The 72,089-nt window shown below is 33.9% G+C and overlaps 5 protein-coding genes and 1 pseudogene across 6 annotated transcripts; 3 read left to right on the top strand and 3 right to left on the bottom strand.

The window, feature by feature from the left end:
- Positions 1-13,968: 13,968 nt before the first annotated feature.
- On the bottom strand, positions 13,969-18,904 carry LOC108457125 (uncharacterized). 2 transcript variants are annotated; one of them, XM_017755985.2, is made up of 7 exons: positions 16,730-18,904; positions 16,120-16,175; positions 15,701-15,973; positions 15,361-15,597; positions 14,990-15,109; positions 14,752-14,880; positions 13,969-14,370 (listed from the first exon to the last, which is right to left on the bottom strand). In XM_017755985.2, the coding sequence occupies exons 1-7, from the start codon at positions 18,279-18,281 to the stop codon at positions 14,350-14,352; spliced, it is 2,388 nt and encodes a 795-aa protein (XP_017611474.1). In that variant the 5' UTR covers positions 18,282-18,904; the 3' UTR covers positions 13,969-14,349. The 2 variants fall into 2 exon arrangements, with proteins under 2 accessions (XP_017611474.1, XP_052881819.1); XM_053025859.1 differs by lacking the exon at positions 13,969-14,370 and having other exon boundaries at positions 14,752-14,890; positions 16,730-18,389.
- LOC128290401 (uncharacterized) lies at positions 18,540-31,249 on the top strand (annotated as a pseudogene).
- Positions 19,198-20,508, top strand: LOC108457127 (uncharacterized). The gene is made up of 2 exons (XM_017755987.2): positions 19,198-19,897; positions 19,976-20,508. The coding sequence occupies exons 1-2, from the start codon at positions 19,399-19,401 to the stop codon at positions 20,272-20,274; spliced, it is 798 nt and encodes a 265-aa protein (XP_017611476.1). The 5' UTR covers positions 19,198-19,398; the 3' UTR covers positions 20,275-20,508.
- A 7,374-nt stretch (positions 31,250-38,623) lies between the features above and the next one.
- Positions 38,624-40,888, bottom strand: LOC108456235 (probable receptor-like protein kinase At1g11050). The gene has a single exon (XM_017754834.2). It carries the CDS (start codon positions 40,724-40,726, stop codon positions 38,879-38,881), a length of 1,848 nt encoding a protein of 615 aa, XP_017610323.1. The 5' UTR covers positions 40,727-40,888; the 3' UTR covers positions 38,624-38,878.
- Positions 40,889-56,546: 15,658 nt separating this feature from the next.
- Positions 56,547-59,288, top strand: LOC108456863 (uncharacterized). The gene has a single exon (XM_017755582.2). It carries the CDS (start codon positions 56,843-56,845, stop codon positions 58,982-58,984), a length of 2,142 nt encoding a protein of 713 aa, XP_017611071.1. The 5' UTR covers positions 56,547-56,842; the 3' UTR covers positions 58,985-59,288.
- A 120-nt stretch (positions 59,289-59,408) lies between these two features.
- LOC108457191 (SWI/SNF complex subunit SWI3C) lies at positions 59,409-65,518 on the bottom strand. The gene is made up of 7 exons (XM_017756101.2): positions 65,139-65,518; positions 64,508-65,002; positions 63,236-63,771; positions 61,771-62,134; positions 61,602-61,675; positions 60,745-61,008; positions 59,409-60,115 (listed from the first exon to the last, which is right to left on the bottom strand). The coding sequence occupies exons 1-7, from the start codon at positions 65,155-65,157 to the stop codon at positions 59,648-59,650; spliced, it is 2,220 nt and encodes a 739-aa protein (XP_017611590.1). The 5' UTR covers positions 65,158-65,518; the 3' UTR covers positions 59,409-59,647.
- Positions 65,519-72,089: the final 6,571 nt, after the last annotated feature.

Below are 72,089 nucleotides of genomic sequence, written 5' to 3'. Positions count from 1 at the left end.
TAATATCCTGATTTTGGGCCTAGTCGGAATAGTGGTTTCGTGACCATAAAATCCGAGATATAAATAATTATTTTATGATTATTTTGAGGTTTATGATATGATTGCATGATTGTGTGAAAATTTCGTGAAGAACTTTTATGCATAAAGTGCTTAAATTGAAATTAGGAACTAAATCGAATAATTTGCAAAACTTGCATTCTAGAAGCTTCTAGTATGAAATTGTTTTGAAATATTAATTAGGAGGTCTTAAATAGAAATTTTACCAATTTCTAAGTCTATGGACAAAAATTGGACATGGATGGAATTTTTGGAAAGTTTAGTAGTAAGGGCATTTTGGTCATTTAGGGGTAAAATGAATTAAAATACAAAATTAAAAGCCAATTTTGCTCATCTTCAACCCCATGGCCGAATATAGCAAGGAGAAACCATGGCTAGGGTTTTTCAAGCTTCCAAGCTCGATTGTAAGTCCGTTCTAGCCTCGTTTTTAATGATTTTTACGTTTTTGGAGTCCCGGTAGCTCGATTAGGCTTATGCTAGCAATAATTCAACCTAGGGTTCATATTTGGAAAAAATACCCATAGGTTAAATTTGTGTATTTTGGTGTTTTATGATAGAATATGAGGTTTTAAATTATGTTAGACAACTTGTGCTACTCGGTTTTAAGCGAAAACTAGCAAAAGTGCTTAATCGGTAAAAATACCTAATAGTCATAAGTACATGTTAGAGTGAGAATTTGATGTTTCCATAGAAGGGAAAAATTATCAGCATGTCATAAAACATAAGAAAATAGGCTGAAGTTTAATTTACGAGCTTTGGGGCAAAAGTGTAAATATGCCAAAGTTTAGGGGCAAAATTGTAATTTTTCCAAAATATGATTTTGGGTCAATTTGAATAATGTGAGTCCTAATTAGACTATATTTTAAATGATAGAGCAAGGAAAACTAAAATTCGGGCTAAAATGGGGAAAATACCAAGTTATGGACGAAATGGTAAAAGTAGCCATTTTCGCATATGAGGTAAGTTTATGTGTAAATAATGTAGTATAATTGTTATTTTTAAGTTATTGATGTTAATTATATGATATGCTGATTTTATCATGAAATATATGCTTTGTGGTTATTTTGAATAAAATGCAAATTATGTGAATTATTTGTTAAATATAAAGTGCTACTAGAGTATTGGTTTGGTATTTTACGAAAGATGGCATGGAGATGTGTTCGAGGAAAATCCCGTTTGAACCTTAGGAATAGATTAGGATACAAGTGACATGTCACTAGGATGGTTGAGCATCCGAACTCGTTGAGTTGAGTCCGAGTTCATGAGATGTAACTAGGCATCCGAACTCGTTGAGTTGAGTCCGAGTTCACTCATGGATGCGAACGCCCGAGCTCGTTGAGTTGAGTCCGAGTTCGCTTATGGGCAGGTTACATAGTAGCTTGGCTACATATGTGGCACTTATGTGCAAACTTTCCATGTATCCAAATTATATTCCGATGTGTTCAACGAGTAAAATTTTACTCAAGCGGAGGAATACTCGAGATGAAAGGGACGTATTGGTAAGTGTTGTGAAATGAATACTTTGAACAGGTATGTACTTAACCCTCGGGTTGAAAACTCGATATAACAACAATATGGTAAGATGATAAATGAAAATGTGATATGAATGTCTCGGTGATGATTATGCAAATAATGTTTTATGTTTGCTTATATAGTTATGTTACTTGCTATTTGCATGTGAACTTACTAAGCATTTATGCTTACTCCTCCTTTTCATTCCTTGTAGTGTTGACAAGCCATTTCGGAAATCGGAAATGGTGGTGCACGCTCACACTATCCGTATACCATCTTGGCATAATGGCTTGTATATTTTGAGTATGGCATGTATAGCATTATAATCATTTTGTGTATATGGCCTTATGATATGGTTATTGAGTGATATGGAAATTCTTGGTAATGATTAGCCATTGGAATGGCTAATCATGATCATATTTGGTGTTATGTATGCTAAATTGCTAGCTAATCCATGGAAACCATGAAATAGGTAAAATTTACCATAAAATAGATTCAGAGAGCAGCAGTGACGTGAGTTTGAAAAATCACTAAAAATAGTAGAGATACAATTAGATGATGAATAATATATGGAATTGAAGAATTAAGTCTATTAACACCTCATGTTCGACTCCGGCGACGGTCTCGGGTACGGGGCGTTACATTTGGTGGTATCAGAGCAGGTCTAGTTGGTTCTCGGACTAACCTAGCATGTGTAAAAGTATAGCTATACATGCCACTGATCTGTGATAGTGTGATGTCTTCCGACGCGTATGAGTACCGTCTTATTTAGGCAGTGCGATCCAACCGAAATGTCTTGACCATGTTCAATGTTATGTGAAGGTATTTGAGTAAAATTATGATTATGATAAGTCTCGGTTCAGAAAAGTATGAATAAAAGTTTATGATACATATGTGATAAATATCCATATTTGCTTCATGCTCATATGATGTAGTGTATATGGCTTACTTAATAAGATGAACGGAATAAATAGAAAGTAGTAGAGGTATTAATAAAAGTCATAATATTATGATACGAATGAAAATGTCCTTGTCTTGATTTGGATACCGAGTGTTGATGAATGCTAATGATATATAATTTTTATGAGATAAAGGATTATAATGAAATGAACTTATCTATGTTAAATTGTTGGACTGAATTATATGATTGTAATGATATGTACATGATGATGCACGAAATGAAAGTTGTGATTGTGATGCAAATATCTATGTTTGTTTGGTCTTATATGATGTAACGCCCCAAAATTTGGGTCTAGAAGAGTTGGGTTTTGAGTTTGGGATCTGGATAGAAGAAATCCTGAATATTGAGAAGTTTTAAATATTACTAGTGTTTAAAATATATATATATATTGATAAAATATTTATGTTATTACTAATATTTAAATTTTTATGAAAATTATTATCATTATAATTATTAGATACAAATATATTTATAAAATTATTATTGTTAATTTAGTGTTTAAATTAAATTATTATTAGAAAATTTTCTTGTATCTATTTTTATTGATTTATGGAAATTATAATTATTATTATTAGGAAAAATATATATATTATTGTAGTTGAAATTTTCATTGTTATGGTTATTATTATTATTTAAAAATATAGAGGATATTATTATTAATGTGGTGTTTAAATTTAGTTTTTAAATAAATTTAGAAGTATTTAAAGTGTAGGAAAAATCTTGGTTCGATCCAAGACTTTAGCAAAGAAATTAGTTTTTTTTCTTCTTAGGGGAACTGGGCAATAAGGCTTTAATAATAAAGTAGGCTAAATTAGGCAAAAAGGGAAGCTTGGTCCAGCAGCAGTGGTGCTAGGAGGTTGTAGGAGTGCCTGGGTTCAAGGCACGGTGTGCGTATAAGTTGCTTTTTATTTTAGAAGCCAGGTTGAGCTAAGGCAAAACTTAAGTATAGTTGCGACCGAGTTGTGCCATTAAAAGGCTTGTGGCACAGCGACAGCAGTGGGTTAGGAGTCCCAAGGTGGCTCGGGTTCGAGTCCAGGCGCATGTATGTTCTGTTTTATTTTTAAAAGAACTCAGGATGTCAGCAGGTAAGGTTTAAAGGTAACGCGACGCTATTATATCAAAGAAGGAGGCACGTCCCGGTGGTCGTGATGTGTTGGGCACCCTAGAGGTCCCGTGTTCGAGCAGCGTTGCGTGCAGGAGGGTGCTCCTTTTTGATGTGCGCGCACGAAAAGGGTCGTACGGGATTGAAACTCCCCCAGCAGCAAGGTGCGAGGTGAGTCAGCCAAGCCGAGGACTCTTGCTGTTGTTTGCGCAAGGAGAGTTTGAATTAAATTCAAACTATGTTGTTGGCTATAAAGAAGGAGATAGGCACGAAATTTAAATTGGGATTATTCTTAGCCAATTAGTCGAATCTGTTTCTTTTTATTTTCAATTGATTTTTATGTTGCTCATTCACTTTTCACAAAATCTTCTCCCTTATTCTTAATTTATTTATTCCTTTGATTTTCTTTCCCAATTAGTCGAATCTTAATCTCTTCTCTTTTGATAACCTCTTCTATTTTTGTAACCCTTTCTTCTTCGATTTTCTTTTTGAAAACCAAAATAAGCATACCTCAGAATGAGTTTTAGAAGCCGAAACTAGATCCTTTGTTGTTAATTTTCTCTTGGTTCAAACTCCTTCTTCCTTCCATTATTTTTAAGACTATAGCCGATTGCTTCAAATCCTGAAATCCCAAAAACTTGATTCCTCTTGTACCGATTTCCTTAGCCAATTCTCTTATTTTTCTCATCATCTTTGGCCGATTCTCTCATCCTCTAAACCCCAAGTTTCTGTCGAAAGTACCATAGTAAAACCCTCATATTTTATCTTTCTCTACACTATTGCAAAAAAAAGTCGAAAATCCCACACTATCTTAGGGACATAGCCGAATACTGAGATCACTGGAGGCTCGACTTTTGTTATTGTTTGAGGGCTTAGAGCTGCATCAGAATCAAGTAGGAACTAAGGGGGAATGTTGACTGAAAGAATCGGTGGTAAGTCTTTCCAACTTAGTCTATCTTTCGTATTTTAGAAAAAAGTCGAAACCCCTAAAGGTTAGGGAGGCTGTTGATTTGGGTTTATAGCCCTAAGGGTTGTGATAATTAATTTATTTTGATAATAGTGTGATCTAGAGGCTGTTGATCAAGGGCTTGGACAAGTGGAACAACTGGATCTAAACCTAGTCGCTAACTTCGGCAAAGGTGGGATCGCTAGTGCCTAAGGTGTTATTGGCCGAATATGGTAAGGAGTTAATATGTAGTTCATTTTTGATAGTTAGATTAACGTGGTAGTAATACAATTGTAGGCAGTTCGTGCATGGATCTCCTCAATGAATCGTCATAAAACAGGTGTGTAAACGACACCCACTCATAGACTAGATCGGCAAAAGCCGAAAAGCTAAAAAGCCGGCATTTGTGAACTTTGACGCGTGCGGCGCTTGTGAGGTGGTTTGGTTGTTAATTTTGGTAATCGCAAGCAGTATGATTGCAGAGTGCGCAATTTCATGCACTTCGGTATATTTGGGCTTAATGGGCCGAAAACGGGTTAGTGGGCCAATGGGCCCAATTCGGTAAAAACGCTCGGTAAGTGCTTCTGTTAATGTGTTAATGGTTAGAATATGTATGTAAACCCTAAAATATTTAAATTACTAGAATACCCCTAAGTATGAAAATTACCATTTTACCCCTAGGTGCAAAATGACCGTTATACCCCTAGGGTTAATTTTGACTGAAATGCATGATATTCTGATTATGTTTGTTGTATGCCATGACATGTATATCTGTTGCATGGGTTTGGGTTTTGTTATGGAGGAAGAACCTGTTCGGTGGTCGTGCCACGTGATTACGATATAAGCGACTTTCTTTGCGGATTATAGTTAGTCTGCAACCGGTGCTAACACTTTGTAAATCTTGAGGATGGCGTGGGTGATTTATTCCCCACAGGAAGTGTAGGGATGGACGGAGGCAAGTGCAGGGTTGGATGGGGTTATCATGCATTAATCATATGAGACTGTATTGAAATGGGCCCAACTGTGCTGATATAGGCAAGGCCCAATATATCTCGACTTGTATAGGGCTACGGCCCAAATTAATACTGATATGGGCTAGGCCCAGTATACTCTGTTACTGTAAGGGGCTGTGGCCCAGATTAATATTGATATGGGCTAAGGCCCAGTTAACACTAAATTCTGAATAGGGCTTAGGCCCAGTAAAGCTTGAACTGATTTGGGCTCTGGTTGGGATACTTTACACACTGAGTTTCCCAAACTCACCCCCATTTTTCCCATCTTTGCAGGTGAGCCTTAGATCGATGGACTTGGAGCTGGGCGGGATTCAGAGTGGCCACGAAGATTAAGTTTCTATTTTCTTTAAAATAAGTTTCGCATTTATTATTTTGATAATTTTTATTCTGGTTTAAGTTGTAATAAGGCCGCTCTTTTTATTATTTTTAATATTTTGGGTTATTAAATTGGTTAGCTCTAAAGCGCATTTTATAAAATTACTTATTTTGAAAATATCACGATTTCCGAGCAAAGCTTCCGCAACATAAATGGTTTCAAAGGAAATAAATATTTTAAATAGACTTAAACTTAATTTATTATTCGTGGACAAGTAATAGGCTTAAAGTGTGGCAATGGATATGTGCATGTCTAGGATTGGATCATGGAAGAGCTAGGTACTTAAGCAGTCTAATTGACTCACCTCCTCCTTTCTTGAATCCTACCTGGTGCGTAGTATCCATTCATTTTAAGCCATGACAAAGAAGGTTTGATACTTAACTGTTTTTTTAAAATAACATGATTCTGCCACTACAAAGGTTTACAAGTTTTCAAAGTTTCCCATAAGATTTTACAAGGTTGTTAACAATGTTTTGATTATTACAATAAATCACGTTTTGGAAAAAAATAAGGCTAAGGTTTTATTCAAGTTTAAACGATGAAAGTTTCTAAACATCAAGAAGGGTTTTCAATGAAAACATGGTTTTCGAAAAACACTTCAATGTGACACGCCGGATTCGGTCGTAATGTCTGGGCCGGGTTTGGGGTGTTACATATGATGTCATGAGCATGACTTAGTTTAATTAAATGAATGGATAAGTAAAGCTATCTAGAAAACATAGAATGTATGCATAAGTATATTGTCTAAATGGACAATAGTAAAATTTGTGTAAGCCAACATGAATGTTGCATTGCCTGAATGAATGACATGATTTTGATGATGGGAGTTATGTCATTTGTGTATATATAAGAAAGTCGAGTCAGAGGTCCTGCAACCCCTCCCCCTTACGAAGTGGTACTTATAATGGAATTTCATGAGATTTGTATTGAATAAGTTTCCGGTTGAGAACCCAAAGAGTTTAGTGATAGAATAATTATAAGTATGATCAGAGATTGAAAATGAGTGATAAGTAAAGTCGAGCCGATAAAGTATCGGATTGACATAAAGATTATTGGAGTTATGCACTATCCCAATTAGAGAAGGAATTCTCTTTGGTAAATCGAATTACTCGGTGCAAGGTCGAGAAAAGTGTAAATCGAAATTTATTGAGCGGCCTTCTTTAGTGAATGGTTTAATATGAAATTTGTGACGGCAGAACTAGTTGGGGAAATGATAATTGAAATGTGAACTACGAGTGTGACGATTATGGTGGACAGATTTAGCGATCTTTTTGAGATGTTCTATGTGTTTACCCATTCTCGAAATATTTCTATGGCTATTGATCTTCTGAAGAAATTCTTGTTATATGGGAATGTCTTCTAATTCTGGTGTTGGATGAAAGCATTGGTAGTCTGACTGGTTTATAATCTATATTGCTCTATTTCATCGGGTATTCTATTTCATTTTGTCTGATAAGAATTAATGAGAGAATACATATGATATTATGATTCTGTTTCTTCTACTTGATGCTTCATCTGATATATATGTATAGGAAGATATATTGTTCTTGTTATATTTGATTTCAGTGGGATTAAATGATGTTTTCTTCTGGACTTTCTTTCTTTGAAGAATTATCGGGGTATTCTGTATTTTCTCTATGAGTTTGGTTTTCGATTCTCCGGCATAGTATCGTATCTTGGGTTTCTTTATCCTGGATCTCTTTATTCTGGATTTCTTTATTCGGTTTTCTTGTTATCTTTGTTCCATAATTTGTCAATTATGACTCATGTTCAAAATCGTTCTTCACTCGTGATAATCATGTCAAATACGACTATACTTCTAATTTGATCTTGGTAATGTGGTGATTTTAGTATTGGGGTTTTTTTTCTAATTTCTATGTAAGGATTTGACATCAGTAAAGGCATAACTGATAAAAGTACGAGTTTCAGTCGGTATGGTAAATTATTTATTTGAAAGATTTCATGTGACAATTATGTCAGGATTATTTTTCCCAAGTCTGATAATAGAATTTCATTTTGTATGGATAAAAGAGTAAATAGTTTGAACGAGAAGTGTATATTTATTAGCAAGAGTTGGATATTAATTTAAGTCACTACGAATGATAAGGTTTCCATCTTGTGAAAGCTGAAAAGTTTATTACATGTTGTGAGTTCGGATAGATGAGAATATTGGTAACAAGGCGTCGAACTAGACTAGTCTACATTGAGTAAAGACTTCGACTTTCAATAATGTCTTGTTGTATGAATTGTGATGTGTTTCAAGACAGTAAGGTAATGTGATAGTTTAGAGCATTCGATGTTACATAAAATCGGAGTTGTTAAAGGGGTTAAAGCCGAACATTGGGATCTATCAAAATTATCCTTGTCAGTGTTGATATTGGGATGGAAATGAGAAGGATTATTCTTGAGGCCATGTCAGAAATATTTCCATAGCGGAAAGAGGAAAATGTGATGTATCCTATTGTTAAATGTTTGGCGAGATCTATAAATCATATATGTATTGAATGAATTCCTACTCATCAAATTCATGGAATTTCAGGTCTCTTTGATTGTTGGATTTCTTGGAATTCCGGTCTCCATTAAATCAAGTTGAGATCTGGGTTTTATGTCATGATATCATGAGAAACTGAGAAGGGTTGAAAATTTAAGAACAGTTGAGAGTTGAGAGTTGAGACTGTAAGCTTTTAGATCATATGAGAAATTAAAGAGATGTATTGGAGGTACAGCCTAAGTGAAAGTTCTTCGGCACCGAATATGAGATTAAAAGTGAAGACCACTTTTCTGGTAAGATTTTCGAGGACGAAAATCCCTAAAGGGTGGAGAGTTATAATATCCTGATTTTGGGCCTAGTCGGAATAGTGGTTTCGTGACCACAAAATTCGAGATAGAAATAATTATTTTATGATTATTTTGAGGTTTATGATATGATTGCATGATTGTGTGAAAATTTCGTGAAGAACTTTTATGCATAAAGTGCTTAAATTGAAATTAGGAACTAAATCGAATAATTTGCAAAACTTGCATTCTAGAAGCTTCTAGTATGAAATTGTTTTGAAATATTAATTAGGAGGTCTTAAATAGAAATTTTACCAATTTCTAAGTCTATGGACAAAAATTGGACATGGATGGAATTTTGGAAAGTTTAGTAGTAAGGGCATTTTGGTCATTTAGGGTAAAATGAATTAAAATACAAAATTAAAAGCCAATTTTGCTCATCTTCAACCCCATGGCCGAATATAGCAAGGAGAAACCATGGCTAGGGTTTTCAAGCTTCCAAGCTCGATTGTAAGTCCGTTCTAGCCTCGTTTTTAATGATTTTTACGTTTTGGAGTCCCTTAGCTCGATTAGGCTTATGCTAGCAATAATTCAACCTAGGGTTCATATTTGGAAAAAATACCCATAGGTTAAATTTGTGTATTTTGGTGTTTTATGATAGAATATGAGGTTTTAAATTATGTTAGACAACTTGTGCTACTCGGTTTTAAGCGAAAACTAGCAAAAGTGCTTAATCGGTAAAAATACCTAATAGTCATAAGTACATGTTAGAGTGAGAATTTGATGTTGCCATAGAAGGGAAAAATGATCAGCATGTCATAAAACATAAGAAAATAGGCTGAAGTTTAATTTACGAGCTTTGAGGCAAAAGTGTAAATATGCAAAAGTTTAGGGGCAAAATTGTAATTTTTCCAAAATATGATTTTGGGTCAATTTGAATAATTTGAGTCCTAATTATACTATATTTTAAATGATAGAGCAAGGAAAACTAAAATTCAGGCTAAAATGGGGAAAATACCAAGTTATGGACGAAATGGTAAAAGTAGCCATTTTCGCATACGAGGTAAGTTCATGTGTAAATAATGTAGTATAATTGTTATTTTTAAGTTATTGATGTTAATTATATGATATGCTGATTTTTATCATGAAATTTATGCTTTGTGGTTATTTTCGAATAAAATACAAATTATGTGAATTATTTGTTAAATATAAAGTGCTACCGAGTATTGGTTTCGGTATTTTACGGAAGATAGCATGGAGATGTGTTCGAGGAAAATCCCGTTTGAACCTTAGGAATAGATTAGGATACAAGTGACATGTCACTAGGATGGTTGAGCATCCGAACTCGTTGAGTTGAGTCCGAGTTCACTTATGGATGCAAATGTCCGAACTCGTTGAGTTGAGTCCGAGTTCGTGAGATGTAACTAGGCATCTGAACTCGTTGAGTTGAGTCCGAGTTCACTCATGGATGCGAACGCCCGAGCTTGTTGAGTTGAGTCCGAGTTCGCTTATGGGCGGGTTACATAGTAGCTTGGCTACATATGTGGCACTTATGTGCAAACTTTCCATGTATCCGAATTATATTCCGATGTGTTCAACGGGTAAAATTTTACTCAAGCGGAGGAATACTCGAGATGAAAGGGACGTATTTGTAAGTGTTGTGAAATGAATACTTTGAACAGGTATGTACTTAACCCTCGGGTTGAAAACTCGATATAACAACAATATGGTAAGATGATAAATAAAAATGTGATATGAATGTCTCGGTGATGATTATGCAAATGATGTTTTATGTTTGCTTATATAGTTATGTTACTTGCTATTTGCATGTGAACTTACTAAGCATTTATGCTTACTCCCTCATTTTCATTCCTTGTGTTGACAAGCCAGCTCAGAAATCGGAAATGGTCGGCGGCACGCTCACACTATCCGTATACCATCTTGGCATAATGGCTTGTATATTTTGAGTATGGCATGTATAGCATTATAATCATTTTGTGTATATGGCATTATGATATGGTTATTGAGTGGTATAGAAATGCTTGGTAATGATTAGCCATTGGAATGGCTAATCATGATCATATTTGGTGTTATGTATGCTAAATTGCTAGCTAATCCATGGAAACCATGAAATAGGTAAAATTTACCATAAAATAGATTTAGACAGCAGCAGTGACGTGAGTTTGAAAAATCACTAAAAATAGTAGAGATACAATTAGATGATGAATAATATATGGAATTGAAGAATTAAGTCTATTAACACCTCGTGTTCGACTCCGGCGACAGTCTCGGGTACGGGGCGTTACACTTTCAGTCTCGACTATGGGCTTAATGTCGCAACACTCTCGATAGTCTACTTAAGGTTGATTTCTTGTTAAAGTCTTGCACCATCGAGGTCGAACAGGCTCAATTTCATGATACCTAGTCTCAATGTTGTGGCACCTACATCAAATGTAGTTTTCCTTAAGGTTTGGCCATCTTTGTCGCCCTACACCAATTCAAACACACCATTAGATTCCTAATGGCACCATTTTGCCAATTTGGGTTTACAAAAAGGTAAAACCAAATAAAAATGATTACTAATAATGAAAGCTAAAAACCACATAAAGTATAGAAAAGACTTTTAAATTGCTTGAGAACAAACTAATTAAGTGTTTTAAATAGCCTAATTTGGCATATCAAATTACAACATATCAAAATGCCACATGGTAAAAGCTAGTTGGTCAAAGAAAAAACCTATGAAAATTAATGTTGTTACTTCCAATAGTGAGGAAGAATGGGATCTAAAGGCAATTTTAGATGTCGAAGAGGAAGTCCTAGTGGAGAACCAAGGTGTTTCGCCAATAAGAAAGAAGGGCGCCTCGAAAGGGAGCTCAAAGGATATGGCATCATTTACAGAGAATAGGCTAACGAAGGTGCAACAAGCCATAGCGAATGCCCTTGAACTAGTGAAGGACATCAAAGGTCGCACGGATGGGCTAGAGATAGGTAGCGGAGAGTCATATGGAAAACCTACAGGGGAGCTAAAGAGAGAGCTCCAAGGAGCTTTTAATAAAACAATAGGTGATTTGGCTCATAAGAAAAAAGGCCTTTGTAACCTTAGTGGAGGCCAAGCGTAATGAGATCGTGAAGCTTAAGGGGGAGCTCACAAGGCTTAAAACCATGGAAGGTGTGCTTGGTACCCCAGTTCATCATTGGAACATTTTGGAGCTCAAAAAGGTCAAGGGTTCTAGAGACACCAATGACCTAAACAATTTCTTGAGGGGCATGGAGTAGCATAACCAAGCTATAGGCATCAATTAAAAGCCAACCAAGCTGCAACCAATGCTTGAGGTGCAATATCGAGACGTCCAAGACATGAAACGAGTAATGGCATTGGTCGAGTCCTTATTCAAACTCAATGAGGACCAGTTTGAGTCCCCAGAGTGTCAAAGCTCAAGATTGAGTGAGGAAGCATCGAAAGAATCCTAAGGTAAGGGTTCCTTGAGCGAGAAGCCATACAAAAGAAAGGACAAGATCGAAACAACTACGAGAAAGGGCAAATGAATATCTTTGAACACATTATTGTGTGATAGGTCACACTAAGGGCAAGGTTATCAACCATAGTAAAGTCCTATGAGAAATCAAATGTCAAGGGTGAGCACTATGAGAAGCCACAGAGGCTGGTGCCATTCGATTGTATTGTGAGGACTCGATCAAGACAATGCAAGTGGCTATGGACTGCCACAAGTCAAGCCATGGAGAGATCAACAAAGATGGGACCAAGAGGTAGCGTTCCATCAAGCAAAGCAATGATGGTTGTCGTGAGAACTAACATGTGGTGTTAGAATAAGTTAGGACAAAAGACTAAGTTGCAAACCTATTAAAAAAAAGGCTTGTGTGGCAACAAGATCAAAAGCTTCTATCATCGGTTTTGCATTGTGAAAGTTGGTGTTGAGGGGGAGTGTTGAATATCAACACCAACTTATTGGAAAATATATTTTGTTAGTGTTTATGTTGTAACAATTTAACTTTTATAAGTAATCTTTAGAAACTAAATACTTTGTAGTAAGAGAATGAATCTCACATCAAAGGAACAAACTGCAAGGGATTATAATTTTATATAAAAATCCATATCCTACGTTGCTTAAAAAACCAATGGTAGTAAAATCTTGAATTTATATAAAAACTTATGTTGTAAGAATTATTTTCACCTCTAATTTCTCCTTTTATTTTTATTTTGAAGTGTTAGAAACTATAATAAAAATATTAATTTTATGATATCGCTTATATTAAGTATCTTATAAATAATTTACTCAAATAACTCAAAATTTCGACTCAATTTAACTCTATCAAATACTTAACCCTACAAATAATACAAATAATAATTAAACGTTCACTCTCAATAAAAATCCATTTAGTTGCTTCATGCTGTATCTTTTAGACACACACACATATATATATATATATATATATATATATATATATATATATATATATATATATATATTAATAGTGATTAATAGTGATAATGATAATAATATAATTAATTTATTAATTAGAGGGTTAGAGTGAAAACACAATGATTAATAATAAATTTTAAAACAATAATTTTATATAAGGGTAAATATTAAAATTAAAATAAATTTTGCTTTTGTATAATTTTGTACAATAATTTTTATTTGATTTAATTTTTACAAATCACAAATAATATTATCGAATTAACTCCACTTTACATTAATATATTGCATACATAATCATATTAACTCAATATGAAAGTAAATCTATGTATTCATTTCTTAAATGTGTGCAATGAATAAAAATCAAAACTTTATATATATATATATATATATATTTATGAACTACCGTTTAAATTTCATGCATATAATTGCAACAAATCAAATTTCATATATTAAATTGCACATGAAACAAAATTTATGTATAAATTATTTAGTACACGATAGTAAAAAGTTATAACTTCATAATCAATGTTAAAATTTTGTCATGTGTTCTTAAACTGTATTTAAAAATTAAAAAATATGTAAAATATGTTGTAAATCTCAACCCCGCTTACCCCGATACCAAATAATTACTCTTTTATTAAACATATTTTGTGTAATTTTTTAAAATACAATATTTAAGTTTTCTTTTTTGCTTTTTCTTGCATGGCTGCTGGGTTGACACGGGCTGGTAGGCGGGCTTCTAAGCCCAAAGCAACATACAGTGAATGCCTTACTAGGGCTAATGTTACAAAACCAACAAGCATGCCTCTCATTTCAACACAGTGGAACCAAAATTCTAATATTTCGCATTATATACATTATCTGAAGCCTTTATTTTCCTTAAAACATTCGCATTTGGAATGTGTTTGACATAAACATACCCATATCTGATATTCACTTTTGAATCCTGAACCCGGGTAACATGGACTATATTTACTGTCATTATACTCTTAGCTTGAGAAGAACTTGAACAAGAGTTGATAGTGTATAGACATTTCACACTACTCACCCCCTGTATACATGTATTGGTATATTTTCTGTACAAAGGTCACCAACCCGTTGCCTATCGTATACCACTCCATCAAAACCTTCGGGGTCCTAGAAATGCAAGCCAATGAGGCTTTGATCACTTCCCATGATAGTATACCTACAAGTTGAGATCAGTGTTAACTGATTGAGCAGTTCATCCAGGGTTGGTAGGAAACTGAAAACGTAAACGAAAAACAAACAGATAAAGAATAGCAAATCTTGTTTTCGTTGTTGGTTATCGTCAACATGCCGAGGTCTTAAAGCCTAGCAAGGGAAACACAGGAATTCTCTGTTGAATTGAAAGAATAGAAATAAAATAAAATAAAATAAAAAAGTTATCAAATGAAAAAATGTATGTGATGTCAACTATAACTAATACCAGGCAAACAAAGAATAAAGTGATTATTTGTGTAAAATACATATTGGATTGTTACCTCATGAGAAATGACATAAAAGGAGCAAATTCTCATGAAAAACTACAAAAAGGTATGGAACATACCTTAACGGTCCGATCACCAAAACCGACAAAAAGCTTCCCTTCTGAGTATGATAAAGCTGTTATAACAGAATCACAAGGAATCGATCCAATATGTCGAACATCTACTTCAACATCATCTCCTGCTAGTTCCTGCAAATCACTATATCAATGACATTTGTAAATCGAAACATGGATAAAATGCTTCTACAGCCTGCTTCTCAGGCAAACAAAGATTAATTAGTCAAGCTTGTGTTCAAACCTGTGCCTTGATGGTTCTGTCCCAACTTCCTGTAAAAAGCCATTTCCCATCCAAGCTAACAGTGAAAATGGCACCATTGTGTATTTGCATCGATTTCCTAAGCACATCATGCCTCCAGATCTGGAAAGAAGCATGAAAGAAAGAAATGATTTTATTATCAAACTCGAGAGAATGAAAGAAAAAGGAAAGGAAGATGGGTTGGCAAGAACAGCATATCCGCATCTGGCCTTTTTCAAATGGACAGGAGAAGCTAAATAGCAAAATTCGTTTGAGTACTGTGGCATAAATTCATTTCCAGGAAATAAGTAAATGCACATGTGAGAATACGAGAATAAAAGACAAATTTGACAGCAGTTTGAAGAACAAAGAACCTTCACAGAGCCATTTTCGTAAGTAGCAATAAGTGTATGCTGGTCAGCTGCAAGAGACAAGACAGTGGACACAGATCTCAGCATGCCTTCCCCTAAAACAGTCAAAAGACTATGATCACTTAGACTCCATAATCGAACAGTTCCATCCCAACTCCCGCTGTAAAGAACTCCATTATTCACTGCTACGGCAGAAACTACCGATTTATGGCCAGTCATAGTGCCTGACAGGGTGCCATCCTGGAAGAGAAAAGGAAAGCAAGGTTCCAAATTATTATCATCTAGCATTTCAAAAGGTTAAGAAATAAGCAGCACACATGAAATGATAATCAAATAATTATACCCGCAATGACCATTCTTTAATCAATTTATCTCCACTTCCAGTGTATAAATAGCCATTTTCTGAAACTGCCAAAGCATGGATTCCGCTATAGCGCCAATCCTTTTCCTCGTACCATTTCTTTAACGGATCTTGTCCGAAAGGGATATTAATGCTCCATAAAAATATGCCACCTCCACTATCGCCACTAATGCATAATGGCTGTTCTTCATCCACACAGACAACAGCCATTACCTTATGCTCATGACCTCTGAACGTATGTACATGAGAGTAATCCTGTAAATAGATGCGGGAAGAAACTGATTCAAAATGAGCCAATATTCCAAACAAAATTACTCACGGAACAGTTACGCTTGCAGAGTATGATTGAATTTAAATCATAATACACCCACTTGAATAAATGATAATTTAGGAGAGCATACCTGCAAGGACCATACTTTGACTGATTTATCGAAGGAGGAGCTAAACAGATAACCCCCTAGAACAGCAAAAAGAAAATATGAATACATCTCCTAAATTTACCTAAGATTCATGAAATCATTTAAAACCATATATGTCAAGAAGAAGATCCAGCATACCATTAACATCGAAAAGGAAAAGAGAAGGGTAAAACAACATTGTTTAACCGGATATGAGGCAGCTTAAGGTTCGAAGAATCATGGTCCAGGATCATGTGACACGCAATTGTGTAATGGAAGAAACTCTGTTTCAATGATCGAAATGCAAATCACCAAAGCCCTCCCACCCAGGCCTCAAAACAGCCACCTTATTAACAAAAGGAATCCTTGTAACGTGGATAATGACTATACTAGGACTAGCACCATGCAACAGCGAATGCTAAGTTAAAATTTTTTATTGCATTTTATAGAAGTGGCAGCAAACTACCAAATATTCACAGGCCTTATGCTTGTAAAGTTCCTAAATACAAAAGCCATAACAAGGTATCAACTACTAAGAACCCTTTCCACCAATTAGCAGTCAGCAGTATCAAAATTGAAACAGCATACGTTAAAGACAGATAAGAAACTATACCTCCTACAGCTAATCCAGTAACACAATCAAGATGGCCTTGCAAATCTTTCCATTTAATTCTGCCCTCTGTAAGACCATTAACCATGTCTGTTGCACCATTTGCTTCTTTTCCTGGTAACTCATATTTTTCCTGTGTTTCGGTTCTTTCCCTGGACAACAGACACAATTTCCCAACAACCATACATCGACCTCCATTCTCATCATAACTTGCACCATCCAATTTCACCATTTTATCAAACTGAGGTTTAATAACTAGCTCCCTAATACATTTCCACACATCTCCCGCTAGTGAACGATTCTCGGGATCAAGATCCAAGCATTTACATAGAATCTGCTGCAAAGATGCACATTCGGCACCAAATTTAGTTCCCAATAAAGAACTCACTTTCTCCATCAAACTTGTATAGACACTTGAACAATCTATTTCACTATTTTCACTTCCTTTCACAATAATATGGCACATATGTTCAACCCATTCATCACTAAAGACATCCTCATTGACAATCCTAAGAAGAATACAACTTAACAACCAAGCATCCGAGCTATATCTTATTGGATATTTCAAGCTACAACACTCTACCCCAATACCCTCTTTCTCTAACAGCTTAAGCAACACCTCAGGGCTAATAAACACATCCCTTTTCAACAAATCTTTAAACAACATACCGATTTCTCCGTCACCAATCTTGTTCCCACTAAATCCAACATTTGCAACAATATCTTGAATTCCCCTTCCAGTCAATAACACCTCATTCAAATCAAGATATATATGCCCAAAATCATCCAATTGAAAGCAAGAAAAGCTCAAGCAACCAGCAATCAACCCTTCTTTATGTAAAGAAATGACTGCCTCACACATTTCCATACCCATCAGTGCAAAATTAAAAACCCCTTCTTTCTCAAAACACCCCAAGTCCTTATCCAAAAAGTTCCCCCATTTTTGCTTCTCACTCACTAAATACAGAACCCCATCCCCAAGATCACCCCACAGACCCAAAACTCTACAAATTCTACAATTTTGCTTAGTAAAAGCTCTTAAAACTAAACCCAAGTCCTCTCTTTCCTCTTCTTTCATTTCACGCAAACAATCCATAACTCTCACGAGATATCCAGCCTTAAACAAAGAACCATCCTCCTCGCCACTTGAAAAAGACCCAACAGGCAAAAGGCTCACTTGGTCTCTCTCAACGGTATCGTCACGGAGAAGGTAGCTTTTCCAGTTGGAATAAAACTCGTCGGACCAAGAACGAGGGAGGAAAGGGAGATTGGAGACATTTTTGGATTTGTTGACGGGTTTTCGGGGATTTTCAGAGCCGCCGGGGATTAGTCTAAGGAGGTCGATGTTTTTGGGGAGAGTCGTGGGGCCCTCCGGTGGGTACTTGACGAGCACCGTACACGCGGGGCATCGGATTGCTCCCGGGAGTTTCTTAGGGAGGTTTAATAGGCATGACTCGCACACCGTGTGGCCACACGCGAGCACACGCGGGATCGTGCACGCGCCGTCGTACGGTTGCAAACAGACCGGACATTCCGGTAAGTCCTGCGACTCCATTGCCGCCGGGTAGAGAAAAAAGAAAGAAGTTTCGTCTTCTTAAAAAGCAGTACCCTCCCAAAAAACACGTCGTTTCACTTTGACCAAAATCTACCTTCTGACATTTTTACCCTTACAGTTTCCAAATAATACCAAAATCACTCTCCTTTACCAGCAGTTCGTTTTCTCTGAATACATCTTTCTCTGAAATTTGACGTATCGATATCGCAACGGAGAGGGACCGGCGGCGTACGGCGGCGCATTGAGGGTTTAAAGAGCATGGCAGGATCAAGAAATTCAATGCTCTATTCGTTTCTTCTATTTACCGTCATTCTTTCACTCCAAATGATGTTTCGAGGAAAATTAGCGTCCTCAGAACTGTTCACCATTCTAGGTGGATTCATCAGCTCATTCTTGTTTCTCGTGTCACTAACAGTGAGTCCTAGAAGTCCCGAATTGGATCCTTTTTCTTATAAATTCATCGCCTGGATTCGCAATCCACTGTTTTATACGATGCATTTGCCATTGTTTAAAGCTCCAACAGAAGTCTGAAAATCTGACGTTATTCGAGTTTGAGACATATATAACATGATTAAGCATGATAAGATCTTTTTCCCTTGGTTATTTCAGTTCATTGGGAATTTCCAGTAAGCATTTGGGATGAGAACTGGCTGGGGAGCTGGTGAGTATACATAGCTACTTTCGTTTTTTGCCTTTTTAATTATTTATGATGAGATTTTATTCAGAAAGGTTAGGAGGATGAAGAAAGATGCTACAGATCACAATAAAAAAACACGAACACAATATGTTTAAGAAATATGCAAATTGAGTAATAGACATGACCGCATGAGAAGTTCAATGCATATTTAAACATGTTAGCATATGCATACCATTCTGCTCAATCTAAAGCATTTATCATAATTTATGTTTTGCAGGAAAACGCTTACAACAGTTGTAAGTAAAATATTTTCAGCTGAATGCATTTTCAGTTAAGTTACCTGAAAATACCTCCAGGTGAAAGTGTTTTCCCTAAGAGTAAGGTGCTACTTTCTTCAATGGCTATTTAATTAGTAATATATATATATATATATATAACTATGTTTGAATGGATGTCATATGAGGATCCGACAATTTAAGAATGCATCCCATCGAAATTTTTGGTGAATCCAACATCTGGCATGTGAAGGTGTTATTGGTAGTGAACACTACTGTAGAGATGTACGAGTCGGATAGAGTGTTGCAGCAATTCGAGTTCAGGCAACAAATTTCAGTGGCACCTCAAGACCTCGATGATCTACATCCTATCGACTTGCAAGGGAGGATAGATGAGAATAGGTTGATATTCCACGCACAATATATCAACATGTGGAACAATATGTACGAGTTTTTACCTACTAGCGAGGTCATTGTCGTTCCAGAGCTAGCCTACGATCCGAAGTACATACAATGGTTTAGGGTTTATGGCAAGTTATACTTGTTAGGGGAAGAGGCGAGGAGTCGACAACCACATACGAGGAGGTCACGACAGGCGCCTATACATCCAAGGTCTAGCGAGGTGGGTCCGTTGTCAGCACCTACACAAGAACCAACACCGATAGCCGCACCACCCCTAAGTCAGTTTGTCTCGTCTTATTCTGGTGCGTATACTAACCCTGTCATTTTCACACAAGCATTATATATTTCTCCACATTTTTCTACTTTTACTTCGATGCTAGGTTTTGTTTTTGGACCTTTATCCCTGGTGTATTACATGCTGATGCCATCGATATTTTCGACAACGACGATGCCAACGACGACGTATGGGCCATCTATGATTCGGGCACCGACCGAGAGTCCAATTGCTATGTCATCGATGTATGGGACACAATATAGTTATACCTCTATTCCGATGGTGCCTCAAATACCTCCAGGATCATTGTTCTACCAAGGTGGATCATTTACCCAACCACATATTCCTAGACAGGAGGATGCACGGGTAACCAAGGAGCAATCAGTCGTAATCAACCACAAATGAAGGTGAAGAAGATGATAGGCCAAGACCACAACCTATACCGGAGGTCGAACCAAGAAGGAATCCGTCTCGCAACCGCTGGTTAACCCGATGTAACACATATTCTAATCGGGGATTAGATTGATTTACTTTATTATTGTACTTCTTATGTTCACATTGAAATAAATATCAAACGTTTTTATTGTATCGATTTTGTACATTATTATGTTTTTAAATCAATATCATTTTTTCATTAAAGTTGGTCTTTATTATCATTTCATAATATTAAATCAAGACTGTACATGAATAATGGAAGAAAGTTGTATAACTTATTGATTTGTATTGTATGACAAAAACGCGTGTTTAATATTTCAACAAAATTGATGTTAATGATGTGTTATGCTTGTATCATCACTTCGATGTGGACATAATGGTATTGTATGGCCCAGGTTCCTACATCACCTGCATAATCTCGGTTGGTTTGACTTCTCATGACTATTCATGTTGTCACGTATTTGAGTCAACGTCGGTCGACTTTTTGGTTTACAACGCAATGATCTATCGGGTAACAACTTAAATGAAGCACTCGATACAAGCTACCACTTATATTCATCTAAGACATGTGAGAATACATTTCTTCTATTTACCGTAATTCTTTCATTTTGACCTCTCGAACAAGAACATATGTCGATGCCCAAGAGCCTTTATCTATCCTTGAAAACTCCACATATAACTCGAGAAACGGTGATCCACTGTCAATATGCGCCTACACCATTGCCTCCAACCCTTTCGCACCTTTGATATCGAAAGTATCATATTTAAAAGGGTCGACCGAAGCACAAAATCAATATTTAAGGGATGATACTCTCATTTGGTTGGATTTGATGATTTTCAACCTAATTATTGTTCAAAGTTCTAACAATTGTATGTTCTGGTTAAAAGTTAATCGCGTTGTTTTCTCTGATAAAAAAACCACCCCGTTCTCGATGTCACGCACTTCACTGTCATAATAAACAATAGCATTAATTCGTTTACTCATTTTCAACAAAATAACTTGTTCCACATGTTCGAAACAAAAACATCATGCAGAAAAATAATGCTTTAACTAAATATGAACAACAAAGATCAATACTTACTTTATGCAAATAGGGTGGTTGCTCCAACTTATGTCTTGTGTGAGAACTTTTCTTCTTCTGATCTTCTTACAATTTTCTTTGCTCGTAAATGGCTTATGTTACTCAATACTAAAATAGGTCGCATTTATGAACCAGGGGGTGACTCATAGTTCATTCTGAAAATTTTCCCAACCTAGTGGGGGGTTAAAATTTGTAGAGAAAACACTCAAGCAGGGGCCTTGATCGTCAAAAATCTTGGCGTGTCCAGTGGAACGCTTTCAATGCCATGTCAATTGAAAGTTCTTCCAGCTGGACACGCTTTCAGTGCTTTTGCTGACAGTGCGTCTTGCTTGGAGTATTTTCTCTCTACAAATTTCTAACCTCAGCCTTTTTCTAAAAAACCATCATATATCCTAAGATTCCCAAGTTATATTTTTTTGAACCCATCACATTGAAATTAATGCATTGGATAAATAATTTACTAAAAAATTGGATCAAACTAAGATTAAAAAAAGAAAAAAATTAATAACTAATATTTCATCTCATCCAAGTACTCCAAGTTTCGATTATGAATCAAATTGCAAAATGCAATTTGAATATAAGATTGGTGTAAATATGATATTTTAAATTTCAAATCCAATAATTATTATTTAAAATTTTAAAAATAATAAAAAATAAATAATATATAATAAAATTTAACAATTTAAACCAAAATATAACAAAACCCAAAACCCTAAATCTAAAAACCCCTATTTTATAAACCCTTAAACTTTAATCTTAAAAAACAAAACCCTAATAAAGAAACAGGGGGGAAACCCTTCCAGTTGAAGTGTTTTGTAACACCTCCTAACCCTAAACCGTCGCCGGAACAGGGTTACGAGGTATTACCGGATAATCGAATAATTTACGATCAATATTCAAATAATTATCAAACATATTATAATATAATCATAAGTTCATATAAAACTTTTGCTAATTGACTCTTTTTTTTAAAAAATTCCATATAACCCTTTATAAATATTTAACCTTCCCTACAAATTCAAATCGCAACCAATTCAAAACCAATATCACAATCCATATAATTTCATATTTAAATATACCTAAACATAGCTTAACATCAACTCATTAATTTACTAAGTAAACATTCGTATATATTGTTTAATTAAATAAACTTCATTCATTCTATTTCAACTTGTTCCCATCTATACCAAATATGTTATGATAATTCTATTTCCATTTCATTAAACCAAGTATCAAAAGATCATGTTAGTATTAATTATACCAAATATAACATATAAATTTTCATACCATTTCATTGTTTAAACACCAAAATATCAAATATCATTCTTGACAACAAAAATCATATAGCATTTTAAAATATTTAAAATAACGCCTATGTACATGCCACTTTTACTAAAAGAAGAATACATCACCGAATTTACGCTAGAGTCGGGATCGTCTGGATGCTGAACCGAGACTCTGAATACCTATTAACCTGCACACGGAAGCAAACGTACACTGAGTATTTCATACTCAGTGAATTACCATAATTCAAATTATAAACATAATAATCATATAAATTAATTCATATAACTTTAATATTTACTAAACCAATTTAGACATAAATTTGTCATTCTCAATATATTCATACAATTTAATTTAGCTATTCGTCAATTAAAATCGTATACATTCATGTTGAGCCATTATCTAATTCATGAACCATTGGTTCATGCTTTTCATTCTCATACTCACATTCAAATCACATTTTCAATTCATGTTCTACTTTTACATTTCTTTTAGTGGCTCAACCAATTCATTTTATTCCACTTAACTATTCTTGTAATTACCCCTATTAACAGACTCGGACTTTGGCGGATACACAGATCCAACCAAACACACCAGTTTGGCACCCAGTGCCTTATCGGATAGTTCGAAGCAAAGTTGACACCCAGTGTCTCATCGGCCTAGCCAAAGTAAAGTGGTACCCAGTACCTCATCGAATCTATCCGAAGTAACAGTATGACACCCAGTGTCTCATCGACTCAAGGTCGAAGTATCCCTGAACTCTTCCAATCCTATGGCATGCCAATTATATCCGACTCAGCTCGACTAGTTAATAGGGTTTTCGGATCACATATAAGTCTCAATTCAATTCAGTCACAATTTCTCACATTTTCAATTCAATCATTTTCCATTTTTCAAACAAATTTTCAATTCACATATTCATAGTTCAATATACTTTCTCAATTCAATATGCATTTCAATTATTCACATACAATCACAATTTAATTTAATTTCATACAATTCAATACTAATGCTTACCATGCATATTAACTTAAAATTCAACAATTAATAATAATTAAATTCAATTTTAGTAATACTAACACGTATTTCTCATTCAATTCAATTTTCTAAATTCAGTTCAATAAATTACTTACCTCAATATTTATTTACTATAAAATAAATAAATTTAAAATTAATACTTAATAATAAATAACTTGAATTATAGTAATACAAACCCGGATTTCGCGATTACTCCTCGATAACTTTCTCCTTTCCTTTTCGTGCCAATGCTTCGGGTTCTTTGTTAGCTACGAAAATAATAGTAATTTACATTATTATTTACAGCATTAATTATAATAAATAATTAAATTTCTAAACAATTCCTACCTTATTCCCAATTTAATCCTAACTAAACTTACTTACTTTCTTAATCCAATTCACTCTCTTTTCTATTCAAATTTTGTCTAAACTCATATTAACTATAAAATTTCCAGCATATTTTCCTAATTTCAAAATTTCTTTAATTTAGTCCCTACAACATAAAACTTATGACTTATTTTACAATTTAATCCTTTATTCAATTCTAACTTAGAATTCATTCAATTTAATCCCTAATTCCATAATTTGTTCAACATAAACCCTACTTGAACACCTATAAACTCTTGAAATATCAACTTAATTTCAATAAAACCTTGTTTAGAACTTCTAAAACATCAAAATTAACTAGAAAGGACTTAATTTACTTACCAACCAAAGCTTCAAGCTTCAAATTCTTAGTTTTCTCTTTTATTTTTCTTTCCCTTTTTCTTTCTCTTTTTCTCCCCTGCTTTCCGTTTTCAATTCTGTTTGTATTCTCTTTTGTTTCTTTATTTCTCTTTTATATTTCCTTTACTTTTTAGTTAATTAACTCAATAAATATCTATTTAAAAATAAATATTAGTATTACATTTGGTCACGCTTATATTTCTATATTTGTACCAATAATTTTATTAAAATTGCCATTATTTAATTTGAATCTCATAATTTATTTATTTAATTTAATAAATATCTTTAACATAATAATAATTAATAAATATCTATTTTAATATCAATTACATATATTACATTTGTAAACATACATATTATTACGTTTGTACCCTATTATCCTCATACATTTGCCATAGCTTTAATTTATTAATTATATAAAAAATCTCATAATATAATTAATACATTTAATTATTATATAATATCTTTATACTTAAATTATAAGTAATTTGAGTATTTAAATTACAAATATACCAATATAATTTTTACACATGTACATTTTTTATTACCATACAATTATCTACTATTTAATTTATTTAATAATAATACTAATAATAATAATCTAATATAAAATCATAATTAATAATTATAATAATTATATATAATATTTAAATATAACCTAAATAAAATCTTACATTTTAATAAATATATGCCGCCTCAACTTTTGTAAATGGTTTAATTACCATTTTAATCCTTTTATTTTTATTACTTTAGAATTAAACTTTTACCTCTTATTCAATTTAGTTCTTTTTACTAATTACTCTAAATTAAGCTAAATTCACCTAATTAAAACCTAATTAGACACACTACTAAACTCATAAATATTTCTAATAATTATTTTCGAACTTATTTCACTAAGACGAATGCCCTATAACTCACTTTTCTGGTGCCCGTGAATTTTAGGTCATTACACGTTTTTAGGTGACTTGGCAGAAAACATGTCCAGTTGGGAGTGTTTTCCTGACAACACGCTGAAAACGCTTACAGCTAGAAGCATATTCGTAAAAATGGCCTATTCCCATAATTTTTCTAGAAATCAACCTATTCTGGTAATTTTTAAATTTTTTGACATTTTTGAGTAAATTAATCCAACTTCCACACAAATGTTTAACATATATTTGCTCTACTTGTATTCCTTTTAGCAGTTATATTAGCAGAGGTGGTTATACAGATTACTACTAGTACCGTTCATCGAGTTGGTATCACAACATGGTAATGCTAAGATGCTTGACTCATTATCTTCTTTTAACTGTATGCTTCATGAGAAAATTTTCAATTCATTGACAACATGGTTTGGTAAGTTTAACCATGTTGAAACAAACATGTTTGAGCAAGTTCATTTATGATTGCGAATCAACTTGATGTCCAAGACAGAGGGAAGTTGGTACTTGTTGTTAAATGTCTCTTATAGACTCCTAATGGAGCTAGGCTGATGAGTTTGAACCTTAGACTTGGTTTTATGATTGTTAGAATTAAGTGACTCGAATCCTTAATTAAATAAAATACAGTGGTAAAATAAAACAAAAGAAGAATCCATATAGAATTACACTTCTTTTATTTTATTTTAGAATACGGTTTTTTAAACCTTATTAAATTTCATATATTTGATATTTATTAAAATAAGGTGTTTCGGTCTTACTAGAATATGGCTTTACAAGCCTACAAATAGATATAGTCTATACCTCTTGTAATTAATTCAAATTTCACATAGTGAATTTTCTTCTCCTCTGCCCATAATTTTTTTCCGAAAGGGTTTCCATGTAAAAATCTGTGTGTTCTTTATTTTATTTTTATTTTATTTTTTTCACAAATTGGTATCTGAGCTTCCGGGTTATTTATCTCGATCACGGTAATAGCATCTTTGAAGTATGAAATTCCGCTGTTGGATCGCAACACCAGATTTGCGTTGTGGCAGATTAAGATGCAAGCCGTTCTTGCGCAGATGGATCTGGATGATGCCCTGCTAGGGATAGATAAGATGCATTCGACATTAACAGATGAAGAGAAGAAGCGTAAGGATTAAAAGGTGTTAACACAATTACATCTGCATTTGTCCAACGAAATTCTGCAGGATGTGATGAAAGAGAAGACTGCCACTGCATTATGGAAGAGGCAAGAACAAATATGTATGTCGAAACCTCTAACAAGCAAGTTGCATATGAAGCAACATCTTTATGCTCATCATTTGGAGAAAGGTGCGTCTGTACACGAACACTTAACAGTGTTTAAAGAAATTCTCTCAAACTTGGAGGCCATGAAGGTTCAGTATGATAAGGAAGATCTAGGGTTGATTCTACTTTGTTCGTTGCCCCCGTCTTATTCAACCTTTAGAGACACGATTTTATATAGCTGCGAGTCTCTCACAGTTGATGAGGTTTATGATCCTTTAACCTCGTATGATAAGATAAAGCATCTTGTGGTTAAACCCGACTCTCAAGAAGAGGGTCTCATTGTTCGTGAGAGACAAGATTGGAATGCTAATGATGATCGTGATAGGACACAAGAACGGAATCCTCGTGGTAAATCTAAGGGTAGATAAAAGTCTTCAAATAGAGGTAAAACTTGTAATTTTTGCAAGTAGAAAGGACACATTAAATCTGAGTGCTATAAGCTACAGAACAAAATTAAAAGAGAGGATGCAAATCAAAAGGGAAAACAACCAGAAAATTTTGGTGAAGCTGATGTTGTAGAAGACTACAATGATGGTGAATTTCTAGTTGCTTCTGTCAATGATTCTAAAGTAAGCGAGGAGTGGATATTTGATTCAAGCTGCACCTTCCACATGAGTCCTAATCGGGATTGGTTTACAACTTACGAAACAATGTCTGAAGGTGTTGTTTTGATGGGAAATAATGCTTCATGTAAAATTGCAGGTGTTGGGAACAATTAAAGTTAAGATGTTTGATAGAGTTATCAGAACACTTAGTGATGTACGACTTGTTCTAGAATTGAAAAGAAATTTAATTTCGTTGAATACTCTTGATTCAAAAGGATACAGATATACAGCAGAAAGTGGGTTTTAAAGATTTCCAAAGGTTCCCTTGTTATGATGAAAGGGCAGAGAAAGACTGGCAAGTTATATGTTTTACAGGGTTCTACTGTTACTTGTGATGCAGCTGTCACTTCTTCTTCCTTATCAGATGATGATATTACTAAACTTTGGCATATGCGCCTAGGGCGTATGAGTGAGAATAGCATGGTAGAATTAAGCAAAGGAGGACTTCTTGATAGGTAAGGAATTTGCAAACTGAATTTTTGTAAGCATTATGTTTTTGGGAAACAAAAAAGAGTTTGATTCACTAGAGGAATCCATAACACGAAGGGAACGTTAGAGTATATTCATTCTGATCTGTGAGGACCATCTAGAGTGCCTTCGAGAGGTGGAGCTAATTATATGCTAACCTTTATTGATGATTTTTCTAGAAAAGTTTGGGCGTTCTTCTTGAAGTAGAAAAGTGATGTGTTTTCCGTATTTAAGTCTTGAAAATTATGATTGAAAAATAGACTGAAAAACAAATAAAATAGCTCCGTACAGACAATGGCTTAGAGTTCTATTCTGATGAGTTTAATAGATTGTGCAAGTCAGAAGGGATCGTGAGACACTTGACAGTTCGCCATACTCTACAGTAAAATAGCGTTGCAGAACGAATGAACAGAACGATCATGGAGAAGGTTCGATGTATGTTGTCAAATGCCAACTTATCAAAGTCGTTTTGGGTCGAAGCAGCCTCTACTGCATGTTTTTTGATCAACCGATCCCCATCCGTTACCATTGAGAAAAAGACTCCACAAGAGGTATGATCTGGTAATCCTGCTAATTATTCTAATTTAAAGATCTTTGGGTGTCCTGCGTATGCTCATGTTGATAATGGAAAATTGGAGCCGAGATCCATTAAATGTGTTTTTCTTGGTTATAAAGCTAGTGTAAAAGGGTATAAGTTATGGTGTCTTGAAAATAGAAAAGTTATGATTAGTAGAGATGTTGTTTTTGATGAAACTGCTATGCTACCTAACTTATCTCTTAAAGACTCTTCTAATAAAGAAAATCAAAAGTAGGTGGAGCATCAGATTAATACAGAGTCAACTCCTCAAGCCAGTACAAAAATTGAGAATAGAGTTGCTTCTTCACCGCAATACTCTATCACCAAAAATAGAACTAGAAGAGAAATTAAACCTCCAAAGAAGTATGCCGAGGCTGATCTAGTTGGTTATACTTTAAATGTGGCTGAAGATATAGATACGAATCAAGAACTATCTAATTATTCTGAGGCGGTTAGTTGTGAAGACTCAGAAAAGTGGATGTTTACTATACAAGAGGAGTGAATCACTCCACAAAAACAGAACATGGGATCTTGTAAAACTTCCTAAAGGTAAAAAGGTTATTCATTGTAAATGGGTGTTTAAAAAGAAAGAAGGGACTCTAGGAGTTGAAGAACCCAGATATAAAGTAAGGCTTATTGCAAAGGGTTACAGTCAAATTCCAAGAGTGGACTTCACAGATGTGTTCTCCCCAGTTGTTAAGCATAGTTCGATTCGAGCTTTACTTGGTATTGTGGCCATGCATGACTTGGAGCTTGAGCAGTTAGATGTAAAAACTATATTTTTGCATGGAGAATTTGAGGAGGACATTTACATGCAACAACCAGAGGGTTTTACAGTCTCAGAAAAAGAGGACTATGTTTGCTTACTGAAAAAATCCCTTTACGGTTTGAAACAGTCACCAATACAATCGTACAAGAGGTTTGATTCCTTTATGACTTCTCATAATTTCAAAAGAAGTAGTTTTGACAATTGTGTTTACTTGAAGAAAAACAGTGATGGTTCTTTTGTATATCTACTTCTTTATGTTGATAATATGTTGATAGCAGCAAAAGATAAAGGAGAGATAAGAAAGGTCAAAATCCAACTAAATGAAGAATTTGGGATGAAATATTTAGGACCAACAAAGAAGATACTTGGTATAGAGATTCTCAGAGATAGAAAAACAAGTAAATTGTACCTAAGTCAGAAGGGGTACATTGAGAAAGTTCTTTGCAGGTTCAATATGCAGAGTGCTAAGCCTGTTAGTACTCCTTTAGCAGCCCATTTCAGACTTTCATCGGCTTTGTCTCCACAATCAGATGATGAGATTGAGTACATGTCACATGTTCTATACTCTAGTGCAGTGGGATCTCTCATGTATGCTATGGTTTGTTCACGTCCAAATTTATCATATGTAGTTAGTGCAATTAGCAGATATATGGCGAATCCCGGTAAAGAACATTGGAAAGCAGTTCAGTGGATTTTAAGATATTTACAAGGAACTACTGATATTTTCTTACAGTTTGGAAGAACTAGAGATGGAGTGATTGGGTATGTTGATGCTAATTTTGCTGGAGACCTTGATAGAAGAAGATCTCTCACAAGTTATGTCTTTACAATCGGAGGTTGTACAATTAGTTGGAAAGCCACTTTGCAAACTACAATCGCTTTATCTTCCACTGAAGCTGAGTACATAGCGATTACTGAGGCTTGTAAAGAAGCTATTTGGTTGAAGGGACTCTTTAGTGAACTCAATGAAGACATTCAAATCAGCACAGTATTTTGTGATAGTCAGAGTGTCATCTTTCTTACAAAAGATCAAATGTTTCATGTGAGAACAAAACACATTGATGTTCGGTATCATTTTGTTCGTGATATTATTACTCATGGTGATATTGTTGTGAGCAAAATTAGTACTCATGAAAATCCTGCAGATATGATGACTAAGTCACTTCCCATAAACAAATTTAAGTATTGCTTAGACTTGGTTGGTGTCCATTGTTGAAGTTAAACCCTTAAGGGGGTTTTATGGAAGAGGTGGAGAACTTGTTCGTTGAGAGTTTGCGATGAAGAACTTGTTCATTGAGAATTCGTGTCAAGGTGGAGATTGTTAGAATTAAGTGACCTGAATCCTTATTTAAATAAAATACAGTGATAAAATAAAATAAAAGAAGAATCCATATAGAATTACACTTCTTTTATTTTATTTTAGAATAAGGTTTTTTAACCTTATTATATTTCATATATTTGATATTTATTAGAATAAGGTGTTTAAGTCTTACTAGAATATGGCTTTACAAGCCTATAAATAGATATAGTCTATTTCTCTTGTAATTAATTCGAATTCGACATAGTAAATTTTCTTCTCCTCTGCCCGTGGTTTTTTCCGAAAGGGTTTCCACGTAAAAATCAGTGTGTTCTTTATTTTATTTTTATTTTTATTTTATTTTATTTTTTTCACAATGATAATAATTAGAGCTCCATTGTTCAAAAGAATTCAGTTTGTGAAAATAAATTTTACTAGTTATCTAGACTCTGGTAAGTTATGTTGTTCTAACATTCATTTTTCTTAAAATACTGGTGCCAAACGCTTATCCAGACATGACTATAAGAATATAACTTATAAAAATTTAAACATATCCATAATAGACATATACCTTTATCAATCACTTGAACTTATTAGAGTTTTGAGTAATATAAAGGTTGAGTGTTAAATATGAATATGTTTATCCAAATTAGATATACTTAATTTTTTCCTTTCTAAGTTTTTCTTTTCATATAATTGAAGGATCATACCTATTCTTATATCCAAACATGTTGCATTCTATTTTTAAATAAAGAATCTGGATATATTAGATAATATACATACTAATAAGTGCTCTTAAATCGTTTTTATTTGAGGCAATTTCTTGTTCTCAACTAGATTACTTTATAAGGTCAACAAGATTCCAAGAGTGATACTTTCTAAAAGTGAACCAAAAACAAAGAGGCACTGAGGTGAAATGATATTCCTTTTCTCCATAACTGTTATTTGATTAGAATGTTACATTTTCGTGTTGTAAGGCCTAGTTGTATTCAACAATCATCAATGATTGAACTTTGAAATTATCTTGCGGATTTTACTATTAGTCACATGTTTTAGCTCTAAGTTGAATGAAGAACTTTGAAAATTTTTATTATTTTTTTGTCCATTTTTTTTCATTTTTCCATTTGTGCTTGTTGTAGTAATTTATGCAATCAATTGTGTGCTTGTTCATACAGGCATCGCATCGTCCATAGCGATGTAAACATAGGTTGATGAACTATAAAATGATACGTATAAGCTATATTACTATGATTTCAGAGTGAGTGAATGTTAGATACAGGTATGTTAGTGAAGATTATCAATGTACCATTAATTGTCAATACAAGAAAGGTATTATTTCATTAATAAAATTATGTGGATGCTTTTATTGCAATAAGAGTTTTAGTTTTATTTATTTTCTTTATTATATCATGTTTTATTAAGAGTTTTAATTTTACTCTAAGTTAGGAATTCTATTTTATGTCAATTAGGACTCTTTCCTTTGTTATTAACAGTCTATAAAAGGTTGTCAATATGAAATAAAGAGGTAATCAATTATTCTATAAAAAAAAGAAGCGTTATTTTAGGAGAGGATTTAGTCAAGGATGAATCTGCCTCTTTGAGTAACCATAGGTCGAAGTAAGAATTCTTCCTCGTCTAGATCTGTGACTAGATCTTATGCCAAGGTGCATAACAACTTGGTATCAGAGCCTTCTATTATGGGTGATGAAGAGACTTTGACAGCCAAACTGGAGGCTTTCATAGAACTAATGGCTACAAGGCAACAAGCATTAGAAGAACAGATGATAGTGTTATCTCTTTTGGCCCAAAAGACAACAAAAGGGTATTCAGAGAAAAATAGTGAGGAACAAGGCAATAGAAAGCCAGAAAAAGAAATTCTGTAACACCCTAAACCTGTATTAGTCACTAGAACAGGGTTACGGAGCATTACCGGACTTATAACTCAATCAATCAAACATTTCATGTACATTTCTCATTCAATTCAAAAACTATTAATAAACATTCATATGGTCTCAAATACAAGCCCTCAAAGTCTAAAATAATCATTAAAATTAGTTCGAGGTTAAACTGAGACTCAAGGAATTTTTCAAAAAATATATAAATTTTTCAAAGCAACAGGGGACACACACCGGTGTGGCCAGGCTGTGTGTCTCACAAGGCCAAATGACACGCCCGTGTCTCAGGCTATGTGGCTGTTCAAAATGAGGCACACGCCCATATCTCAGCCTGTGTCCTTACTCGTGTAACTATCTGACTTGGGTCAAACGTCGAGCCACACGCCCGTGTATTAGGCTGTGTGGAGAATTTAATTTTCAAATTTTAGGTGCAGGGGACACACACGGGGCTGAGACACACGCCCGTGTCTCTGCCCGTGTGGACAAAAAATAGGCCATTTTCAAGCCACTTTTTTCACCCATAACATCCAAGCACATATACAAGCCAATTTATAACTCTCAAATCAATGCCAATACCAAGTTTTATGCATGATATGTCATGACATTTATTCAAACACTTTATCACATACTTGCTTAAACATATTTATACTTAATGTACCAATTCAACAAGTTCAAGCATACACACATATCAAGCAATTGCCAACTCTCATATATACATTCATCAAATATGCTATCAAACAGACAATCTAGATAGATCACTAAATGACCAATTCATTTAGACAAACATTACTTTCAATTTAGTGTAAGATGTCAACAAGGTATTTACACTTATATACATTTACAAAAACTAGCACCCTAAAGCTCACTAAACAAAAATGACACTATCATTGAATTTGCATCCTAGGTACATGCCAAAACACAAAAAGAAATGTCACTAACATTGAGTACGGGATTCCTATAAGATGCCGAGCCCAATTCTACTATTTATCTAACCTGCAACATGTAAATCAATTTATCATTAATAGGTTCCATTTATTAGCTAAACATCATTCCAATCTCCATTAATATAAATCTCTAACTTAGCCAAATAAGAATTCTAATCTCTCGATAATTTAAATAACTTTATCGTAATATTAGTTAACGATGTAGGACGCGGTGCGTAGCGGTAATCCGCAGAAGAGGTTGCGCCCAACGCTAGTCGGATTAATCGACGGTAATGAATATGAGTCCAACTCTAGTTGGATAAACCAACAATATTAGCACCTAGTGTTAGTTGGATTAATCGATGATAATGAATGTGAGCCCAGCTCTAGTTGGATAAACCAACAATATTTGCACCCCGTGCTAGTCGGATTAACCAATGATAATAATTGTGAGCCCAGCTCTAGTTGGATAAACCAACGGTGAATTACGCCTAGCGCTAGCCAGATTAACCGACGATTGTGTGCCTAGCACTAGCCAGACAAGCTGACAAATATTGCGCCTAGCGCTAGTCGAAGCGTAGTGATGATTATACAATTGCTTACTTCTACATTTTTCCTCATTTATTTTCCTTACAATACTCAATAATACGGATACATTTTATATCGTGAACAAATTTAACATTACTTAATTTAAATAATAATTAGAAGTAAAATTAAGTTCAAGTCTACGAACTTACCTCAACAAAATTGTCGTAATGGTAAGACAGTTAGCTACTCTGTTACTTTCATTTTTCCACGATTCACGTCTGGTTGATTCGTCCCTTAACCAAAGTGCATAATTTCACTATCAAACCCTAAAATCTTAAATTTAATAACATCATACTTTGCTAAATTTATTTACAGCGTTTATCTAATTTCTAGTTATTGCTAATCAATTTCATATCACAAAATAATCTATATATACTTAATAAACTTAGTAAATAAGTCCCAAATTTTCCAGCATGGAATAGTTCACTAAAATAGTCCCTATACTTCACCAAATTAACAATTTAAGCTGTGTTTTTCAAATTATAACCTTTTAGTCCTTAGGAAATATAATCAATAACACCACCACTCAATATGACCAATTTAATCTATAAAATTTATACACAAATCATCATATTAAAAACATTTAGTATTCAATAAAATAACATCAAACCTTTTGAATTTCTCATCCATGGCAACTCTCAAAATTTCCATTCACTCTCAAAATTTCAACATGGGTAAACTAATTCATAGCATTATATCTTCAAAAACATAAATTTCATGCAAAAATCATCAAATTTCACTCACAAATTTACTTATGCATTTGTCTCCATGGTCGAATAGCTTTTCCCCCCTCCCCCCCCCATGCTCCTTCAATTTTTCAGCAACCAAGAAAAACAATGATTTTACTCTCTCCCTATCTTCTTTTCACCTACTATATCTTTTATCTATTATTATTATTATTATTATTATTATTATTATTATTATTATTATTATTATTATTATTATTATTATTATTATTATTATTTATTTTCTAATATATTATAATCATATAATACTAATAAAGTAGATTGAAACCATCCACTATCTATATATATATATATATATATCGACATGGCTTATTTACTTAATAAGTCCCTTTTATAAATTCTATTTTAAAATCTAGTAGTAATTCCTACTTTTGTCTTTTATTTAGTTTAGTCCCTTTTAATAATTAAAATTTAATTAATTTTAAAGTAACTCTCAAAATATAATAATAATATTTTTAAGCCCAATTTGTTAAGACGAGGTCCCGAAAGTATAATTCCTGACATCTCTTACTTACGGGGTGTTACAAATTCAAACTCGCAACAAGGTGGGTGCATGGTGCCACGATACTCTAAAATGGAATTTCCCACTTATGATGATGTTAAAGATCCTTTTGTGTGGCTAAAAAGATGTGAATTTTTTTTTGGCAATCAATAGACTAACGAAGAAAATAAAGTAGAATTAGCTTTATTCCATCTCTTAGGAGAGGTACAATTGTGGTTTGATCAAATGGAAGAAGAGAAGACAAATCTTGATTGGAAGTGCTTCAAAGAGTGTTGTCATGTGAGGTTTGGGTCACCTATGAGTAATAACGCTTTGGGGGAACTTGCCAACCTGAGACAAACTAGGATTGTAGAGGAATATCAACACCAATTTAAATCACTATTGGCCAGAACTGCTGATCTTAAACCTTGACAACAACTAAACCTTTTTACTCTTGGGTTGGTAGAAGAACTTAGAATTGATATTGAGATACAACAATCGGAAAACCTTAGAGTTGCAATGAATATGGCTCACACATTGGAATGTAAACAAAAGGTCTCTTCCAAACTGTCACCTCGATCCATCCTAAACTGGCCAACTTCCCAAAACACTGGTAGTAATTCAAACATTCCAACAACTAAAGGCATTGCAAAAGAAGGGGGACAAACAACGAAACCAATAGGGAACAACAAAAAAATAGGTTCTTCTGTACCATTTATTAAGAGATTAACATGGGCGAAAATGGCAGAAAGAAAGGCTAAGGGGCTGTGTTATAATTGTGACGAGTCTTATTCCATGAGACACAAATGTAAAAGGTTATTTTGGATAGAAGTACCAGATGTTGAAGGCGAGCAAGATGATGATGAGATAGATGATTTTGGATAAGTTCTAAAGCTTATTGTAACATCCCGAAATAGGGCCTAAACGGAACAGTGGTTGCGAAACCATAAATCCGACGTAGAATGTAATGACCTAATTTTTAGTGGTGTCGGAAATGGTGATTTGAAATTACTAAATCAGTCAAATAAGATTGAACAAGATAGTAACTTAATATTTATGAGTCAAGTAAGAATTTAGAAGAATTTGTGAAATGGTGAAATTAGTGAATTAAAATAATTTATTAGGTCAAACGGGTCAAAAACGAGGTATCGAGACCTCAAATTTGACAATTGAGCTATAAATATTTTTATAAATATTTATGAAGTGTCATTGAGTTAGTATTAAAGTTTCGTTAGAAAATTTTGATGTTTGGATAGCTAATTAATTAAAAAGGACTAAACTGAAAATAGCTCAAAATTTGTTAAATTGTGAGTAAATAGCTTAAGTATTTAAAAAGATGGATTTAAAGAGGAATTAGACCCAAAGGTTAATGGCTGGACGGTTTGGGTATGAAATAAGCAAGAAAACAATGTGAACAAGGGACAAAATTGGAATTAGTATAAAAGTTAATAGTTAAAAAAATGATGTAATTGAAAATCTAGACATTTCTTCATCTTTCTCAGCCAGAAACGCCGTAGCAGGTATCCTATGCTGGTTTTTCATATTTTTGCACCATATCAAGAATCCAAAGAAGAACGAGGAAAAGAAAAAGTAAAGGACTAAATTGTAAGGTTTAGTTACATTTTGTATCAAGGTAAGTTACAGTAAATAAATGCAATATTCTTTTATTTTACATTATTATTGTCAGTTTCCAGCATTCATATACTTATTTTCTTTGAATAATTAAAGCCGAATTAAAGGCGAAGTGACAGAGAAAAAGCATTAGGAAGCCCCGTTTGAATCTTAGGAATGTTAGGATATTGGGGTTGTGATGACAGACGGAGATGAAATGAGCCATGTAAGTCCATATCAGATATATGGCTTTGGAGACAGGAATGAGCCATGTAAGCCCATATTATATATATATATATATATATATATGGCATTGGAGACAGGAATAATTCATGTAAGTCCATGTCGAAGACATGGCATTGGCGAGATATTGATAGACGAAAGCGACCCTAGTATCCTTAGTATTCGAGTGGTTCAACGGGTCATTGTACACGTTAAATTATAGTGAATTATCAGCAAAAGTGAAGGTAGATTATATTTATGAATAGTGAAAGGTCAGATAAGAAAGAAGGTAAATGAGTAAAGAAGAAGGTAGAAAATGAGAAGTAAAAAAAAATTTATGAGGCTAGGTTACATTATGTGTAATTATTCATTATGTTGAAGCTTGTAAGCTTACTAAGCCTAGTGCTTACTCTCTTCATTTTCTTTTTCTTATAGTTCTTATCAAGCCACTCGGGGATCGAAGGAAACGTCGGAGACCGATCACACTATCGAAGAAATCACATTGGTATAGTTAGACGTTTCGTTTTGTGTATGGCATGTATAGGAACTTGGTTTCTTTTGATATGATATGATCAATGAATGATGTGTAAATACTTGCTAGTGATTAACTAATAGAAGGGCTGATGATATACATGTTTAATAGTATGTATGAATAAGTAGTAACTATCACATGAAAACTAAGAAAAATGTGAAAGTAACTTAGAAATAGATTCAAGTATCAGAAATAACGTGATTTTGAAAAATCACAAGTAATTGTAGAGACATGGGTTGATGGTGAATAATATATGAAATTAAAGCTCATTGTGTCTATTTTCATATGGATTAAGCAAAACAGGTAAAGGTTTTGTATTTTATAAGATATCTGAGTTTTAGTGAAATAGAGCCAGAGCGATTTTTGGATCCCCTGTTTCAACTTTAGAAATTCACCATAAATTTTAAAAAAATAATTAGGCGGTTTACCTTATATGGTTAGAATCCTTATTGAATCTAGTTTTAATAGAAACAAACGGTATAGTCATATGATTTTTGTACAGAGAGAAAAGTGGTTCGTAGTAAGTAGAGGCCAGTGCAGTCGAATTCTGAAACAGGGGTAACTTTAACTAATAAACTGTACTAATTGGCTAAGTCAAAAATTCTAGAAAAAAATTAGTAGATAGATATATGAGTCTAATTTCATGAAAAATTTACGGATCTTAATTTCGAGGTCTGAAACTCGAGAAATGAATTTTTAAGTAACCATGCCGCAGAAAAACAGTTTATTCCAAAAATTAAAATAAGTGATTTAGAGTTGTTTAAAAGGTAAGATAAGTTTAGTAACACCTCAAGCTTGACTCCGGTGATAGTTTCGGGCGTGGGGGCGTTACACTTATTTTGAATTTGAGCTTGAGGACATTTGGATAAGTTCTAAAGCTTATTTTGAATTTGAGCTTGAGGACAAGTTCAACTGCGAGAGGGGGAGTACTGATGTGGATGCTTTTATTGCAATAAGAGTTTTAGTTTTATTTATTTTCTTTATTATATCAGATTTTATTAATAGTTTTAGTTTTACTTATTACGAAGGGGGTTTGTCAAGGATGAATTTGGAGTAACCATGCGTCAAAGTAAGAATTCTTCCTCGTCTAGACCCTTTATTAGATCTTACGCCAATGTGCATAACATAAAAATGATCATATATTGCACAAAAAACACATGTAATTAAGTACTTTTAATTACTCTAGAAAATGTCTAATATTTTTAAGAATAGCTGGACTTCTTTTACCTCATGGTGAATTGAAACCAAGGCAGATAGAAACACAAACAAAAAATTATATTTGAAAGTTTGAACTGAAGAATCACAAGTGACTTGTTTGATTGGAAATTTATGAACAATACAATGTATTGCAGCAAAAAATGTTGTTCACACTATTAGTTAATCAATTTGACTAGCTACCATATCCTTTTTCTACAGAAGGAAACTATATTACTTTACTTTTTGAAGAATAACTACATGAACTAACTAGGGTCTAAATTTAACCCTAAATGAATCAATTTTTGGGTTTTTTTCCTAAGCCTAGCCCCAAGAATAGAATCAATCTATACAACAGACATATTTGAGTTATATTTTGATGTATTACTTGTTGATGCAATTCTTCCCAAGGATGATTTGAAGGACTCATGACTGAGTGGCAATGGCCTATCTGGTAACTTGGGAATGTCAATATCACCTTCTAACATCTTGAGAGCCTCTGCAATTTTTGGCCTGAAAGCTACCATTACATGTGCACAGAGAATCCCAACCCGAACAAACCTTTCCATCACACCTTTCGGTCCTTCCTCTCTTATCGATTCATCGAAAATTTCCTGCACATTGCCTGATTTCGCAAGCTTCCAAGCCCAATCTGTGATCATTAGATAGGATGAATTTGATGTGTCAATCACTTTTCTCCCACTCATGATCTCAAGGATCACAATTCCAAAGCTGTAAACATCACTTTTCTCTGTTAATTGTCCATAGAGTGCATATTCTGGTGCTAAATAACCATGTGTGCCTGCAACTCTGGTGGTAAGATGAGACTGCCCTTCCAAACTCTGCTTTGCCAATCCGAAATCCGCAACCTTCGCTTTCATTTCCGAGTCTAATAGTATGTTGGTGGCTTTTATGTCTCGATGATAAATCGATGGTTTGATTCCATAGTGTAAGTAAGCTAGACCCTGGGCTACATCAAGAATTATGTTCTTCCGTTGAGGCCAACTCAGTTTTTGCCTAGTGAAATCATTGAATAGATGGTCACCAAGGCTGCCATTTGACATGAAATCATAGACCAGATATCTTCTTCTGCCTTTCATTATGTCACTCGTAACACAACAACCTCGGAGCGAAAGAAGGTTCCGGTGTCTGATTTTGCTTATGATCTCGACTTCATTCGAGAAATCTTCGTCTCCCTCCAAATCCAAATCGAGGATCTGTTTCACAGCAACCAAAGTACCATCTGCAAGTGTTCCTTTATATACAACTCCATATGCACCTCGGCCTATCAAATTCCTCTGAGAAAATCCATCGGTGGCTTGTTCGAGCTCTGATAAATGAAACCATTTGGCACCCGAATTCGGCGACACACTCGCCCTGAAACTGCTCACGAATCTTCTGTGTGGAGCATTTCTCTTGTTCTTCTTATCCCATTTCCTATACAAAATTATCAGTGCAAAAGCAACCAAAACACCAACAAAAGCACCCAAGAAACCAAATACCAATTTTAACACGGTTTCATTGCTTAATTTTCTCTTTGATTTCTCATTAACAGAGCTATCCAATGGCAAGCCAAGTATGCAACCAGCTGCCCCTGGATCTTTTGGACCAAATTCATTGATTACACCAATGGCATACAAAACAGTGAAATCAAAACACTTTGTGGAATTTGGATCAAGACTAAATAACTTTGAGAAAACATTGTAACCAGCTTCAATACAGGGTCTGCAATTCAAACCAGTCACATCACCTTTACAAGCAGTATCTAATGCAGTGACTGGACCAACTTTTTGAACCCAGTCTTGGACTGTTATAATCCCAGCGCAGTTTGAAACATTGCTGACGAATTGGGTGGAGTTCTTAAAGCAAGAAGTGACCAGAGATGGGTGGACAGACCTGGCGGCAACCTGGGTCTGAAAACCAGAGAGACAAGAAGAAGCAACCGTGGGATTCGGCAGCTGAAAAACGGAGGTCTCTTTAAGATATTGGGCCATCCCCATGCCGAAGAGACTGATGAGCGTTTGGCAGCACTGGTTGCCTTGAGGGTCGAGACATGTGGTTTGGTTCCATGGGAAGGTTTCGACGTAACTTAGATCGATGGGGCATGAAGAATCGTTTGAATCAATGGCGGAAGTGGTGGAGAAAAGGGGAATGATGAAGATGAAGATGAAGAAGAAGAAAAGGCAGTTTCCCATGGTGAGTTTTGCTGTATATGATGGTGTGAATCAATGGCGGCTTTGGGGGACATTTTGGAATTGTTTTTGATCGTATAAAGGCTTTGGTTTTCAGCAGAGAATTATCAATCTTGGCTGGCGCTGGTCAAACTTCACGTTTCGGCTTTTGTAATTGTTTATTAAGAGTTTTGACTTTGATTGGTCAAGTTTTGAGCACCCAAGTAAAATTAGAGGTGTAGGTGTTCATATTAAATGTAAACTTTGTTTTATTATTTAAATTTATTAAGATTAAAAAAAAAATTTGAAAATAGAGATTTTACGTGTTTATTTTTAATTAATATAGCATCTAAGACCCTATCCACAAGGTGAATCAAAGTCACCTGCATAAATAATTGATTAAAAAACCAATGATTCTGCAAATACCACATGTACATTCAGTTTAACTATTGACCTCTAAACAAAATGCATCAAAAATTGAGGAATTACATATATGCATCAAAAGCATGCAGTTCTGTTTTGGAGTTAGATATAGACGGGTCTTTCCCTAAATATTTGGGTAAACATAATTTTCTATATACCATAAACATATCTTGTTATTTCAAATGCATGTCTATCTTGATGTTGGATGGAAATCACGCCTCTTCATCAATATAAACAATCAATACACTATAGAGATGATTAATAAATAATTTTTTTCTATTTTATACCTAGAACTCTATTTTAAATAATACTCAATTTTACGTTAATTTCTTTTTTAATAAAATAATTATATTTCAACTCGGTCTTATTACATTGGAGACAATACCCATACCAATCGAAGTTAAAGACTTAATCGATAAATTTAAATTAAATTTAAATTTCAATTAATAGATATAAATTAAATTATAATAATATACTTAAATGTGAATACAATTTGTAAGTATTACAACTGCTTTTAGTAATTATCACATCTACTTATGGCACATGTTATTTGTAATTATCATAATATCAAATTATAATTATTTTAGAAGTCAATCTAATAAAATAACAAAAAATATTTTCATCAATTAAAACAAATTTCAAACTTGTATTTATATATATACTAAACCCAACTCATCCTAAAATAAAACAAATGAAAAATATAAAGTTAAAAATAATTGAAGGTAGTTGTAGCCCTAGTGTCAGTCAATATACCCCTAAACCGAAACAAAAGCTTTACTCTTTCTTTCAGTCTTTGTTGTTGCTATGGTTTGTGTTGCATTTGTTCTAGTGTTCTCTTCGGCTTTTCTCTCAACTCAAGCCTCAACTTTTATTGCTGCTGGCCGTCATCCCAAGTCTTAACTTTGGCCTTGTACAGTGTACCTCACATTTCGAATGAAACAAAGCTGATGTCGTGATGAGGAAGAGCCGACGACACCACACACCACGTCCCGACGAGAAGAACCCATCGTCCCGACGAGCCAAATGCGACATCATAATGTAGCAACATGTTCCCCACTTAATCGAGTTTTATTTTATTGGGAATAAATCCGGACGAAGAAATTGAAAAGATAGAATACATATATTTTACTTGGAAAAACCCCTCTGAAGAGGATAAAAAATCACTGGCAAAAGATAATCTCACTAAAACAAAAAATAAAGAGTAAAACAGATGGAAATAAAACTAAACTTCGAAACTCGAAATAAGAACACTCTAAACGTAAACACAAAGTTCTCTGAAAGTTTGTAAAAACTAATACCTAAATTGTAATAGGTTATTTTTCTAGGGTGAAAAAGGTGTCTATTTATAGGCTAAATTTATAGGTCAAATAATATTAAAATAACCCAGACTAATCAGAGTTTAAGTGGGAAACAAAAAACGGCGTTTAATTGGGAAAAGAAAAGCCAAAAAATACGAGGTATAACTCCACAAATCTTCACCTTGACTCATATTTTCACAACGCCTTCTTTGCCAGAGCCCACCACGAGCGTATCTCAAACTATGCAAGATATTAACTCAGTCAAAGTTGTGTTTAGAAGCTGGAAGCCTTCTAGTCTTCGACTTGTGCACTGCCAAATCAAAACTGACCCAGGTCTGATTTCCATAAACGCAATGTCTTATCTTTTCAAAACCTGCATCCAAAAGAGAGCCTCTTTTATACGAAACAATCATACCTTTTTCCCTCATTTGATCAAGTTGTCTCCGCTTCAAATGAGTCGACTTTGACTCTTTAACAGATGAGGGACGTCTTGTTTCACTGGTCATCATTGATCCTTCCAAAACATAAAGACTGCCAATCTTTTTACCTTTCATCAACGAGAGCCACACGGGATACATTAATGTTGTTTGACTTGATGTTAATTCTAACCCTTCGAGTCCAAAATTTCGAAGGAGATGAGATTTTTCTTTAAGTCAGGCACATGTTTAACATCTGACAGTGTCCTAATTGTCCCGTCGTGCATTTGGTTTGAACAGTACCAATACTGGTTACCTTATTGAGTGGGTCATTCCCCATGCGCACAACTCCACCTCAACTAAACTGTAAGCTCGGAGTTTTAACTTGTTGACACCAACAAGAAATCATCACCATGTCATTAACCAAATTAGCACCAGCTAAATCTTCCTCGTTGCTCTCAACAGCCCTTTTTTTCACAGTTTGTAACAATCAACCTTGGTGTGACCTAACTTCTTACAATAACATCTTTTGTCTCGCTTTCTTGATGCTACAAAAATTGAGGCTTGCATATCTGACTTGTTATTCGAACCAAACTCATTGTCGATTTTGTCTTTACTCAACAAATGACCCTTTACATCATCGAATGAGAGATTATCTCTACCATAAATCAAGGTTTCCCTAAAAGACTTGTATAAATAGGGTAAAGAGTACAATAATAATATAGCCTAATTTTCATCGTTAATCTGAACATCAACATTCTTTAAATCATTCAAAAGAGTAATAAATTGACTAATGTGATCTCTAAGGTGCTCACCTTCGTTCATGCAAAACGTGTACAACCGATGTTTCGACACTAATCAATTAGCCAGAGACTTTGTCCCGTAAAGGGTTTCTAACATTTTCCATAAGGTGAATGTTGTTCTCTCCATCAAAACATCTTGTAACAGATTAGTTATTATACATAACTGAATCATGGATAAAGCCTTTTTATCTAATCTATCTCATTCTGATTTATCCATGTCTGCAAGTTTTTTCTCTACAAGGATCTTTTCAAGATCGCGTTGAATCAAAATTTCCTTCATCCGAACTTGTCACAGATTGAAATTTGTGATGCCATTGAACTTATCAATATCAAACCTTATTGTTGCCATATCTGTATGAGTTAATTGCGAAAATCAAACTAGCTCTGATACCAGTTTGTTAGGGATATACCCCTTTAAGCAACGAACAAGTAAAATAACAAAGAAATTGAAAATATTGAACACAAATATTTTACGTGAAAAACCCCATCCGAAGAGGATAAAAAACCACGTGCAAAAAATAATTTCACTAAAACGGCAAAAAACTAAAAGTACAAAAGATGGAGATAAAACTAAACCCCGAAACCCGGAATAAGAACTTTCAAAACGTAAACACAAAATTCTCTGAAAGCTTGTAAAAGCTAATACCTAAATGTGTAATGGGTTATTTTTCTTTTATGGAAAAAGGGCCTATTTATAGGCTCAATTTGTAGATTAAATAATATTAAAATAACTTACACTAATTAGAGTTTAAGTGGGAAACTAATATTAAAATAACCTACACTAATTAGAGTTTAAGTAATAGACAAAAAGTAAAGTTTAACTGGACAAAGAAAAGTCAAAAAATACGAGGCATAACTCCATACATCTCCTAGTTAAACTCTGTTATCATTTCCTAATCTAACTCTGATTATTCTAGAGATGTTTTAGTCATATTTGTACACAAAATTTTACTTATAAATAGGCCTCTTAGCAGCCCTAGATAGTTTAGAATAACAACATCAAAATTAAAAGAGAGTTCATGTGAATTTCGGGAAAACTTTGTATTTTAGGTTCGGTGTTTTGTTTTTTTCTACATCTTGTACTCCTCTTTCAGTTTTTTGCCGTTTTAGTGAAATTTTCTTTGTCCATGATTTGTTATCCATTTCGGAGGGTGTTTTTTTACGTAAATATTTGTTTGCGACTATTTCAATTTTTGTTTGTGTTCTTTGCATAATTCAACTTCAACCTCAATAGGTCCAATAAATATTATTGTTATTTAAATGTGTATTTATTTTTCCTAGTCTTTCTTATTTATTTTTAATTTTTTTATTTTAATAGTAAACCATTTAGATAAATAATTAAATCGGGAATGGTAAAAACCATATAAAATATTAGTATTTATATATTTCCTTGAAAGAGGCTGTGGTAAAGATTAGGTTTCAATAATAAAGTTTAAATTATCAGAGCGTGAGAGTTTACATTTCTGATTGCTTTCCAATGCTGAAATAAAATCTAAAAGAATGGTTGATTCTGATTTAAAAAAGTTTTCACAGGCATAGCATGCTTGACTCACCTAAGCTTATTTGATTCTTTAAAATAATTAAAAGAATTTTAATTTTTATAATTAATGAAATGGTTGAACTACCTTATGACAAATGCTTGCTTAAATGCATGTGATTGAGTAGTGGAAACGTGTTTAGTGGATGCTGTTTGTAAGAAAGTATGCAGGAAGCAAGTTAGCCAAAGCGGATGACCTTCACCTCACACCCCCTATCTTTTACTTTCCTTTCCGCATTTTCTGTTAGATTAACAGTTATTTCAGCACCAAGACACGTCTCACCTTGCACCATCTAAGGCTTAATTAGTTTATTGAAAATCTTAAACGTATGGTTTTAATTTACTTAATAACACATAATATATATATATATATATGATATTAAAATTATAAATAGATTAAAATATTTATATAATAAAATTTAAAACATAAATATATTAAAATAATAATATTAAATACACTGTAATTATTTATTTTGATTTTGTCATCAATTGTGACTTAATGTTGAGTTGACTTGTAACACCGACTTAATTAACAACATTATTAATATTTTAAATCCTATCACAAATTTAAAACACAAATGTCTATTTAAAATAACATATAATAAATAATAAAACATATGGTTTGAAACTAATTAATAATAACACATTAAATATATATGTTATTTAAATAAAAATTAGATTAAATTGTTTATCACGGTATTGTTATCAATTTTGAGTCAGTGTCGAGTTAACTTGTAGGACAAACTCAATCAAATACATTATTAATATTAAAAATCCTATCACACGTGTATGCATATGGAGACTTAAATTTAGAAGACAAATTTTTATTTAAAAATAGCATACAATAAAAAATAAAACTTATGGTTTGAAACCAATTTAATAATAACACATGAAATATGTATGTTATTAAAATGAAAAAATTAGATTAAATTGTTTATTATGGTGTTGTCATCAATCTTAAGTTGGTGTCGAATTAATTTGTGACACGAACTTAATCGAATACATTATTAGTCTATACAGGTGATGGATGTAATAAAGTGTGCATAATAAAATTAAAATGTATAAAAATATTAAAATAAAACTTTAGTTGAGTGGTAAATTAAAAAAATTACTAGTACAATTGGTGTGAATTCAAATTTCATAATATGTATATTTTTATTAGTTTTTTAAAGTGAATAGACAAAAGCGTCCTCAAATAATATTATTTATTTTTATTATAGAAGGATATTCCGTAATTTTCTAATCGAGTTGGTGACTTGGTTAAGGGTAATTGCGTTTTATTAATAGTATAGATAAACAATTGATGGAGATAATTAATTGTGCATATTAAACTAAAATGTATAAAATACATTTAAATGAAGTTTTGGTTTCGTGGAAAATTTAAGATTTCACCAATTTCATTTGTGTTAGTTCAAATCTCACCACATGTGTATTTTTATCGGTTATTTTAAAATAAGAATACTAAAGTACCGTCAAATAATATAACTTATTTTAATTACGAAGTACATTTTCATAATTTTCCTAACGAGTTGATATTTGGTTGACTCGTAACATTAACTCGTTAGGAGCTTAAATAATAATAAGTATAGATATCTTGATGGATATAATAATTTGTGCATATTAAAATAAAAAGTATAAAATATTTTAAAATGAAGTTTTAGTTGAATAGTAAAAATAAAATTTTACTATTCTTATTGATGTGAGTCCAAATAATACATATTTTTATTAGTTTTTTTATAAAATAAAAGACTAAAGTACCCTCGAATAATATAATTTATTTTAGTTACGAAGAACATTTTCGTAATATTCCTAACCAAATTAATTATTGATTGACTTGTGATACCAACAATCAAGAAATTAAATAATAATATAGATATTTAATTAGAATTACATGTGTAAAATTATCATGAAAATTCATGTATTAAGAGCAGATTACATTTTGTTTTTTACTTAAAAATGGGCAATTTAATTCATGTGCATTAAATCAAAGAACAAATTGGTCCTTTATGTTGAAATTTTCATCCATTTCTATTGTTAAAAATTAGAATAGCTGACAAAATAAGCTAACAGTTACAGGTGGCATATATACCTTATGCCGACGCATATTGATTAATTTTTAACAGTAGAAATAAATAAACATTTTAACAAAAAAATTAATTTACTTGTTAATTTAATGTATATTGATTAATTTACTTATTTTAAAATCAATAAGAAAAGAATGCAATCAAACTCTGATACTTTTACTGAATTACATTTACTCCTTTATAAATTGAAAACCATGGTTCCCTCGTCAAATTGGTACTTTTTTCTATTTTGAGAAGAAAAACAAAACAACTGTTTGGAATACATGAATTTAAATTGAATTTTAAATGTTTAAAATGTTTTTAATATTAGATAAATATTATATAATAAATTATTAATAAAGATATACATTTGATTTTAAGGATACAATCTTAATTTTAAAATGATTTAAATTTATCGATTAAGTTTTAATTTGATAGGCATAAACATTATTGTCAATATAGGAGGACGTAGGTTCGAGTGCGCAGAAGTGCATTGTCCTTCTATTTATGAATTGTGAATGGACTATGAGTAGTTCTAAGTATCATATTAAAATAAATAAATATAATCAAAACATATAATGAGATTGTTAAAAAATTTAAATTTAAATCTTACCATTTATAAATAAAAGAATTTTAAATCGATTTAAATGAATTTTTACATTGAATTAAACCAAACAAAACTTTGATTTTCAACTAAATCGAATCACCAAGGTGGGCTAATTGGCTGGAAATTGCCTGAAATCTAAATTTTAGGCTGCTTTGTTATTTTCTTAATAAAGAATATTTGGAGAAATTAAAAAAAAAATCATCCAAAGAGGTTCCAAAAATTTCTTAACCACCGTTATCTGCTTTAATATTTTTAATTTTAGACTATTTATTCTATTTTTCGTTCTCTCTTTTTTATACTTATACATAAAGTATAACCTAACTCTGATACTAGTTTTTGAAAAATACAGCGAAAAATAGGTTTAAGGAAAAATAAAGTTCTAATTTTTTTTCCAAAAACAAGAACTTAATTGTGTTATCTAAAGTAATAAACACTTGATTAAAACCATACATTTATGATTCGTTTAGGATGAATGCTTTGACCGAGTAGTCTTCTCTACGATCCTTAAGCTCACGTCTGTTGAAAGTAGGCTCTTTTCCAATAAAAAAATTCACAAAATTACCAATGAGGTAATTTTTTAATTTCTCTGAATTTCTAGGGTCAAGTTATAAATACCAAGAATATCTCTAGAATTTTTGTCAAATAATTTGTTCAGAAATTCTCTTTACAACTTTTCTTGAGTTCAAGTATATGAAAATAATGATCCAAGCTCTATTTATACATAGAAAGTTTAGAGAGAGTTCAATTAGGATTGGAATTAATTACATTAATATTAAATTACTAAAATATTTTCTAAATAAATATTAAATTAAATTTAATATTTCATATTAATATTAAATTAATAAAATACTATCTAGATAAATATTAAATTTAATTTAATTATAAATTCATTAAAACAATATTATCTTTGGAAAAGTTAATTTGAAATTAAGTTATCCGGTAGAGTCCCACTAGGATTCTAATTTTTCCACTACTCTACCAAAAGAACCATTGTTGTCGACCATCCGTCGGCAGTCGGATCGTCTTCGTCGTAGTCATCGTGCCCGGTGGTGCCATTACCTGCGTGACTCCCCCTGCACCCCAAACCGTCGTAGTTTTTTCTCAAGTAGGCCTGATCGGCTCAACTACTGTTGGTTCGGTCCTGGCTAGTGATGGTCCGACCGGTCCAATCTAGCCACTAGTTGGACCGTTAGTCCAATTTCATACACCTAGACTAGTTCAACTAGTTTTGGTCTCGATCTCAGTTTTTGGTTCTCGAGTCCAATCTTCGATCTCGGGTCTAATTTTCAAGTTCAATTACCCATTGGGCCAATTATTTGACTTGAAAATTAATTTCCAAAATATTATATTTATTTTAATTAGTTTGATTAATTTAATTTTACCTGATCAAAATTAGTTTTCCTAAAAATCACTAATATTTTCAAAATTAATTTTTCAAGAAAATTTTGTAATCAAATTCTCTAATTGAACACTTCACACGACTACCTAATTTAATTCCAGATTATATAAATCGACTCAATTAAATTATTTTCAAAGTCGTAGAATTTTGTTCTGATTCAAATGCAATCCGTTCAAGTTTTTGTTAAGCTAGCGGAAGGACCAATCAGACATATACAATTAGGCTCAAGTAATTGCAATTATGTCCAGAAGCATCGTTTCGATAATTCTTACTTAGTCATGGAGTCAGTCCAAAAGAATTAGTATGATTGAAAACTCCTTATTGTATACTCTTTAATAAAGCAAATTATCTAACTGTTTTGTCCAATGACCTTGCCATGTGTGTGTTACTCTCATATGATATCTTTGATTCCTTTGAGTTAAATTCGTTCACTCAATACAATCTTATTTTATCTCATTGTCCCCATTGTACCTTCTTAATGATTAATATGACCACTGCCAACTAATGACTGTGATAAATTGCTTGTTTGAGAACAAGCAACCCGTGGCCACGTTTCATATTTATCAATCCACACAATGCCAATGAAAGGATATCGTTAATTCTTTAATTGAGCTATGAATTCCATTGTTACTAGTAAGGTCATGTCATACACAAGTCATGTACCCAACATACTGGCTATCAACTCAATCATTTTCAGAGCATAAGCCTCTAATAATATCAAAGCACATGAGTTACATACGCATGGTCAGTTACTAACTCGGGATTTAGGTAAGTCACACTATGAACGTCACAAGTTAATTAATTCACAAATGGATTTAGAATTAATTGAACTTGGATTCTGTCCAATGTATGATTCTTCTAGTGAGTACATCTATGTCTCTACCCATGGAGTTAGTCACTTGGATAGCCAATACTATCCATATCCAAAACACAAAATATATAATAATGAAATGTGAAATTAAATTTATTTATTTATCCATCGTTCAAATACATAGAAATCAGTTACACTTTTACTACAATATAAGCACATTTCTCAACATTCATATAATCTATGTCCATATCATATCAAACTCAAACATGCATATATAAGTATCATTCACATTTGTATAATCATTCCAAAAACAACCAATTCAATAAGGCACAAATTAGCATTAATCATACCATTTCAACCTATTTACTCAATTATTCATTCAAACTATCATCAATTCATACCACAATTGTTCACATTACCTATGCATACTTATTTAAGCTACTTAATTAATTCATTTCATCCTATCACATAAAACATGTATAAAACATATACCAATAACCATATGCATTCTACCTATCAACTTTAACATTCTATCCTACAATTCTTTGTCAAGAATGCATGTAATACTTAACCAACTACTAAGTGGTCTCATACCAATTCACTTCTCATATTACCAAATCACCTATCTAAGCATTTCAAAATGGTCAAAACATACCTATACCAACAAGGCACTAATCATTTATGTCACATTTCCATTCCAAATTTATATAATTCTATCATATCATCTACCAATATTAAAACATATAATCCGCTTATATCAACTTCTATTTACCAGTTTTGCAAAACATAATTATAAGCATTTTTAGCTTCTAATTCAAACATCCCAAACTTAGCAAAACACAAGGGATTTTACCAAGCACATGCTTTGTTATATACTATCACTATTCATATTCAATTTCATGTATTAATCAATTCATACAACTTTCTATACTATTCAATTCATTCCCTGCCTGGATATTCAATTCCACCCTTAACATTTTCAACTCAATATCTATTAATATCTTACCTTAATTTTATATAATACAATATATCATGAATAAGCTTTAACTAAAATTAGTTTCGGGTCATAGAAATACAAACCGAAAGCTCATGTCACCTGTCATCAACTCTCGTATTTCTTTTCCCTTTCGATGATCCTGTATCATTTTTAGCTACGAATAATATTTTAGTAATGATATAATATCAAATTCTATTCAAATCAAATTCAATTACAAGGTCATACTTATTTTACAAATTATTCAATTTAATCCTCTATTTCGATAGTTAATCAAATTCATACAAATACTATTCAATCTGTCATAATCAAATATCAATTCATTAAAGATATAAAATTACAATTCATCATATTCAATTTATCAATAAATTTATCATTTCTTTACGATTTAGTCTATATCACACCTTTTGTACCAAATTGTAAACAATTCACATTACAATCACACAAAAATAATTTCATAATTCAAGAATATATTAAAATACATATAACCATACCATATAAACTTACTTGGTCAAATCAGTAAACAAGTTGAAACTTTAAGGGCTATTCAACAATTTTGTCCTTTCCCCAATTTTTTTCGATTTAGTCCAATTTTCGATCTATACAATTATTCCAATCAATTTATCAATTTCAAAAATAATTTATCATCCTATTATGTGCATGTATCAATTCAATTTCATTTTTTGAATGTCCCTAAAATTTTTCATTTTATTTAATTTAATCCTTAACTGAATTTGCCATAACTTTCAAATTTGAGCTTCAATTTCAAAACCGATCTCAATTCCAACCTTCTATAACTCTATATTATCCATAATTATATAAATTCAACATTAATTTAGAAATTTATACAGTTTAGCCATTATGTTCAAAAACTAGCAATCCAACTTTACAAACTAGTCATTTTTCACTTTTAAGCTGACAATCTGACAAATTAACACTAAAAGCTTCAAGCATTCATCAATGACAATTTCTAAAAACTTTAACATCTTTGAAAAATAATGTTTGAATTAGCTAAATAGAGCTTCTACAATCTCAAAAATATAATATTTATGAAAAACGGGCTTTAAATTCCTTACCATGTAAAGGGCAATTGCATTGAAGCTTCAAAATGGTTTCTACGACTTTCTTCATGCATAGGCGGTGGAGAGGAGAAGAATAATCAAAGATGAAAACTTTTTAATTGGCTTTTATACTTTAATGGCCTAGGACACGGGCGTGTCATTTGGCCATGTAAGCCACACGGCCTACCCACACGGGTGTGTGACCCCTGTATTTAAGAAAAAATCCAATTTTATGAAAAATTCTCTGAGTTATTGATTTAGTTCCGACTTATTTTAAAATTTTAAATTGGGTCTCGAGGGTCTATTTAAGGGACAATATGATTAAATATGATTGGTTTCTGATATGAATAGTAAATGACTTGAATTAATTGTATTTGTTCTGTAAACTCCTGTAATACTCTGTAACCTTGTTTCGACGACGGATATAGGTTGGGCGTGTTACACACACGGCCAAATCCCAGCCCACGTCTGTACCCGTGTAACTCTTTGACTTGGGTCACATAGTCAAGTCACACGCCCTTTGTGATAGGCCGTGTGTAGGTGCAGGGGTCAGACGGTCAAGCCACAGGCTTGTGTGCCTAGTAGTGTGATCAATTCTGAGTATTCTATTTTAAAACTTCAAAGATGCAGGGGACACATGGCCAAAACACACGCCCATGTGCTTGACACATGGCTAAGACACAAGCTCGTGTTTTTGCCCGTGTGGACAAAATAAGGCCATTTCCAAGCCTTATTTCTCACTCAAATTTGTCTTCCACCTATATTAACTCTTAAATACATTCCCAATCCAATATAAAACATTTGAATCAAGCCATAACCAAGTCTTATGCATATGATATCATCTTATATAATCAAGTATCCATGCTTAACAATTTGATCACTTACATATATATATTCATACTTATACCAACTATACCAACTCAAGCCATGTTACAATTTGCCTATTAATTAACCATCAATCAATTATACCAAAACACATATCAACCATGATAAGGCCATATACTTATATATATCAAAATGTATCAAACATAAGCCATTCAAATGGCTAATCACAACAAAACATTTACATGCCATCAATGGTTAAATTAACCTATACATGCTATTATACCAAAGTTGATTTAATAAATATACCGAAAAAGGGCGAATGATAATGTGATGTGGCTCCGACCAACTTTCAACCTTAACGAGCTTCCGGGTTACTAAAAAATAGAGGAAATAAAACAAAGTAAGCTTTAAAGTTTAGTAAGTTTGTATAACGGGAAATCAACTTACCATTTATTTACATTTAGGGTAAGCATATAAAATAAATCCAAAGCAATTTAGTCAATTGCCTAAGCACATATCCTCATCAAACATGTTAGTTATGTAATTCATATAAATATCAAGAAACTTATATAAGCTGATCAATAATCAATTTTCATATACTTATACTTTCCACATCAAGTATTTATGAAACATATACAAATCATATCCTTATATTTCAAATATATGTACTCGTAACAATTAATCTTAGATTTATATTATTCCATGTCAGAACTTTGCTCGTTGAGTCATTCATTATTCGATGGATACACAAGTAGTACACACGAAGTGTACAAGACTGTAATTCGTCAATTCATGTATCATCCGTTAATTTATATACGAAAATGCTTATTAAAGTACATAATTGGGAAGCTCTTTCTCGAGCCATATAACGAGAAGCTCATGTGAGCTGTATAATGGGAAGCTTATCCGAGCTATATAACGGGAAGCTCATAAGAGCCATAATCAGGAAGCTCATATGAGCTAATAACGGGTAGCTCCAAAGAGCCATTAATCGGGAAGCTCTGGATAGCCATATATTGGGAAGTTCAAGCGAGCCATATCGGGAAGTTCTGGAAAGCCATTAATCAGGAAGCTCACAAAGAGCCTTTAATCGGGAAGTTCACGAAGAGCCATATAACGGGACGCTTATAAGAGATGCATTGTACCCACAACACATGCAGGATCATGATCGATCGGGATGCTTTAAAGAGCTATTAACGGGAAGCTCACAAGAACCATATAACGGGAAGTTCGAAAGGGCCAATAACGAGAAGCTCTTTCGAGCTATAGTGTGTCCACAACATAAGCAAGACCGCAGCCAATTCAGGAACCTTGTATCCATCGAATCTTATTTATTTAAACGATACTTATTATTTATTAGACATTTTCAGACATGTGATTGAATCTCATACATGTCAATTACACAACACATACATAATATTCAATTCAAACATATAATTATACAATTTAGTTACACTAATTTACCTTGACAAGTGTTTGTGAATTGTAATTTACTAATTCGATACTTTTTCTTTTCCTCAATCTAATTCCATATTTGGTCTATTCGGATCTAATTAGGCCAAATAAGTTTCTCTTTCTTCAATTCTCCACGGCTAGGGTTTCCATCTTTTTAATTTGGGAAAGATAATAAAATAAGATGATATTAGATTTTTATCATCTTAATTATTTATATTTCCAATTTAGTCTTTTTCTTTATTTAATTTTCCATGGATGAATCATCATACTTACCTACTAACTCCTCTTAATGGTCTATTTGCCATATAAGGACCTCAAAATTTGAATTCCATAGCTATTTGATCTCTTTAGCTACTAGAATACAACTTTTGCATGTTATGCAATTTGGTCCTTTCCATCTAATTAGACACGAAATCGGTAAAATTTTCTTAACGAAATTTTCATACGATATCTTTAACATAATGCAGACCATAAAATAATATTAAAGTAACTTTTCTTTCGGACTCAGATTTGTGGTCCCGAAATCACTATTCCGATTTCACTAAAAACAGGCTGTTACATGTCTCTTGACCGAGTGAGACACACGGCCAGATCACACAGGCGTGTATTCCTTGCATCTTGGAAAAAGATTGATATTTTTTGAAAAATCTTCTGAGTACCTGGTTTAGTCTCGACTTGTTTCTAATTGTTTCTGACAGGAATGTTAAATGATATGAAATGTTTGTATTTGACCTGTAAATTCTGGTAATGCTTTGTAACCCTATCTTAGCGACAGATATGGGATAGGGGTGTTACACTAATGGTCTCCTGCGCACTCACAAAGTATATTAGCTCACCTTTAGGCCTCATTTGGCCCTTAAGGTCAATAAAAGACTCAAATTACACACTTTATTGAGTTTAAATAATATTACAAAAACTTTAACTAAAACTTAACAACTTGCATTGAAGCTCCTAAAGTGCGAAAAATAGTTTAATCTGCTACACTGAATTACAGTAGATCAAACACCTATAAGAGTTGAGATTTTGTTTATTGTATTTTGAAGTTCTTTTGCTTTTAGCATACAAAGTGCACACTCCTATGATGATTTAATATTATCCTAAACTCGACAATCATGTCATAATAATCCCCTTAAAAAAATGAAAAAGTTAACTTTTGAAATTATATATTACAATAAATAATTTGTAGGAAAATACAGAATAACATATGTACTCGAGGAAGTGCCCATTTTCATATTTAGGTGATTGGCAATTTATTGAATTGGATTTTTGGGTTGTGTTGATATTGTAGATTGTATCTAACTAATCAATGAAAATCACATCATTTTGAGAAACAAGTTTGAAGAATTGAACCACATCATACTATCTAATCCCTTGAATCAAGAAAGTTGGATCGGATTGGAATGTTGAAGATTTAGTTGCCAACCATCTTTATTTACTTTATTTATTATTATTATATTGTATTCAATTGCCAAAAATCCTTATTTACCTTATTTGTTATTATTATATATATTGTGTTCAATTAGTTTAGGTATTGTTTAAGAGGGACTGATTTAAATCTTTATTATGTCAATAAATCTTGAAATCTCTATTTAATTAAGAGATTGTGTTGATTGAGAAAACACTTAATCTGTTCAAGAGATGAACATTATTGATGAGAATGTATTTTAATTATAAAAGTGAAAAAATTATCACTGAAGTGATAGATACAAACATTGAAAAATCGAACCCTATATATCCCCTATTCTGTATCTGTATTCGCAGTGTTTAAAAAAAAAAAAATCAACTTCTCCAATTATTTGAAATTAATAACAATTAACAAATCACAGTAATCCACGTTCCAAAAAAAAAAAATAGTTTTAAACATCAATAGCATCTTCTCGACTCTTGTGGATAAAAATTGACAACATCCGCCCCATTGACAGAAGACCCCAAAATCAAAATCAACACATCATAACCACATATCTGATCTAACGACTCTTCTACTACCTCGCATGGATATATTAGAATGTGGGATCCACAAATTTTTCAAACAACGTCATCCCTTACCACATAGAAAGGAAACTAATGAGGTCTAATTTTACTTTCCATCCTCCTACTCTTTAAACTTCTGAAATTTTGAAGAAAAAGGGACTTCTGAAATTTTTAGCGTTGGATAACTAAAATGTTATAAATTGATAATGCTAACTAGTGACCATAATGTAAAAAAATTAAATTTTAGTGGCCAAAACATAATTTAAACCATACATAAGTGATATTCTTATCGTTTATCCAAACTGAAAATAAAGAGTTCTGGCAAAAAAATAAAAAAATAAAGAGACTAAATTTTAAAATTTTGAAAATACAAAAGAGTATAAGCAGAATTAAACCTAAAATTAAACATCTCATCCAATAAATACCTACAGCTTCCCACTCAAAAAAGCCAGTGCAGTGTCTGAGTAAAGCTAAGCCATGAAACCCCAATCGCTTTGCATCTTTTTTCTTCTCCATTTCTTCGCTTTGCTATGCACGGCGGCGTCGGAGTATGAAGATCCGAGCAACGGCGGAACCATCGTTTTTACTACACTTGGCCGATCAAATTATGCTTGGGACATCTATACTCTTCCAACTTCCGACCCACCAAGTCCTTCCAATGAACTTCGGGTTACCGACGGCGAATCTGTCAACTTCAACGGCCAGTTCCCGTCGACCTCACCGTCCTCTGTTCTCTCTCTGCTACATAACCGAAGCCTAATTCGAACCCCAGGTCCACAAGCTCCGCCGCCCCTCCAGCTCGTCTACGTGACGGAACGCAATGGGATGCCGAATATTTACTACGACGCGCTTTATTACAGTGCGCCGGGAAGTACTAGATCGAGATCGGCACTTGAAGTTCCCGTCCGACTTCAGGCTCCGTTGTTGGGTTTAGAAGAAAGCAAGAATCGGGTTTCAATGAAAGATAGGCCGAGTTTGAGTGGAGAGAATTTGATTTACGTGTCAACTCATGAGGACCCAGGTGAACCCAGGACGAGTTGGGCTGCTGTGTACTCGACTCATTTAGGAACCGGGTTGACTCGACGACTCACTCCTTCCGGAATCGCCGACTTTAGCCCCGCCGTGTCTCCATCTGGGGTTTGGACAGCTGTGGCTTCGTATGGGAAAGAAGGGTGGGGTGGGGAAGTGGAAGAACTTAGTACTGATATTTATGTTTTCTTGACTCGTGATGGGACTCACCGAGTCAAGGTTGTTGAACACGGTGGGTGGCCGTGTTGGGTTGATGACTCAACTCTGTACTTCCATAGGAGAGGTGAAGACCAGTGGATAAGCGTTTACAAAGCAACTTTCCCTAAAGACAAGCCCGTTTCTACCGAGTCGGTGACGATTCAGCGAGTCACACCACCGGGTCTCCACGCTTTCACCCCAGCTACATCCCCAGGTAACCATAAGTTCATAGCAGTAGCTACAAGAAGACCCAATTCAAGTTTTCGCCACATAGAACTGTTTGACACTGTTAAAAACGAGTTTATTGAGCTAACTCGGCATGTTTCTCCTACAACCCATCACTTAAACCCGTTCATATCACCCGACTCAGTCCGAGTTGGGTACCATAAGTGTAGGGGAGAAAGTAATGGAGCAAAAGCTACTCAATTATTGCTTGAAAATGTTAAAAGCCCAGTGCGGAATCTCTCTCTTTTCAGAATGTACGGTTCATTCCCTTCTTTCTCACCCGCGGGTGACCGAATAGCCTACGTGGATTTCCCCGGTGTTTATGTAGTGAACCGGGACGGTTCGAACCTGCGCCAGGTTTTCCACTTGAATGCTTTTGGAAGCGCTTGGGACCGGGTACGAAAGGGAATTGTATACACAAGTGCTGGACCGGAGTTTTCAAGTGTGAGTACTGAAGTTGATATTGTATCCATCAACGTTGATGATGTTGAGCAATCAAATTATAAAAGGTTGACCATAGATGGTAAGAACAATGCATTTCCCTCGCCATCACCCGACGGGAAACGGATTGTATTCAGGTCGGGACGGTCGGGTCACAAGAACTTATATATAATGGATGCAATCGAAGGGGAGACGAGTTGGATTGAAAGACTAACAGATGGTCCGTGGACGGACACAATGTGTAATTGGTCACCAGATGGTGATTGGATTGCATTTTCTTCGGATCGACATAATCCAGGGTCAGGTAGTTTCGAGTTATATATGATTCACCCGAACGGTACCGGGTTAAGAAGGTTGCTTAGGAGCGGTTCATCCGGACGGGTCAACCACCCGTCATTTCGTCCGGATGGGAAGTTATTGGTATTCACTACGGATTACGGTGGAATATCAGCAGAGCCAATCTCAAACCCACATCACTACCAACCATATGGTGAGATATTCACAATGAAATTGGACGGTTCTGATTTGAAGAGACTGACCCACAATTCTTATGAAGATGGGACCCCTACGTGGGCCCCATTGTACATCAATCCAGTTGACGTGGAATGGCCGAGGAAGGGCGAATGTGCATTTGAGGATTGTCATTGGCTGAATGAAATGCCAGGGCGTGGAACCAAGTTGGTCGGACCATGGGGGTTAGCCAAGCCTCTTTGCGGTGTATTTTAAATTTGTATGGTGTAATTATGTGCTTTGGAGTATTGTAAATCTGTATGGTGTACCTAATCTTTGTTTTCTTTTTCTTGGACTAGATAGTAGCGAAGGAAATAATGAACATATGTATGCCCCTTCCCCATGTAATTAGTTTGTGGAATCTGGAAAGGACATTCTATTCCACTCCTATTTTAAATTTCACTGGTCTTAAATGGCTGGGTTGGGTTATTATACTTGTATAAACCCAAACCATAGATGAAAATTTTATCCAAACATTTGTAAATAAATAATCTTACCCAGATAATTAAAAACTGTAAAACCCTGAACTCCTTTCATTTAAATGTCAGTAATTATGTATGTGTATGCTTTCTTTTTATTAAGGTCTTTTAGTTACGATCTTAGCTGGGCTATCAAAGCATGTTAAGGATGACTGGCAGAATTTGCGGTAATTAATCTCAAGAAATTCATAATTAAAATTCGAATGCTACCTTAACTCATATGATGTTACACAAGCCCTAAACATTAGTTCAGGTAACTTCTATGCATACAAGAAGCTGCATGAGGCTTCCACCGTTTACCAATGCTACCTGTTCTCTTCTAAGTGCGAAACCCAGCAACAATGCCAATGGAAATCAACCCTAAAAATCCAAATTTACACTCCCATCTTCCATTTCAACCTTAACCAGAGCTAGTCCCGGATGCTGACCTCATTAATGGATGGTTAATAGTGGGTTGTGTATTCCCCGGGGAGTTGAACATGACATTTGGAGATCCCGAAGTGGATGCCTGCATGGCTGTAAGGGGCAACCTTGGGCCCATTGGAAACATTGGTTGACGTTGCATGAATGGCACATGGGGATTTACTGGCTGGTTGCCGCCATATCCAGAAACACTTGGTTGTGGCTGTGAAGGCGAGGTTGACATTACTTGTTGCCTGTTGTTGCTGATGTTATTGTTTGCCATGGAAGAAGCAACACCAGGAAGACTCATTTGTGATGTGACACCAACAGGACTGAATCTAGTTGATACAATGCGGGCCCTCTCTGCAGCAAACCTTTGCCTTGTTTTCTCCACTTGGTCACATTCTTTCATGAGTAAGGTTTCTACTTCTGCAAACTGCTTCAGCTTCAGCTCCATTCTTTTCAACTGCAAAGCAGCTTGAAAATAAGTTCATCTACAATACAAATCTAAGGTATGAAAAAAATAGAATGTTTAGAATGTCCTAGGGGTATCAATTTTCGGTGGAAGCTCCAAATATCTAGTAGGTGCATTTTCCAACATCCATCAAAATCACATAATCTTATATTAATTATAAAAGGTACTTGTTGGGGAAGCTAAAGAGACACTGGCATCCCAATATAGAGCTTCGATATATAACACCAAATCTATCAAATCTCCCACCACAGAAACCTAGTATATACACGGGTGTAACAGATATGCGAACCAAGAGCAAAAGTAAATTTCAACTAAGAAGCAGAAGCCAAAGACAGGTTTGCTGGCCAAGCAGCAGAATACAGATGTCGAGCTTCTCAAAGAATCTTTCAATTTAAGGCATATATAAGTTCATAGTTTCAGAGAAAGAGGCATGCCAATTTGGGTTTTCCTTTGTTCCAGTTTTTCTCTGAATAACATCATGCAATTACATAATAAGTCCTCATTTGACCTGGTTTCGAGTCTTTAAAAGATGGTCAAATCATTTTTCAGTAACAATTGTTCAGCATATTTCCAGGAATATATGGGGAAAGAAGATGCATGTGAAATAGACAAAAGAAAACCTGATGGTTTATGATATTAGCTGACAGTCTTTGAATTTCTCGTTCCTCATGATCTGCAAAGAGTTTCGCCTTCATAGCTGCTGCAGCAAGACCAGCTTTGGCAGCAGCTTTAGTTTTTTCTGGAGGTAGTGGATGAACCTCCGCCTCGTTTTGACCAATAGATCCATTTATTGCTGAGTTCTCACCTTCAGACAAAGCTGCCAATGATGCATGGGCACAAGCTGCAGCAACTCTGGGTCCAACAACAGAGGCCAGAAAAGCAACCTAGAATATTTCCACTAGTTAGAGCCATGCAAGAAAAAGCTACCAACACAATTAGATCCATCATTGTTTAAAATTTCATCACCATCTCTTGGGGCAAAAATTCTCTTGCATGGAAATTATTAATGATGAAATGAGATTCTCCAAAATAAGAAATGCCTAATTGGGATATTTGTTAAGCAATTCAACCCTCGTCAGCTTCTTTCATTCTTTTTAATCTGTTTACAGTTTTTCTCATCCCATCTACCTGTTGCAGTAAGGAAATAAGCTTTCAACGCAACTTTGTTACGACACCAAAAGCTGTCCTAATACTAATCATGATTCTTATTTGGCTGACCAAAAAGATAATTCCAATATTAGCAGCTTTTGCATCTTCCCTTTTTCTCTTGTGCCAAAAGATGGTTATCCAGGATACCAGCAGAATAGATGAAGTGTCATTAATTAATATAGTTTAATTGAGGCCATTACTAGAGAAAAAAAAACAATAATTGATTCTATGCTCAGTCTCCACAGTAATATTTTCATAAAATAACAATCCCAAAGTTAAGAATAAGACTGAGAGAGTAATTTGGTGCCAGAATAAGCTAGCTGCATACCATAGCCATTACTGGATTTCCAGAATTCGCAAAAGGAAGCCTGCTTTCGGAATCTGCATCTTGAAGGTTGGGCCCTAAAAAGCATGCAAAATTTAGGGGTAAAAATAAGGACTTAATATTTTCATTTCCATAGAGGATAAGTACTAAAGACACTAACTAAATAACAAACCTGGTAGACTCCCATTCATATTTGAGTGCAATCTTCCACAGCCATCTCCATTTGAAACGATCATTGATTTGGGCATGCTTGGGACTTCCATATCTTCCAATAGACCCTCCTCCATGGGTAGACGTAAAAAATGAAGTATGCATTGTGCTTTTGACTTGGTACCAACATGCTCAGCTATTTCATTCCAGTTGTCATTGTAAATTTCCAATGCCTCAAGCAGCATTAGCGTTTCCTGATCACTCCAACATTCTCCATCTAGGTCACCATAATCTTTTGTTGACTCTACCCTAACAAAATCTATGCTTGAATGACCAGAAAAAAATCTCCCATCATGGAAGCAATCAGAACAAAGTAGCGTATCAACCTGTCAAATAGCAACAAATGAGCATTATTAACATAAAGATTTCAGTAAATCAACATCTTAAAAGACAGTTTATGAAATCCCAAAGTGCTTCATGTGAACCTTAACATTTCAGATTAAGCAACAGCACTTTAAACTTAGCTCCACTATGATGCACTTATCAAAGTTTAGTCCTTTCACTCTGGAACCAGACCAATGTTCACCTCATGATTCAATTCTCAGAATACTTTTAACCAAGTAACCATTCTAACTAATTTGTATGATTTGTCTGGCTTATTTTTTTATGCCTTGTAGCCACCATAAATTATTAAATCCAAAAATATACCGAGAAGTAACCTAAGCTACTCACTGAAAGAGTGTATATGATCAGAAACCAAATCAAATCAAGTCAAACCAAACACTAAAACTCATCTTTGTAAACCACATCCTATGGTGAACAAGTCAAATCAAGTCAAACCAAACACTAAAACTCATCTTTGTAAACCACATCCTATGGTGAACAAGAATTAGTTACCATAAACAAGTGCTTACTTCTAGCAAGAAACTTCATTGTCTACAAGTAAAGATAGAAATCTATAGTAGTTCATTTCTTGACCACCAAAACCAAATAGAAATTACCTAACATGGACTTCCAGGGACTTCCATTTTGTATAGATGAAAGAAACGGTAATAAATATCATATATGACAAAACATTTTGGAAAAGTACACCAGGTCCTAGTGTTCCTAACATTATGGAACTGCCAGATGAATGACCAGATAAAAGTGTTTGAGCTCCAAACTCAAAGGTGGCATGACCTAGGAGTGACTCTGCTGATATAGCGAAAGCTGCCAAAATCCTAAGCGAAATGGATTTTCTCTAACAATTTCAAGAATGGTATTATTCTTCCCCAAAAAACAAAGGGAAAAACTACTAATAAATATTGCACAAACCATCCCTTCATACATGGTATGCAGTTCATTAAATTATATTTCTGCAGTTCATTAAATTTTCAAGGTAAAATTTGTACATATGGAGCAAGGAATTGGTCAGATGAACATCAGAAAGAACTATCAAGGCTTACCATGAAAAATATAAATATTAAGATGGCCATAAAGTCACATACCTCCTTTTGTGACTGATAATATGAGGTGGGAATAGGCTGACAACAAGAACTACAATAGTTTTCAGATAAGCGCTCTCGTATTCTGTTGTCCAAGTCAGAGACATCGTTATCATGACATGACAATGGGGAATAAACATCTGCTGCCTTAAGCCTACATTTCGGCTTTTCAAATTTGATCAAACTATCAATAGACTTTAAAGCAGCTGATGGCACATGAACCTCACCATTTGATTCCTCCCTTAAGTAGGATCCAACTTTCCATGGCTCATGACTTGGTGCAGCTGCACAATAATTGATGATTCCCCAGTGATCAAGAAACCGAAAAATCCGAGTTAAATCCTCATTATTGATACCATTTACCAACCCCTGACAATCAGAAACTGTAATTCTCTTCCCAGGATTATCCATGTATTTGACAACTATTTGGTTTCTACATTCAATATATCTTTCTGGCGTGTGTTCAGGTGACTTCCCAGAGAAGAAAAGTGGCACAACTTGTCTTTCTAGACGATGCACTGTGGCTGGTGAAAACCACTCTACTTGCAAGGAAACCCACAAACACAACCAATTATTAATACACGAATAAGAAGATTTTAGTTCACAAAGAGAGAGGGTGCAACATAAGCTTGGAGTTTATAATGCATATTTCTTCTACTAATGCTAGACATGACATGACATGACATGACATGACACGACACACATATCATGTAAATAAAACCAACCCAAGTTTAAATTGCTTAACTTTTGTTTTAATTTAGATTACATCTCCTGTCTGAGCTAGATCAAGATTCAAGACATTTCTTAGAGTCCAATCAAAAGAAGGTCTAGTCTAGATACTAATCAACTCACATAAAAAAAACGATTATAAAGTTCCCCAGTCAAATACAAAAAGGACCTTAAATTATATACTTTCTCAAAAGACTTTTCCAACAGTGCATCTTAAATTCAAGATGATAAAGAAAGAACTTTTTTTTTTTTGAAAGGTACAAAGAAAGAACATTCACCAAATATTAGCAGCTTGCGTTCACTACGAGAAACAGACGAAAGTCAAACCTTTGAAACTCTTCAATCCTACATCTTAATACCACTTACAGTCAATTAATATAAATAAGCTCCATCTATTTATACCCTTGATTTATAGGAAATTTGTTGAAATTAAACCCCCTAAACTTGTTTCCAGATTATTCTTTCGGCTAGCCAAAGTCAGACTCAAAATTGAAACCAGGCAAAAGTTTAAAGCATGAAGATATTAAAGAGACAGCGGAACCGAACCTGAATGCATTGGCAGGACATGAACCCTACTCCCAAACCTCTTAACAACACCACGACCCTCCATTATAGGAGGAGGGGTGATCACATACTTCTCCGGATCAACAACGGGAGCTTCCGTAGAAACCGACTGTATCTGCCCGTGCGAAACATTCTCCAAAACCGCCAGCTCAACCTGCTGATGCACCTTACTATCCCCAATCAAACCCGCCCGTTCAGATGCCACGATCGCCATTACGGAACCGTGAGGACAGTTCACGGTTCTCTTCACCACGGGAGGGAACTCCGAGATGCGAAGTCCACCGCCGGCCAGGACCTCACTCTCGCTGGAGCCCGGTAAGGATGGATCCGTGGCGACACCGGCGGCATCGTCCCCGGAGTTGTCAAGGTCATCGTTGTTCTCTTCTTCATCGTCTTCCTCCGGAACCACATCCTTTTCTTCCAGCTGGTGCTTCAATCTTCGCTCTCGCTTCCGCCGCTTCCATCTACCTCGACCATCTATCCCAAAAAAAAAAATTAAAAAAATTAATTCTAGGAAAAATGAAAAACGTAATTAGGGTAACTTAAATTTTATTATCATTGGATACGGAAAATGAGAAAATAATTAAAAGAAAAAAGAGGGACGAGAGATTGCCTGAAGAAGAAGCAGGCATTGGATTGAATTAGTAGTGAAAGGTGAAATTACAGAGAGGAAGTGTGTGAAATGGCGAAAGAATTTTGTGGGGTGGGGGGTTAAAATTGCAGGGACGAGAAAGGTGTAGTAGTAGTAGTATATTAGCAGAAGGAGAAGGAGAAAGAGAAAGTGAATAGGGACTTTCCTTTTCTTTTCTTTTCTTTTCTCTTCTCTTTCTCTTCTTTGTTTTGGTTCTGCCCTCTGTTTCTTAACTTTTCCCTCCCGCACTTCACCGTTTTTCCTTTGGGATCTTGGCGTGAGTAGGCTTAGTGGGCTCACTCGGTTACCCACCAACGTTTAGTCAATGTTATAAAAGTCAAATAGGTATCGAATCTCGACATACCATTGATTTTCGATTTAATCTTATATTTAGAGATTCATTTATTCCCCTTGTTTAGACTAATATATAGACAAGTTCTCAATTCAATTGATTGATTCAATCCAGTTTTAATAACATTGGGTTTCATCAATATTTTTTGAATTGAACTAACCGGTCAAGGTACAAGTCCAATGAAAAGTAAAAAATTCTATTGATTAGTGAACCTAGCTAAAACCGATTTTTATAAACTTTTTAATTATTTTTTAAAATCATATATGTCATAGAAACACAAGTAAATATGAAAATTTTAAGTTTAGATATAGTTGGTTGAGTTACACGAGCCACAAATAACTCTCAAAGCATAAGTTACTCTCAATTAAAAATATTTTTTATCGACTGGATAAGATACTTTGAATTCAATAGAAAGAGCTAATTGTTATGCTCCATAGAGATCACTTATAAAAAATCTAGGATTTTCATAAAGTTAATTTGATGTGGTCACTAGGATGACACTGCGATGCGGCTTTGGTCTGACAGTTGAATACAACAATTAGGTCTTCCTAGAGATTCATGTGATCATAAATTTCCGGACCAATTACAAAGTGTCACGTATCAAGCTGAAGTTATTGTAATTCAAGCCAAACTTATCATGGTGAAAATTTGATGACATCATAATTATTTTTCTCTAATTAGTTTAAGTTAATTAATAGATAAATTTATCCCTAATTAAAAATAAAATAATTAAATGATAAAATTAAATTATTATTTCATATTTAATCAATTAATAAGAGAAAAATAATAAATAAAAGACTTTAATTACTTGTAGAACCTTCTTTTATTCAAGTAATTAGTACTATAAGAAGAGGTGGCCCCAAGCCATTATGTAAATTCACAAGTTCAAGAAGCCCAAAAGATCTCATCAAAATTATCTGAAGAAGTTGAAGAAGTTGAAGAAATTTTGATGAACACCATACCCATTCTGAAGAAAACCAACCTTCCAATCCAGTTCATATTTGGAGAAGAAGACAAAAGTCGTTTCTGAAAAAAGTTGTCTTTCGATCCAAATCAACTAAAGAAAGAAGGTCCAAACCTATTTCAAGAAGAAGTCAACATGACCCTTGAAGTAATCACATCCATCTAAGACCAAGTCTAGACAACTTTAGATTACAGCTAAATCAAAGAGAAGAATCAAATAAGTTTTCTTTGTAAAGAAATCCAGAGATTGTAACTTCTCTTTCAAAGTTATCAATAAATTTGACTTAGAAATTTCAAGTCAACTTTCAACTTAAAATTTGTGTGTATAGTTTGTTAATCAAAGATTTGGTGGATCCATAACATCGTTTCACTTAGATATGCTTATAATAGTTTGATGGAAGATCTTTGGGGTGAAAAAGAATGTAATGGAAGATTGTTTGGGAATGCTCTATACTTCAATGTATTCGGGTTTTCTTATGTTAGTTTTTATTTTTAAATATTTTGATATAACAGAATATTTCCTTAATTAAATTTTATAAGATCTCATGTTTAACCTTAAAAAAATAGTTTCAAGTAATTTTCAAAATTGTTTAAACATCTAAAAAAAATTATGAAGATTAGAAGCTCCTAAAAGTACTTTTAAAACTTATTTTTTGCATAACTTAGGCTATGGTTCAATACCATTAGTAAGGATACCATAACACAACTTACTGACTTTAAGGGTATTGAACCCCTTGGGCATAAGTGTCTATATATATTACTATGTATTGGACCCAAGCCTATGTGCTCTGGAACTTTGGGTGCCAAATCAATTTTTGAACATTTGGGGGTATTGAACCCCAAATGAAGAGGAACTGAACCCTAAAGCAAGAGGTATTTGAACATAACCTTAGAGTCTGGTACCTATAGCTTTAACGATTACTTTATTTAAGCAGGGTATCAGAACTTAAAGTCCAAGTAGCGAAACATAGGCCCTTACAACTGCATTTAATGTTCAAGTAAATGTCTTCAACAACTCAATTTTCCCTCTAATTACTCTAAGCGACTAGAAATCAATGAAAGGTATAAATATAACTCAAGAACATAAAAAAGAAGACAAGAAACAAGTTCATAAAGCTTATTGTGTAAAAATCCAATCTTTCACTTATAATTTTCATATTTCTCTTGTTCACACTTGGGGTTTTATTTTCTTTCATTATTTTCAAGTGTTAGTAATTCATTTAACTGAGCTTGATTATTGTATATAACCCTTTGGTAGGCATTTCTTTTTAACTATTCATTTTTAAAATTTGTGAGAGGTCACTTAAGGTTGTGGGTAGAAAACTTTAATGGGAAATGGGTCTATCTTGTCTATTCAAAAGATAATGTTATAAAGTAAAACCTTATCCTTAAAAGGTTTCATGGATTTGGGAAACCTTTAATTTTAAAGAGCTAGGGTAATGAGTGTAAGCAATTGGGGTTGAACCACTATATATCATTGTGTCAATTTTTATTCATCTTTCTTACAAAGTTTTGAATCACCAATTCATCCCTTTCAGCACAATTAAGCTTTACATCTTATGGCAAGCAATGAAAAATAGATTGTTAACGAATGTCACACGAATACAGAGAAGGTATGGTAGAGGATCCAATGTGTTCAATTTGTGGAGTAATGAAGGAACCAGTCTTACAAGTTTTGAAAGAGTGTCAAGCGATCACTAGACTTTGGAGAAGTTTATTGGGATCCAATGGAGTTAATAGTCCTTCTTCATGTTTTTTTTGGTTGAATGGCTTATTGGTAATTTGAGGATTAATGTTGGTTTAATATGGGGTAAAACCATTTGAAATATTCTTTGCTACTATTATTTGTAACTACGTGCATGCGTGTGCAATAAACAAACGATTTTATAAAGCAAATTTAAAGTACGGTTTCACTGCAAGCGTATAAGTTAGTTGTAATATTTATAGTTCTAATGGAACACGAAGTATCCAAGGGGTCAAACTCAAAAGAGACAGCGATTGAGTGATAAATAGCATATATTATAGAGTTTAAGCGACTACTTGTATTATTTTATAGTACAGCAAATCATAACAAGAAAGTTTTGCAAGAAAATTAAATATGTTAATCTAAGGACCAAATTATAAATAGTACAACAGTACGAGATTAACTAATAAATTCCTAACGGTTGTAGGTTATAACACCCCTAACCCCTATCCGTCGCTAGAACAAGGCCACGGAGCATTATCGGAGTTTACAAATCAATTGCAGAAAATTTATGTTATTTACTATTCATATTCGTCGTCCCTTAATTGGGTCCTTAAGGCCCAAAATACACGTTAGAATCAAATTAGGACTAAACCAGAATCTCAAAAAAATATTCGCGAAATTTCAAATTTTTTCTTAAATATAGGGCACAGGCCATGTGGCTCACACGGCTAGATGACATGCCCGTGTCTCAGGCCGTATGGCCATTCGATGTGAGGCACATGGTCATGTCCCAGTCCGTGTCCGTACCCGTGTAACTCTCTTACTTGAGCCACACGGCCAGCCACATGCCCATATGCCAGGCCGTATGGACAATTTAAATTTCAAAAATTAGGTGCAGGGTTCACACGGCCAAAACACACGCCCGTGTGCTAGGCCGTGTGTCACACACGCTCGTATCTCTGCCCGTGTGGCCAATTCTGAGCATTCTGTTTCTAAATTTTAAAGATGCAAAGGACACACGGCCAAACCATACGCCTGTGCGCATGGCCGTGTAACACACACGGTTGAGACACATGCCCGTGTGTCTACCCGTGTGGACAAAAATAGGCTATTTTAATGGCCACTTTTCTCACCCAAATTATCTTCAACTTACATTAATACTTGAATACATATACCAATCAATTCAAGGCATTAAAACCAAGCCAACATTAACATTATACATGATCTATCATCACATGTATTCAAACTTACCTTTTTAAGGACATATATATTTACCATTCTTCAATCTAACTATACCAAACATACATGTATTAACCACACTATAACCTCATATATATATTCACCAAAAATATCGTCACTAGCCATTCTAATGGCTAGATTACAAACAACCATTTATATGCCAACATTGGCCAAGTTATCCTATACATGTCATTAAACGAAAATGAGTTGAAGGATAGTGTGATGATATTCCAACCGATTCTAACCTTTACGAGCTTCTAAACACTATAAAACAAAGAAAAGAAAACTGAGTAAGCATTTCAAATGCTTAGTAGGTTCGTATAATAGAAAATTAACTTACCAATCATATTCATTTAAAGTAAGCATGCAGACATGCATCCAAAACTATGTGGCCAATTGCCTAGACACATGTTTTCACCAAACAAGTTAGTCATAAAATTTTATATAATTATCAAGAAAATAGAGATGACCTCATCACACAGCTATTTCCAGGTAGATCAGGGATATTCAAGATATAACTCATTTAATTCTCATATTTTCTCATATCAGGGGTTTTTTCCGTTGAATCTTTGAAATATGGATGGATACTCGGGTAGTACAAACAAGATGTACTTACCATTGATTCGTCAATTCATATACGAGGGTGCTCTTTAGAGCACATAATCAGGAAGCACACTCTCGAGCCTTGTAACGGTAAGCTCATACAGAGCCATTTCGAGAAGCCCACAAAGAGTTTATCAAGAAGCTTATCTGGGCTATGTAACGAGAAGCTCATAAGAGCCATAATCGGGAAGTTCACAAAGAACCATATTAGGAAGATCACGAAGAGCCCATCGGGAAACTCAATAAGAGCCATATAATGGGAAGCTCCGAATAGCCATATATCGAGAAGTTCAAGTGAGAACTGTCAGAAAGCTCATAAAGAGCCAATTTAATGGGAAGCTCATGAAGAGCCATATATCGGGATACTCATAAGAGTTAAGGTATGTCTACAACACATGTAGGATCACAACCTATCAGGATGCTCTGAAGAGCTAGAACGGGAAGCTCACAAGAACCATATAACAGGAAGCTCGAGAGGGCTAATAATGGGATGCTCTTTCGAGCTGTGGTGTGTCCGCAACATATGCAAGACCACAACCAATTCTGGAAAAACTTGTATCGATCAAATTTCATCTATTCAAATGGGACTTAACAATTCTCGGGCATGTCGGATATATAATCAATTTCATATACATAATAAATTCATAATTCACATATACAAAATTCAATTTAAACATGAAAATATATACAATTTCGTTACACGAACTTACCTCGATAAACGTTCGTGTACAAGGATCTACTAATCCGATACTTTTTTTGTTTTCCTCGATCCAACTCAGTATTAGGTCTTTCCGAATCTATATAAATGAATTTAACATCAATTTAATCCATTTCATACTCAATTTAATTCAATTCACATTTTAGGAAAATTACCACTTTGCCCTTATACTTTTCATAAATGACAATTTTGACCCTAGGCTTGAAAATAAAATTCATGCAATTTAATCCTTATTCCAAGCCTAACCGATTTTTATATATAACATTTACAGCACATATATTTCATAAAATTAGAAATTTCTATTAATTTTACATATTTATAATTTAGTCCCTAAATCATAATTTCATGAAAATTCACTTTACAAAAGTTGTTTATCTATCAACAACCTTTCATTTTCTACCATAAATTTCAAATTTTCAGCATATTCATCCATGGAAAAATTTCAATACTTTAATATCTTTACAAATTGATCCCCAAAATAGCTAGATTAGGTTATTCTGATCTCAAACATATAAAAATTACTAAAAACGAGACATGATTACTTACCTAATTAAGCTTGCTTGATTTTCTTTCTCTTTCCTAGGGTTTCCATAGAAAATTTGGGGAAGATGATGAAATAAGATGATATTAGGCTATTATCATCTTTATTTATTCCAAATTCCAATTTATTTCTTTTCTTTTTCTAATTTTCCATGGATGAATCATCAAAAATATCTACTAACTTTTCTTAATGGTCCAATTACCATATAAGGACCTCAAATTTTGAATTACATAGCTATTTGATACTTATAGCTTCTAGAATCCAACTTTTGCATTTTATGCAATTTGGTCCTTTCTATAATTAAACATGTAATCGGTAAAGTTTTCTTATCGAAATTTTCACACGTCTTTCCTATCATAATGCAGACCATGCAATATTATTAAAATAAATTTTCTTTCTGACTTGGATTTGTGGTCCCGAAACTACTATTCTGATTTCACTGAAAATAGGCTGTTACATAGGTTGATTTTGATGCAGTTTGCCAGTCTTCGAATGAGGGACTTAAATCGCTTAAATTACTAAGTGAATCAATTTTATTTCTCGATCTCAAATTTACCAACTTAGACAAATTAATCAAGTTTATCTCTCGATCTCACCGGTTAATCCGAGATGAATGAATTGTGTACAACAAAATTACCTCTCAGTCTCACTTATTTAGATATTCCCTTAGGGGTATCAATTCCTAAGTTTTTAGGTCCATTTGATTTAGTTCATTGTCTAAAAAATCAACTTACCCATATATCCATCAACAAACCCCCTTTGAGGTTTAACTACTTATGCTGAAAATAAAGCTAATGGTCATGAAAATAAGCAAAAAAGGCATTAAAGCA

Source organism: Gossypium arboreum, chromosome 3 (assembly GCF_025698485.1).
Source record: "Gossypium arboreum isolate Shixiya-1 chromosome 3, ASM2569848v2, whole genome shotgun sequence".
NCBI classification, from domain to species: domain Eukaryota; kingdom Viridiplantae; phylum Streptophyta; class Magnoliopsida; order Malvales; family Malvaceae; genus Gossypium; species Gossypium arboreum.
Note: the sequence above shows the minus strand (reverse complement) of the source record. Positions and strands in the feature narration are given on the sequence as shown.

Bases quoted from the DNA above. Each gene is read 5' to 3' on its own strand.
- LOC108457125 (XM_017755985.2), bottom strand. From the start codon at position 18,281: ATGGAGTCGCAGGACTTACCGGAATGTCCGGTCTGTTTGCAACCGTAC. The intron at 15,110-15,360 runs GTTCTTTGTTCT...GCTTCTTTCCAG, and splicing joins ACGAAAATGGCTCTGTGAAG to ATCTGGAGGCATGATGTGCT. The intron at 14,371-14,751 runs GTATGTTCCATA...CTCAACTTGTAG, and splicing joins TTGGTGATCGGACCGTTAAG to GTATACTATCATGGGAAGTG.
- LOC108457127 (XM_017755987.2), top strand. From the start codon at position 19,399: ATGCATCCCATCGAAATTTTTGGTGAATCCAACATCTGGCATGTGAAG. The intron at 19,898-19,975 runs GTGCGTATACTA...CTTCGATGCTAG, and splicing joins GTTTGTCTCGTCTTATTCTG to GTTTTGTTTTTGGACCTTTA.
- LOC108456235 (XM_017754834.2), bottom strand. From the start codon at position 40,726: ATGGGAAACTGCCTTTTCTTCTTCTTCATCTTCATCTTCATCATTCCC.
- LOC108456863 (XM_017755582.2), top strand. From the start codon at position 56,843: ATGAAACCCCAATCGCTTTGCATCTTTTTTCTTCTCCATTTCTTCGCT.
- LOC108457191 (XM_017756101.2), bottom strand. The intron at 63,772-64,507 runs GTTCGGTTCCGC...CCTTGCAAGTAG, and splicing joins TGTCCTGCCAATGCATTCAG to AGTGGTTTTCACCAGCCACA. The intron at 60,116-60,744 runs GTTTTCTTTTGT...GCTGCTTTGCAG, and splicing joins CTAATATCATAAACCATCAG to TTGAAAAGAATGGAGCTGAA.